The 72089-nt window shown below is 36.5% G+C and overlaps 4 protein-coding genes across 4 annotated transcripts; 1 reads left to right on the plus strand and 3 right to left on the minus strand.

The window, feature by feature from the left end:
• Window positions 1-1174: 1174 nt before the first annotated feature.
• LOC113757789 lies at window positions 1175-1636 on the minus strand. Its single transcript, XM_027300909.1, has one exon. The coding sequence runs from the start codon at window positions 1634-1636 to the stop codon at window positions 1175-1177; it is 462 nt and encodes a 153-aa protein (XP_027156710.1).
• Window positions 1637-27692: 26056 nt separating this feature from the next.
• Window positions 27693-37549, minus strand: LOC113757791 (GDSL esterase/lipase At1g28590-like). Its single transcript, XM_027300910.1, has 6 exons — window positions 37524-37549; window positions 31656-31837; window positions 31326-31553; window positions 28693-28841; window positions 28301-28580; window positions 27693-28108 (listed from the first exon to the last, which is right to left on the minus strand). Exons 1-6 carry the CDS (start codon window positions 37547-37549, stop codon window positions 27849-27851), a joined length of 1125 nt encoding a protein of 374 aa, XP_027156711.1. The 3' UTR covers window positions 27693-27848.
• Window positions 37550-46605: 9056 nt separating this feature from the next.
• On the minus strand, window positions 46606-56443 carry LOC113757794 (GDSL esterase/lipase At1g28590-like). The gene is made up of 5 exons (XM_027300914.1): window positions 56170-56443; window positions 55714-55935; window positions 48376-48527; window positions 47914-48190; window positions 46606-47367 (listed from the first exon to the last, which is right to left on the minus strand). The coding sequence occupies exons 1-5, from the start codon at window positions 56441-56443 to the stop codon at window positions 47114-47116; spliced, it is 1179 nt and encodes a 392-aa protein (XP_027156715.1). The 3' UTR covers window positions 46606-47113.
• Window positions 56444-59637: 3194 nt separating this feature from the next.
• LOC113757792 (GDSL esterase/lipase At1g28600-like) lies at window positions 59638-60334 on the plus strand. The gene is made up of 2 exons (XM_027300911.1): window positions 59638-59881; window positions 60069-60334. The coding sequence occupies exons 1-2, from the start codon at window positions 59638-59640 to the stop codon at window positions 60332-60334; spliced, it is 510 nt and encodes a 169-aa protein (XP_027156712.1).
• The last annotated feature ends 11755 nt before the right edge of the window (window positions 60335-72089 follow it).

Raw genomic sequence — 72089 nt, forward strand, 5'->3', positions numbered from 1 at the left:
GATCGGTCAACATTGGCAAAACAAATGTTCAACTTTCGCAAGCATTGTCGCTGGGTGGTTGGATACAGCTATCTCTAGTACTCGTTCTTTTATTATAATAGGTGCTGCATTTTCGCTGGGTGGATGGATACAACTACCTCTAGTACTCGTTCTTTATCATCCTTGATAGCTGTATAACTATCTAGAAGCTCCAGGAGGCAACAGATTCAGCTGTACCATCTAGGGTGAAGGAAACCCTTGTGGCGGACATTGTGGGTAGTGTTTAACAAACGTCCACGTTTATCAGCTTCAAAAAAAAAAGTACAAATTTGTTGGATTCCAAAAGTGGTTGTTTTGAGTCCTGCATGTTCATTCATATTCACTTTAAAAAATTAATGCATTCTAAATGTTTAATTATTTACTAATTTTTAAAAATTTGTTTACTTACTTTCACTAAAATATGATAGTATATATCAAATAATGTCTTTCATATCAAAAACTTGATAGATATTCTTTTTTTTATGAATATTCTTTTAGATAATTTAAATTTTTATAATAATCATAAATCTAGAACTATATATTCACATTTAATTAAGTAGAAAAGATCAAGCAATTCAGTTTTTTTTATCAATACATATTTAGTTTCCAATAATACTGATAAATATGTCGGTGTAACGGTTAATTCTCTTTTTTGTACTAAGTTAATTCAAAATGAAGGGAAAAATGATGAATAATTTGAATACTAATCAATGATACGGTGGTGAACTGAAGTAATTTATGAAATATATAAGATTTTAATAATAATGATTTGAAAAACGTTTTACTCTAGTTTTATATAATAATTTCATAGAAAGCATTAAGATAAAATTAGTTATTTTTAAAGTTATTTTAGATATCATTAAGATAAGATTAGTTATTTTTCAAAAGTATTTTAAAATTAAAAATAATTTTTAAACATATAATATAATATTCAATGTGTGTAAAATCCAAATGACTCATAATTCATTAATTATCTTCAATTAGGCAGGAGTGAAAAACAACTCTAATTAAAATAATTACTTTCACACATACGCACATGCATATATACTTGTTCCAAGTGCCGGTCCGGCCCCACACGTAAATTGTTGTGCCATGGGTGTGGACTTTTTTTTTTTTTGGTCAAAACGGCAACGTTCTATTAATAACAGAAAACATATTACAAAAAACCTGGGCAACTGCCCCTACAATCTGTCTGCACAAGTTCATGCAGCCATGCTGGGAAGTCAACCTTCCATTTAGCTAAATTTTCCAAGCTAACTGCCATTTTGGCTAGCGTATGACTAACATAGTTGTTTACTCCCCGTGTGAAAGTAAAACAACACTCCTCAAAATTTGTACAAAGACTCCTTATATCCTCAATCACCACCGACCCTATCCTATCATTTCCTTCCCTGTTCAACTCTTCGACTACCTGTAAACAATCTACCTCAAACACCACCTTTTTCCATCCTTGTAGCTTTGCCATCCTCATAGCCATTCTTAGTGCCATTGATTCCTCCTGCTTTGGATTCGAACAGCTTGAAGATGGCACAGCCCACACCCCTAGCACCATCCCTTGCCAATCCCTCGCAATCATTCCCCATCCTGCTCTATATTTCCTTGCTATGCAGGGCAGCATCTGAGTTCAACTTTATCCAGCCCTCCTGTGGCCTTTCCCAACCATGTACCTCCCTTTCCTCCTTCATTCCACTATCCCCAAATTCCACCTCAGCCTCCTAGCCTCCTGGTATTCTTGCCACTCTATCACTGCCTTGTTAACTGCAACCAATGGATTCCTCCCATGATCATTAAACTGTTTTTCATTTCTGGACTTCCAAATTTGCCAAAGTAGATTTATTGTTAGACTAATGCGCTCATTACCCTTCTCCTTGGTTACAGCCTCTTTCAGTGCTTCCCACTAGTGCCAAAACTTGTTCCTATAATCCTGCAGACCATCCCAGCTCAGAGGTGCAGCTTTCCATATTAATTTGGCATTGTTGCAGAAGAACAACATATGTTCAATAGTTTCTGGACCTTCCCCACATCCTTTGCACATATGGTCTCCCTATGAACATCTTTCCTTTAGTGCTGCATTTATAGGTAGGATACCATGCAGGCATTTCCAAATGAAATGCTTCAATTTATGTTTCACCTTCAACCCCCAAAGGAAGTTCCAGTTTTGAGTTCCACCTGTCCTCCTAAAGCTAGTTCCTACCTCTGTCCACTCTGCACCATACTTTCTTTTCTTTCTCTTTGCCAGCTGACATGTGCCGAACCTGTGCAATAATAATAAATAAAACCTAACTACCACCTGAAGCAGTCAATAATCAATTCTAGTATTGGAGCAGGAACTCTAGGTGTGCAATGGATTACTTGATTCACCCTGTTCCCGAAGAGTTTGCTTAATCCGATATACTTGAATTAATTATTTAACTGAATTCACTAACTAGTAGACAGTGGTAAGTAGGGTCGTCTCCTCAGGGACTAGCGAGAAATTTGTTTCCTTTCGAGTCAAGATTAATGAGGGGTTTTGGGATTAAATGCCAACTAAATAAATTAAATGCAGAAAATAATTAATTAAAAGAAATAATTAGAGAAACTCTAGCCAAGGATACACTTCAGAAATGGTTAATGCAACTGATCATCGATACAAATATAATTCCAACATTTATTAATAGATTAGTTATAGTTGTCATGCACGCAATAAACAACCAACCTTTTCTTAATTTCTCGATAGTTAAGGTACAACCGTTAACTATTTCTCTAACCCGGAAACAACCCTAGGTACGACCGTAGGATTTAATTTCTAAATTGCATTAAAATTTAGAAAAGCCCAATCTTAACTAACAAACACGCTACAAGGGTTTGTTTAAGTTAGATCGTATGTTTTCCTCACATAAACCCAATTACACCAGTTGCTACCGGGACCGAAATAATCGAACAATTACGGATTCAACTACTCCCAATTAGCAAAATAGCCTACGTAAATAATTAAATATTGCGCATCTATTTAATCATACACGACAGTTATAACAACAATTAAAAGCAGAAAACATACGAATACCAATAAATAGAGGAAGCAATTAAAATAATTTAGATCTCACAGTAATTGTTGAACCAAATTTTCAGTTGTCCCCTTGACTAGAAAACGGAGATTTAGCTACACATTTTCAAGGGGAATCCGCAGGACTCCCTTGATAACCATTGGTTCCTTCTCCACAAACTAACTAAGAGCAAGCTGAAATCAGCCGCAGTAAGTGACTGCCGTATCTTCTACTTCAAAGAGTTCCTCCCGACTTTGTTGCTGCCCCAACTCTTAATCAAGCGGGATCCGGCCTTCTCTTTTTCTCAAAGAGTCACGACTCTTTCCTTGTTTTTTCGCTCAAGTCCTAATCAAACGGGAATCTGGCTTCCCTTATTCTTTTTATTTCCTAATTGAAGTTTATTACCAAATAAAACTAGTCTCCTAAATAGGAAAAGAAACCATAAAAGAAAATATTCCAAGTTTTCTAATCCAATATTAAAACTACTAATGAAAATTAAAATCTTCAAAATTTTCCTTCAAAAATTGCCTTGAATTAAACTCGGACTTGGAAACCAACCCCAAACGTGCCACTATCCAATGAATTGAAAAATTGCCACTTTTAATCACGTTTTGGTCCTTTTCCTACAATTGGCACCATTAACCAAATATAAGTAGAATCCGACAATTAAAACAATATTTGGCAAAATTCAAGGGAAGAATAATTATAAATTTAGCAACAAATTATGACTTATCAATTTCCCCCACACCTAAACCATGCTTGTTCTCAAGCATGAGAACAACAAATCAAGCAATCGAATTCAAACAATGGCTATTGCTCAAATCTTCTATTGCCAAAATGCAATTAAAACACATGTCAAGCATTAGTGATTAAATTTCAAGAAATATCTCTTCGGTTATCTTTCAGAATCAAAGACTTTTCCAATTTTCGACTAACTAATCTAAGAATATAAAATATTCAACTAACATTCGCCAGCAAACGGTTCAACTATTAAGCAAAATCTCAACATTAAACTCATGGATCAGCAGGTTAACAATTCATTCAAACACTTCTACATTTTTCACTATTAGCACATTTTTTTTTTTCTAGAATATGCCCACACTTGAGTTTTTTTTTTTATTTTCAAGGGGAATGCTTAGTCTTTAGCCATTTAAGCGTTTTGACGCGAACACCGACATTGGCCAAATGAAGGAGCCCGGTTACTCAGCTATCATCGTTTAAAAATCACATACTTCATAGTTATCGTCACTTGTTGACGCGAAAATCGACACTTGTGGTGAAGACCTCCGGTTACTAGACAACGATACTAGCGGAGTATAGCCGAATACTATTCATAATTAAGCACCAAATTAAAATTAAAAATCACACAAACCCGCTTCATTTCTTAAATATGGAGAACTAAGATTAATAGCTGAACCAATTTGCATAAAAAAAATGCTAGACAAATATTTACAATACTTAGAGAAGTTAACCAAAAAGTGCAAAAGTCACAAAATCTCAAATATTCACCAAAAAGATACCCTTAAACTCAACCATGTCATACTTAACACCTTAGGGTATAAAATCTTGGCAATAAAAAAACTTGAAACATCTAACCATCATTTATCAGGAACAATCACAAATATGCACAAAGATAGGCAGAAATTGGATAAAATTCAATAAAATCAAACAAAAAAATTCCAACAAAAATGCCTACACTTGCACTTTTTCAATAAAATACCAATATACTACTCCCCCCACACCTAAATCTTACATTGTCCCCAATGTAAGCAATAAAGAATAAAATTCAAAGCAAAAAGGAACAACGAAACTTCCCTGATCATCAAAAGGGGGTTGTGGCACAGCTGTAGGTGAGAGGCAAAAAACATGTAGAGCTCGATTGCAAAATTGATGACAATGAAGGTTATGATCGGCAGCTAAGGATGTCAGGTGGCTCACGATAGATGAGGAAGAATTACGCGCGATGAGCAGTGATAATCAGGAACTGACGACCCACGTTGAACAGTGCAACGGTGGCAGTGGAATTTGAAATCCTTTGGTTGCGGTCTTGCAGCTGGAAAAGAAAAGAAAGGAATAAAAAGGAAAGGGAGAGAAAAAGAAAAGAAAGGAATTTTTTTTTGAAACCACTGCGTTAGACATGGGCACGCCCAACCGGCCTTGAATCTTCTGACCAATCCACGGAAATTAAGATTCTTAAGCGTGACCACTTGGCTTGGGCACGCCTAACTACTAGAGAGTCTTCCGACCAATTTTCGAAAATTGAGTTCCTTAAGCGTGACCACCAGGCATGGGCACGCCTAACTACTAGAGAGTCTTCTGACCAATTTTTAGAAATTGAGTTCCTTAAGCGTGACCACCAGGCGTGGGCACGCTTAACTAATGGAGAGTCTTCTGCCCGCAGATGTGAATTGCCTTCCTTAGGCGTGACCACCTGGCGTGGGCACGTCTAACTGCCATATTCCTGCCACAAAAATAACAAATCACTAAATGCAACTAACACTTAATAAAAACTCCAAAAACATAAGAAAACTAAAACAAAGGCCTTGGGTTGCCTCCCAAGTAGCGCCTTTCTTTAATATCTTTGGCTAGACATTGCCATGTTTATTCACGGAGGATAAAATCGTGTAACTTGTTTTAGTGCTTTATCTTCTATGTAATCCTGATAGCTCTCGTAAATAGAGTAATTATTGAGCACACGAGCTACGGTCTTCCATGGACTAGTAGATGGCGTCAAACAAGTCAACAAGGATTTTAATTCTTCACTCACTCCTCCATCACGAACACTTATTGGTTCGAGATATTTTGCCATCACAGCTCTTAACTTATTCCTGTTATGAAACTTACAATCTTTAGGTATAATAAAATCAATTTCACTAATAGGAATTGAAGAATAAGAGTCAGGAGAATATTGATTAAGGAATAGAGAAGATGTCACCGCATTTGGAGATTGTTCACTGGATTCATTCACTTGAACCATTTGATGTTGGGGTCTTATGTCTTGCATTTCAACTTTCTTTTCAACTGCATCTTTAGATCTTTCTTCTTGAGATTCTCGCAGCACCATGTCATTCGTCAGGATAATTACACTCTCATCTTCCTCATGGTCGATAATAGTCTGTGAGGGCAATTCTTCACTCATTCGAGAAGTCAATTGCATTATCTTAGATGTCAATTGATCCATTTGATTTGCCAGGTCACGCATGCTTGCTTGTGTCTCCTGATGAAAATCTATTGTCTCTTGTTGAAATTGATGTACCTCCTGTTGAAGTAGATATGTGTTAGTAGCTAGTGATTCAACTATTTTTTCAAGAGACATACCTGACATGGATGATGGTTCTTGAGACTCTAGCTGTTGAAAATCTATTGGCCTTTGTTCATAATTAAAATTGGAATCATCCCACCATCCTTGATCATACCCGTTTGAATAAGGGTTATACCACGTTTGATATTGAGCCGAAAAGTTTCCAAAAGTATTTATTGGAGCACTTAGACCATCTTGAAATGCAGGGCATATGTCGGTTGAATGATCTGAGGCAAAATAAGTTCCATAATTTGCAACAGCCTATTGATTATTAGAAGAAACACGAGTCTCACAACCCCTTCTAGAAATAAAAATCCAATCTATTATCAAAATAAGGAATGTTAGCAGCCATAAACTATATATAAAAAAAATAAGAGAAAAATAAAAAAAAAGATGAACTCAAAAAAATAAATTAATCAGGCACCAGTCCCCGGCAACGGCGCCAAAAATTAACAGGTGCCGAACCTGTGCAATAATAATAAATAAAACCTAACTACCACTTGAAGCAGTCAATAATCAATTCTAATACTGGAGCAGGGACTCTAGGTGTGTAATGGGTTACTTGATTCACCCTGTTTTCGAAGAGTTTGCTTAATCCGATATACTTGAATTAATTATTTAACTGAATTCACTAACTAGTAGACAGTGGTAAGCAGGGACGTCTCCTCAAGGACTAGCGAGAAATTTGTTTCCTTTCGAGTCAAAATTAATGGGGGGTTTTGGGATTAAATGCCAACTAAATAAATTAAATGCAGAAAATAATTAATTAAAAGAAATAATTAGAGAAACTCTAGTCAAGGATACACTTCAGAAATGGTTCATACAACTGATCATCGATACAAATATAATTCCAATATTTATTAATAGATTAGTTATAGTTGTCATGCACGCAATAAACAACCAACCTTTCCTTAATTTCTCGATAGTTAAGGTACGACCGTTAACTATTTCTCTAACCCGGAAACAACCCTAGGTACGACCGTAGGATTTAATTTCTAGATTGCATTAAGATTTAGAAAAGCCCAATCCTAACTAACAAACACGCTACGAGGGTTTGTTTAAATTAGATCATATGTTTTCCTGACAAAAACTCAATTACACCAGTTGCTACCGGGACCAAAGTAATCGAACAATTACGGATTCAACTACCCCCAATAAGCAAAATAGCCTACGTGAATAATTAAATATTGCGCATCTATTCAATCATACACGATAGCTATAACAACAATTAAAAGCAGAAAACATACAAATACCAATAAATGGAGGAAGTTAAAATAATTTAGATCTCACAGTAATTGTTGAACCAAATCTTCAGTTGTCCCCTTGACTAGAAAACAGAGATTTAGCTACACATTTTCAAGGGGAATCCGCAGGACTCCCTTGATAACCATTGGTTCCTTCTCCACAAACTAACTAAGAGCAAGCCGAAATCAGCCGCAGCAAGTGACGGCCGTGTCTTCTACTTCAAAGAGTTCCTCCCGAATTTGTTGCTGCCCCAACTCTTAATCAAGCGAGATCCGGCCTTCTTTTTTTCCCAAAGAATCACGACTCTTTCCTTGTTTTTTGGCTCAAGTCCTAATCAAACGGGAATCTGGCTTCCCTTATTCTTTTTATTTCCTAATTGAAGTCTATTACCAAATAAAACTAGTCTCCTAAATAGGAAAAGAAACCATAAAAGAAAATATTCCAAGTTTTCTAATCCAATATTAAAACTACTAATGAAGATTAAAATCTTCAAAATCTTACTTCAAAAATTGCCTTGAATTCGACTCGGACTTGGAAACCAATCCCAAACGTGCCACTATCCAATGAATTGGAAAATTGTCACTTTTAATCACGTTTTGCTCCTTTTCCTACAATTGGCACCATTAACCAAATATAAGTAGAATCCGACAATTAAAATAATATTTGGCTAAAATCAAGGAAAGAATAATTATAAATTTAGTAACAAATTATGACTTATCACCAGCCTATATCCTGACTTAACCGTATACATTCCAGTGTTCGAAAAAACCCAGAATATTCTATCCTTGCTAGGCTCCTCACTAAGTGGAATACTTAGTATCTTCCTTCCTACTTCCTTATCAAACACCTGTGCAATCACCTCCTTGTCCCACACTCCCCCCTTAATAAGATCACTCACTTTCTGTAACTCAATACCCTTCCCCCTCCTTGTTTGTACTTTTCTATTTCAGTATCTGGAATCCATCTATCCTCCTATATATTTATAGATTTACCATCTCCCACCTGCTTCCTCAATCCCTCCTTTAGTATATCCTTTGCCTGCAGCAGACTCTTCCAGCACCATGAGTCTGCATCATGACTCTTTGTCCTCCAGATTGATGTCCCCTTAAAATACCCGGCCTTTAGAATTTTACTCATCAGTATGTTGGGATTCATCAAAATTCTCCATAGCTGCTTTGCAAGCAAAGCCAAGTTGAATTCATGTAGCTCTCTAAACCCCAAGCCCCCTTCTGCCTTTACCTCAGTCATCTTACTCCAGCTCAACCAGTGCACCTTATTCTCCTTTTCGTTTTGCCCCCACCAATACTTTGCCATTTCAGAGCAAATCTCCTTGCACAGCACTTTTGGAAGGAGACAGGAGGACATGACATAAGTAGGCAGAGCCATGATGATAGCTTTCAATAATACCTCCTTCCCAGCAGGACCCAGTAGTTTTTCCTTCCATCCTTTCAGCCTGGTTATTGTTTTTTGCCTTATAAAATAAAAAACCTGTCTCTGTGATCTACTAATAACCAATGGTAATGCCAAGTATTTGCTTTGTGAAACCTGCTGCATTCCCCTCAACACACTCAGTACCTCCACCTGCTGTCTTCGACCCACATTTCTGCTGAAAAACAGAGAGGACTTCTCCATGTTAATCAACTGGCCTGAAGCCTTCCTGTACACATCTAGTATCCTCCTTTGCTGGCCTGCCTTCCCCCCACTTGCTTTGCAAAAAATCAGGGAGTCATCTGGAAAAAATAAGTGAGATAGACAAGGAGCCCCTCTAGCAATTCTCAAACCTGTCAAATTGCCTTGGCTGTTAGCTTGTTTGATCAGGGATGAGAAACCTTCAGCACAGATCAGAAAAAGGTAAGGAGACAAAGGATCCTCCTGTCGAAGACCCCTAGCAGGTCTAATGAAACCAGTTTTTTCCCCATTAATGTTTACAGAATATGTTACACTTGTAATACATCCCATAATCCATTGAATCCACCTAAGACAGAAACCCATTTTTTCCATAAGTTTTGCTAGGAACCCCAATTCCACTCTATCATAAGCCTTGGACATATCTAACTTGACAGCTATATAACCATCCTTTCCAGTCCTTTTGTTTTTTAAAAAATGAACACTTTCATGAGCAATCAAAACATTGTCCAGAATCTGTTTGCCTGGAACAAAGGCAGACTGAGAATCACTAATGCAATGATTCAGGACACTTTTAAATCTGTTAGTAAGCACTTTGGCAATGATTTTATATGAAACATTACACAAGCTAATAGGTCTGTATTCTGTGACTGAAGTAGGGGAATCAAGTTTGGGAATCAGACCGATCAGGGTCTCATTAATAGATTTCAAAAGGAAACCAGAATGAAAGAAACTTTGGACAGCGTGAACAATATCAAATTTAACAATTTGCCAAAACTTTTGAAAGAAACAAGGAGACATACCGTCTGGTCCACGAGATTTGTTTAGTTGCATTGAAAACACTGCCTGATATGTCTCCTGTTCTGAGACTTCCCTAGTGAGCTTCCTGTTCATCTCAGCTGAGATAGTCTGTGGGATTCCTTGCAACACTTTTGCAAATTCCACAGGATTATTTGAAGTGAAAATTTGGTCAAAGTAGTCTAAAATCTCTTCTTTAGTTTCCTCCTCACTTCCACACCAATCCTCATTCCTTCTCTTCAACACTCTAATCCTATTTGCTTTCCTCCTACCAGCCACAGTAGCATGAAAATAACCAGTGTTTTTGTCCCCTTTCTTTAACCATTTTAATCTTGCCTTCTGGCTCCAAAATAATTCCTCCTTTTTATAGGCAGTAGCCAATTTCCTCTTCAACCCCAATAGTTTAATCCTAAAGCCACTTGGCTTGTTCAACTTAACCTTTCTTATTTCCATTTTAACCTGCTCTATCAACTTCTCACAATTACTGAAGCTTCTTCTACTCCAACTCAGGAGATCCATTCTTACTTTTTTGATTTTACACCGGACCTTATATAGTCTGGATCCCTGTTGGTGCTCCCCCCAATCTTTCCCCACCACCTCCTTTATATCCTTGTTCAGTAGCCATCTTCTATCAAACATAAATCTTTTCTTCCACTTCTTCACCCTGGATTTGTATCCAACACCAACATATAATGATCTGAAGCCTCAGTTTCCACATGCAAACACTTTGCCTTATCCATCTTTCTTATCCATTCCTTGGTTTAATCCTATCAACCTCTTTTTTACCTCTCCTTCATTCCTCCAGTTATTACACCATGTCCAGGGAACTCCTTCAAAACCAATGTCCACCAATTCATTATTGTTGATGAAGGAGTTGAAATCTTGGAACCTCACCTCAGCTCTTAGATTACCTCCCCACTTTTCCCCATTAGAAGTAATATCGTTTAGGTCTCCCATGATTGCCCAATGCTCCCCCCACAAAACACTTCTTCTGTGAATTACATGCCACTGTTCTTTCCTGATCCCTACATCTGAACTAGCATATGCACATATGCACCACCAATCAAATCCAAAATTTGAGTCCTCTATCAATAGTTCTATAGTGAAACTGGTAAACAACACTCTTTTCACCTACAATTCCTGCTTTCAAATCACAGCCAAACCCCCTGTCCTGCCAACTGGATCCACCACAAAAACCTTGTCAAACCTAATCCATTGCATCACAGTATTCAAATAACTTCTTTTTTTTTTGTTTCTGATAAGAATACTAAAGAAGGAGAGTGGAGTCTCACGACCTCCTTCAGTTGGGGAACTGTCAAGGGGCTCTTCACACCTCGACAGTTCCACACCACAGCCTTCATTTGGGTGTTGGAGTCCTATTAAGGGAGGACTCCAATCCCTCAGCTACTTCCATCCAATCACAGGTTCCACTCTCAGTTCTAGCTCTTTTCCAGTTTTCCTTCTCTACTTGGTCCATTTCTCCCTCCCCTCCCAAAACTCCTACCTTCCTTTTCCCCTTCTCATTATCATTAACCTCATTGTTTGCCTTAGTCAGTGGCTTCCTTTTACTCACCTCCAATACCAACCTACTCCAGCTCTTGCTTACTGCATTGTTCCCTTTTGGTCTTCCTTTCTGCTTACTCCCCTTCCCTCTCACCTCCTCACCCTTTGTTACCATCTCTCCTTCCTTCCCTCCTGTTCCCTTCATCACAACACTGTCCTCACCTCCCTTCCCCCTCACTCCATCAATCCACATCAGATCAACTAAGTCCCCCACCCCTACTTCTGAGCATTCCTTCCCCTGCTGTACTCCTTGCCTCCCTTTCCTCCCATCACCCTCTCCCTCCTCAATAATTCTTATCCCCTCCTTGTCTAATCCATCCTTTCCCTGTTTACCTTTCCCTTTCCCTTTCCCAATCTCAGCAGATCCCCTTTTCTTCCCTTCGTCACCCTCCTTCAATACTTCACTGTCACCAATCGACTCCACCTAGATAGTGTGCTTAAGATCCTCCTTCTTATGGAAATCATCAGTGTATGTTAGTAATAATTGTTCCCCCTTACTCCTTACTTCTCTACTATCCCGATTCAAGCTCCCCTCCTCTCCCCTATCCTCACTCCCATTTCCAGACCTAGTCTTCCTGTTAGGACTTCTAGGGTAACTAGCTCTCAGCCAGTTCCCATATTGTGATGCCTTTTCAGTATTCAACCCTCTTTTGCTACAATTCTTTTCTCCATGACCAATTAAACCACATCCAAAGCAAAAATTTGGACACTTCTCATATTTGAATTTAATCCATCTCTTAATACCATTACTGTTTACCATAATACCTCTAGGTAAAGGGATGGACAGATCAATTTCAGCAAGAATCTTCAGATGTTTACCTTTCTTACCTCCATTCTGTGGAATAATCACCTCCTTCACTTGTTGGAATATACTCCCAATCTTCCTACCAGCTTCCTTTGTTGCACAATGCACTAGAATGTTCCAGATCTACACCCATATTAAGGTTTAACGTAGCATTTCGTCATTCTCCTCCAGTCCAGGTTCCCATCGCAGCAACACTAACGGCTGTCCATCAAAGATCCATGGCCTCGTGTTCAACACCATCTCTATATTCTGTTCCTTATTGAACATAAACTGAAACATATTACGCCCAATCTCCACTATTTGTAAGTGCTTCACTTGAGACCACATACTGTGCGCAAAGCTCCGAATTCCACCTATGTGAGCCTGTTTATCTCCCCAAAATTTACCTATTAAACATTGCTTACATTCTAATACGCCTGTTGCCACTTTCTCCTCCTCTAACTGGACTCCCACTCTTTCCTTCTCTGATAGCCTGAATCTGCGTAAAACCTCCTCAATCCCTTCTATTGTCCTCCCCACAGACCTCTAACTGAAATCACAGGAAGCTCCCAGAGCAGGTCTAGCCAGAAGCTATTCAGCGTCCTTTAATGCTGCCAACAAATTCCATAACTAAATAGTCCTGAAACAACAAACAAAACTGACAGGTGTCGGGCCTGTGCAATAATAAAAATCTGCTCAACTAAAGTTAATTTTTGTAAATAGTGGTAAGTAGAATCGAATCCACAGGGACTGGGTGTAACTGTTTCTTTTCAAATTCACAGTAACAAAGTGGGTGTATTTGTGCATAAGGTGACAATCAAAGAAATTCAAATAAAATCTAAGAAGCTACTAAAAATTAAATAATAAATTACTAAAATCAAATGGGTGATAATTAAGGATCTAGTCAAAAAATAATTTCAGCAATGGTTCACCTAATTGATCATCGATGCAAAGTCAATTTCAATTATTTACTAATAAATAGGTTATAACTGCCAAACAAGCGATGACAGTCAACCCCTCCTTACTGTGTCGGTGATTAAGGTACGCCCGTTAACCACTACTCTAATTGAGATATAATGCTAGGTACGTCCGTAAGATTTAATTCTCCAATTGCCTTACATATTAGAGGAGCCCTATTCTAACCAAATAACGCACTACCAGGGTTATTTTAAGTTAGCCCGTGTATTCCCCTGACACAAACCCAATCATGCCAGTTGTCACTATTTCGGGGCAATTAAACAATTACGGATTTAACGCCCCAATTGACAATAGATTACCAAATTAACTAATTATCCGGGTTCAAAACAATCAATTAATTGAATAACCATAATCACTGTAATCAAAGAATATGCGAATACTAATGAATAAAAGAAAAGGATAAAATTAAATCGATCTCACAACTTTAGGCGACCCAAAGCATCTGTTGTTTCTTGACTAGAGAAAGGGATTTAGTTCATTCCTGACAAGAGAGACCCACATAAAATGGACGGAACAGTCGCGGCCATCAATTGGGTGAATTCAATTCGTTGGAATACTCGCGAAAAAGCAAAGCTATGGGAAGTGATTAAATGTCTTCACTTCGCCTGGACATACGAAGGAGGAAAAAGCTACTAAAGGACAAAACGAAAAAGTCAAAGGCTAAGCTTTCATAGTGCTTGTTCTCTGCAGTCTAATATCTATCTAGGCCATACTCTAATGCGTATATCCTATGCGGCGTCTCCCCAGGGATAGAAGGCTCTCGCCTGCTCGCTTCCTCGGCAATTACTGAAATGAGCTCCAGTTTTTTACGTTTCCAACAATACCCCTGAGATAAGCTCTGTGACTTGGACTCCTTTCCTGTTAAATTGGCACTTGTTATCATATTTTCGTTCTATTCCCTGAAATAAATGTAAAATACTAAAAGTGAGTAAAATCTAATAATTAATCCATATCGGGTCAGGTAATAGGAGAAATTAATTATAAAATAAATGATAAAATTGTAACCTATCAATTCCCCCCAAACCTAACCCATGCTTGCCCTCAAGCATGATAACAACAAACAAACACCACTATTTGACAATGGCTATTACTCTATCTACCATATTGCCAAGATACCAAGGAAAAAATATATATCAAGCATCAGTGATCAAAATTCGAGAAACATCACCCACGTTAACTTCTAAATCACAAACTCATTCAATTCCAAGTTAACTAATCTAAGAAAAAGGAATGGCGCACAACATTTATCAGCAAATGGTCCAAATATTAACCAAAATCTCCACATTAAATCCACATTGGAGTCTTTTGACGCGAACACCGACATTTTTCAGATGAAGAAGTCCGGTTACTCAGTTCCTATCGCTATACGACCACGTACTCATAGAAATTACTACTTTTTGACGCGGGAATCGACACTTTTGGTGAAGATCCCCGGTTACTCAGGAGTAACAACTAGCGGAGTACAGTCAATCTTATTCACAGCCAATAGCTCAAAATAAGACCGCAAAAACAAGAAGAATAGCAGCAGCTAGCCTCATCTCGTCAAGTATGGAGAACTAAAGTTAATAATTGGACCAATTCACATGAAAATGCCAACAATCATTCCCTATGCCTAGAAAAGTTAACCAATAGAAAAGTTAACAAAAAATTATAAGAGTGAAACAATCACCGATATTCACCAAAGAGATGTTCTCGGACTCAATCACATCCACTTGATACACTTTCGTTATTAAAACTTGACAATAGCAGAAACAGAGGCAATAATCCAACATCAAACTTGGCAGTCATAGGAGAGCTAGACAGATAAATGACAAAAAGTAAACGAAAACTAGACAAATAACAAACTAAAAATAAAAGAAAAATATCTGAAAACTAAAAACTAGAAAAACTAACACCATAACTACTCCCCCCCCTAACACCTAAATCCTACATTGTCCTCAATGGAGGTAATAAAGTAATTAAAGCGAAAAGAACAATGAAACTTGCCTGTCGAATGGTTAAGGGATAGAAGGGAACAGTGGAGTGAAACCGATGTGATGGAAATACGCGGCCAAGTTTTGAGATATCTCAACTCAATTCAACCAGCACATGCAAAACTCTGTCCACCCAAAATCTCAACAAATTCTCCAATTGGACAAGAACAACTCGGTCACAGATGCACAGTGGTCAATTAGGTAGCCAATCACAGAGGAGTAATAAATTATATGCAAACTACCACAACTAGTACCACTAGAGCACGCACAGGTAATCAACAAATCAACCAGTCAATCCAAACTACTGAGAAATCCCAACCAACACCAAACAATACCAGCATTTAGAGGAAACTAAAATGGCAATCAATTTGTATATAACTTCCAAATAATTCCCAAATAACATATGGGAAATCAAACAAATCAACCCCATCAGTGCAGTACAGGGCAACCAAGTAAGAAAAGGGCAACAACAATTAACGAACGATATTTTAGAAATTGATGTCCCAGAGGATTAATTAACAGCAGGAAAAATACAATACCTCCACCCGTCAAAATTAGACTGATGGTGAGAGCTGGTGGAGCGTGGTTGACGCCACGCATGAGGGAGATGGAGGGCTGGCGGCGCATGGTGGTGGCCGTCCGTGGGCTACGAGCAGCAGTCGCGGCGTGGTGAGAGAGCAAGGGAACGAGGAAGGGTGGCGGCGCGCGCTTGCGAGCTGGCTACGACGGGGAACTCGACTGCGTGCGAGGGAAAAGAGAGGCGGATGCGTGGAGCAGCGTACAGTGGCGGCGGCCTGGAGTGCAACGAGCGGCGCGCGAGAGAGTGGGGCTGCGGTTGTACGCGTCGTCGATGGTGCGGTGGAGAGCGAGAGCGAGAGAGGAAGAGAAAGACGCGCGAGGCTAGAGAGGAGAGGAGAGCGGCGGCAGTTGCTTGTGGGTTTTGGGTGACATAGAGGAGAACAGGGGAGAAGAAAGAAAGAAGAAAGAAAGAAAAAGTGAAAAGAAAGAAAGAGAAGGAAAGAAAGAAAAACAAAGAGAAAAAAAGAAAAACAAAATAGTTTGTTTTTTCAACTTTTTTGTGCATTCGGTTTTTTTTTTTTTAAATAAAAATTTGTACTTTGGAAATCGAAGCTACAGTGAATAAAAAATTTAATTTTTTTAAAAAAATTATTTTTGCAAATTTTATTTTCGAAATTCAAATTTAGAGATTAACAGAGAATCAATGACCGTTCTTGAGTTTTTGAATACTTACCTTTCCCGTGAACGTGACGTGGGCACTTGACGAAGGCACAGAATGAGGAGCTCTCCAACTGACTTGATGCGGGCGCGTCAAGTCAAAGAGACACCTATAAATCATCAAAAATAAACATTGAAGCTAGAAATCAGTCAAATTCAAGGAAAACATATTTAAACTAACAAACAAAACCGAACAAACAACTAAAAGAAATTGGGTTGCCTCCCAATGAGCGCCTTTCTTTAATGTCTCTGGCTAGACATTGTCATGTTTGTTCAGGGAGGATAAAATCTTGTGACTCGTTTCAATGCTTCATCCTCTATATAGTCCTGATAACCCTCGTAAATAGAGTAATCCTTGAGTACACGAGTTACGGTCCTCCATGGACTAGTAAATGGCGCTAAATAAGTTAGCGATAATTCGAATTCTCTATTCACTCCTCCCTCACGTGCATTTATTGGTCCAAGATATCTTGTCATCGCTACTCTTAATTTATTCATGTCATAAAATTCAAAATTTTCTGGTATAATAAAGTTAATCTTACTAACAGGAATTGAAGAATAAGAGTCAGGAGAATATTGATTAAAGACTGGAGGAGATGTCACCGCTTTTGGAGATTGTTCACTGGATTCATTCACTTGAACGAGTTGATACTGTGGTCTCATTTCTTGCACTTCAGCTTCCTTTTCAACTGCATCTTTAGATTCATTTTTTTGAAACTCTTGCAGTTCCATGTCATTTGGCCGGATAATTGCACTCTCATCATCTTCAAGGTTAATGTTGGTCTGTGAGGGCAATTCTTCACACATGTGAGAATCTAATTGCGTTATCCTGGATGTCAATAGATGCATTTGATCCGCCATCCCGGATGTCAATAGTTGCATTTGATCCGCCATCGCTTGTGTCCAACCAAACAGACCCTAAGGTCTGTTTGATTGGGTGTAAGATATTTTCCCTGGAAAATTGACAGGTTGTCGAAGCCTGTGCAATAATAAAACCTGCTCAAACTAAAATTAATTTCTGTAGATAGTGGTAAGCAGGGTCGAATCCACAGGGATTGGGAGTAATTATTTCTTTTTAAATTCACAGTGACAAGAGGGGTGTTTTTATCTCAGAGGTGACAATTTAAGCAATCCAACTAAAAGTAAAATAATAAAAATAAAATAGCCAACTAGAAATTAAATAATAATTTACTAAAATCAAACGAGTGATAATTAAGGATCTAGCCAAGGAATAACTTCAGCAATGGTTCACCTAGTTGATCATTGAAACAAAGGCAATTCCAATTATTTATCAATAAATAGGTTATAACTACCAAGCAAGCGATGGCAGTCAACCCCTCCTTACTGTGTCGATGATCAAGGTACGCCCGTTAATCACTGCTCTAATTGAGAAATAATCCTAGGTACGCCCGTAGAATTTAATTCTCCAATTGCCTTACGTATTAGAGGAGCCCTATTCTAACCAAATAACGTACTACCAGGGTTATTTCAGATTAGCCCGCGTATCCCCCTGACACGAATCTAATCGTGCCAGTTGTCACTATTTCAGACAATTAAATAATTACGGATTTAATGCCCTAATTGACAATAGGTTTCCAAATAATTAATTATCCGGATCCAAGACAGTCAATTAATTAAATAACCATAAGCATAGCAATCAAGAAATATGCGAATACCAATAAATAAAGAAAAAGATTAAATTAAATCGATCTCACAATTTTTAGACGAACCAGAACCTTCGTTGCTCCTTGACTAGAATTGGAAAATTAATTCATAATTGATGAACTAAACCCACCAGAAATTGTAAAGCGCGGCCATCAATTGAGAAATGCCCAAGTTCAATTCGTCGGTCAATAAATAAATCACAGCAGAGTACTAGTGTGTTCCTTTTGTCGTTGTCGGGATGCGAGGAAAGGAAAGAAAAAACTAAAAGCTAAGATGAGGATCCCTCATACGTAAGAATGACTACTCTACTAAGCAAAGTCAAAGCTAGCTACAAGACGAAAAGACTAAGACTAAAGCCAGCTCTCCTCTGCAATTCCTATATTTCCTATCTAAGTGCTTACTCCTCCTGTGCGGCGTCCGCCGCACGAGAGAAAAAGAAGACTCTGAGGTTTGCTTTCTTTTCCCTTTTTGTAGTTGCTGTCTTCGGTCAAAATTACCAAAAAGGTCATGCATCTCCTTGTTCCAAGAATGCCCTTGATTGCCTGCTATTTGAACTCTTTCCCGATGACTGTCAAATTGGCCTTGATTGTGACATTTTTATTCTACTCCCTGAAATAAATGCAAATTACGAAAAGTGAGTAGAATCTAATAATTAATTCACATTGGGTTAAGTAATAGGGGAAATTAATTATAAAATAAATGATAAAATTACAACCTATCAATTCCCCCCACACCTAAACCATGCTTGTCCTCAAGCATGAGAACAAGAAACAAACACCAATATTTGATAGTGGCTATTGCTCTATCCAACAAATTGCCAAGATACCAAGAAAAACAATAATCAAGCATCAATGGTCAAGTTCAAGAAACATCACTCCGGTTAGCTTCTAAACCACAAACTCCTCTAATTTCAGGTTAACTAATCTAAGAAAAAGGAATGACGCACAACATTTATCAACAAATGGTCCAACTATTAACCAAAATCTCAACATTAAATCCATAATTCGGCAAGCTGACTTTTATTACACACTAACACAACCTTGACTTTTTTTTTCACGTTTTTCTACTTTTCTTCTTTTCTTTTTTTTACCTTTTCTCAATAGTAACAAAAGACTTAGTCGCTAGCCATTAGAGCCTTTTGACGCGAACTCCAACATTGGCCAGATGAAGGAGCCCGGTTACTCAGCTTCTATCGCCACGTGACCACGTACTCATAGGAACTACTACCTTTTGACGCGAGAATCAACACTTGTAGGTGCAGATCCCCGGTTACTCAGCAGTAACTAATAGCGGAGTACAGTCAAGTTTATTCATAGCTAAAAATCACAAAAACTCAATATAACACAAGAACCAAAAGAAAACTTGCATCAGCTAGCCTCATTTTCAAACATGGAGAACTAAAGTTAATAACCGGACCAATTCACATGAAAATGCCAATAATCATTCCCTATACCTAGGAAAGTTAACTAAAAATTATAAGAGTAAAACAATCATCGATATTCACCAAAGAGATGTTTTTGGATTCAACCACATTAACTTGATACCCTTTTATTATTAAAACTTGGTAAAAGTAGAAATAGAGACAATAATCCAACATCAAACTTGGCATCCCATAGGAGCTAATCACTAAAAAAAAGAAAAAGAACGAAAGACACTAGCACCATAACTGCTCCCCCCACACCTAAATCCTACATTGTCCTCAATGGAGGGAATAAAGTAATGAAAGCGAAGAGAACAATGAAACTTCCCTGTTGAACAGCTAAGGGATATGAGGGAACAGTGGAGGGAAGCCGAGTTCTGAAACATCCTTGCCACTTGGCGGGTGATGTTCGTCATTCGCTCATCTACGTGATGAATCTGAGCCCGCAAGTGGTGCGACTTACATCAGAGCCCATCGATGGGGAAGGCGCAGAAGAAGAGGGCTCGGGTCTTACCATTTTCTCCAAATGTCATTTCAATCAACAAGAGACAAAAATTGCCCACAGGTAATGTAAACAGCAAATTCAAAGCAATAACAATTTAATAGCCACCGGTGCCTCCCAAATATCAATAGAAAGCGACACAACTTGCCCACTCAAAATCTCTCTAAATATCTCCAATTGTACAAGAACAACTCAGTCACACATGCCTAGCAGTCAATCAAGTATCCAACCAAGTAGAACTGACACATGCAAGGGGAAATATTCCAACCAGTATCATTAGTGCAAAACATAGTCCAAAATCAATGAAATTGCTATAGCAGAGTAGAGCAGTGATAAAGCAATAGTTCCAAGTGTTAATCCAATCACAAGAAGGAGAACGTGCCACCAACAGAGCAATATCATAGCAGATCAATTGCTAGTAGTGTCCCCAAATTCATCAGACAATTTCAAAAATAACTCAACCAGAATCCCAAAAGGAACCTCAACGAACTTAGTAGTTGAAAGCAATGGTCAGAATATTTCCCAGTAATTCAATTGGATGCACCCAACTGGAGGAAGTAATGTAAATAGCATAGAAACTTCCCAAGTTAACAAACAAGTGCAATATTTCAGCTTATCCAAAATTTCAACAAATGGCTCCAGTCGGCCAATTAATTGCACAATTTCACCCAACCCAAAAGAAGCAGCATTTCGAAACGAAAATAGTCCAATCAGTACCACTGGTGGAATTCACCAATTGAGAAAATAAACTCCAACCGTCAACAATTGCAACGATTGAGCAACCCAGGCAACACCAGACTTGGCCATCCATAATCTCAAAAGATGCACCCCAAACTTGCAACAATTGCCCCAATAATATGCTAAATCAAGCACTAGCAGTTCAGAAATGTAACAAGAACACAAAGTCACAAGCTCTAGGCAGACAATTAGGCATCCAACCAAATAGAGTGACCAAAGTCAAGTGAAAATACTCCCACCAGTACCACTGGGGGCAGACTCCAGTAAACGAATAGTCTCAAATAGCCAACCCAACCAGCAAAATTTCCAATGGAAATGCCAATGCCCAGTAGGATTAGCAGAGGCCCAAAACGTGACTAAATATGTAAAGAATGGGGCCCAGGAAAAGCAATTAAATGCACAATCCAGTTAAGAAAGTTTCAACAAAAATCCAAGCAGACAGCACTCAGTGGGCTCCATGGTAGTCCAACGATTCACTTCAATTTACGCAATAAGTAAAGCAGCAAAATAATCAATCAAATCCAAGATAGCCCGATGCACGTAAAATTGCAGAAAGTTAAACCAACACCGATTGCTGGACACAAAACAGAGTCGGAGTTAGACGAATACCTCCACGTTGAGGACCACCGGGAGTAAAGATGCGGCGAGAGAAAAACGGCGTGGTGGTGAGAGGCGGCGCGCGGACTGGTGGTGAATCGAAGAGAGGAGAGCTCGCGCGAGGGCTTCGGATTGCGGCCAAGGAGGAACGGTGGCGCGCGGGCTGGCGACAGCTCCTGCGGCGGTGACGTGGGCAGAGCTAGACAGGGCAGAGAGAGAGGTGAAGAGCAGGGGCTGGTGGAGGGGCTGGCGACAGCTCCTGCGGCGGTGACGTGGGCAGAGCTAGACAGGGCAGAGAGAGAGGTGAAAGAGCGCAGGGGGCTGGTGGAGGTCCTCTTTTTGGCGCACGATGCAGCGTAGCGGACGCGCAGAGCGGCGGCGGCGCGCCTGGGCTGGATCTGCGGAAGGTAGGCGCGGCGGCGGCCGTGTGCAGAGGTGTTGTGGCCGCGGCGTCTTCGAGCGAGGAGCTGCTGCGCGACGGCCGAGGGCGCTTCAGCAGCGGCGGACAGAGGGCTTTGGTCAACAGAGAGGAAGAAGAAACAGGGGAGAAGAAAGAAAGAAAAGAGAAAGAAGAAGAAAGAAAGAAAGAAAGAGAAAAAAAAAAGAAAGAAAAGAAAGAAAGAAAAGAAGGAAAAGAAAAAGGATTTTTTTTTTATTTTTTAGGAAAAGAAATTGCTACGGTTAAGAGAAAAATTGTTTTTAAATTGTTTTTACTTTTTTTTTTTTTGAATTCCTTACCCTTTCCCGCGAACGTGACGCTGGCACGCCATCGAGAGCAAGGAGAGCTCTGCTGACCGAGAGCGCTCCACACGTTATCACGCGGGCGCGTCATGACAGAAGAACACCTACAAATAAGCTAAAACGAAAATTAAAACCCAAAATCAGTCAAATTCAAGGAAAACATATTTAAACTATCCCACGAAATCAAACAAACAATTAAAAGAAACAATTGGGTTGCCTCCCAATGAGCGCCTTTCTTTAATGTCTTTGGCTAGCCATTATCATGTTTTGCTCATGGAGGATAAAATCTTGTGACTCGCTTCAATGCTTCATCTTCAATGTGATCCTGGTAACCCTCATAGATGGAGTAATCTTTGAACACACGAGCTACGGTCTTCCATGGACTAGTTGATGGCGCCAAATAATCAAGCAGTAATCTCAATTTTTCATCCACTCCTCCATCAAGAGCACTCAACGGTTCAAGATATTTGACCATAGCTACTCTTAACTTATTTCTGCCATGAGACTCAAAAACTTCCGGTATAACAAAATCAATCTCATTAACAGAAATCATGGAGTAAGAGTTAAGAAAATGCGGGTTAGGGAATGGAGGTGGTGTCACCATATTTGATGATTCTTCACTGGATTCTTTCACTTGAATGGGTTGCGGTTGGGGTTCCATTTCTTCCTTTTCGGCTTCTTTTTCAACTGCATCTGTAGATTTCTCATTTTGACACTCTTGCATCTCCTCATCACTAGTCAAGCAAATTGCACTCTCATTTTCTTCTAGATCAACAATGGTTTTCGAGGGCAATTCTTCCCTTTGAGAAGCCAATCGATTTATTTTGGATGTCAATAGACATAGTTGATCTGCCAGATAACTCATTGCATCCTTCATCATCTCATTCCTCATTTGTGTCTCCTGTTGGAATTGGTATGTATTAGTAGCTATTGATTCAGCTATTTCTTCAAGAAACATACCTGACATAGATGACGATTCTTGAGACTCATACTGCTGAAAATTCATTGGCCCCGTTGTATAATTATAATTGGAGTTATCCCACCATCCTTGATCATACCGGTTTGGATTAGGGTTATACCACGTTTGAGACCAGGGTGAAAAATCTCCATAATTATTGAATGGGACACTTAGATTATCTTGATATTCGGGGCACATACCGGTTGAATGATCCCTGGCATAACAAATTTTACAGGTTGCAGCAGCCATTCTTTCTCTAATAGAGTTTAGTGCCTCTGAGTATGCAAACTTAGGAACAAAACAAGACTCATCGTCTTCCCTGGAAACAAAATCCAGTATATCACCAAAATACGGAGTGTTAGAAGCCATAAACTATATAAAAAAAAGAGAAAAATAAATAAAAAATGAAAACAAGATGAACTCAAAAGGAAACAAATTAATCTGACACCAGCCCCCGGCAACGGCGCCAAAAATTGACAGGTTGTCGAAACCTGTGCAATAATAAAACCTGCTCAAACTAAAATTCATTTCTGTAGATAGTGGTAAGTAGGGTCGAATCCACAGGGACTGGGAGTAATTGTTTCTTTTTAAATTCACAGTGACAAGAGGGGTGTTTTTATCTCAGAGGTGACAATTTAAGCAATCCAACTAAAAGTAAAATAATAAAAATAAAATAGCCAACTAGAAATTAAATAACAATTTACTAAAATCAAACGAGTGATAATTAAGGATCTAGCCAAGGAATAACTTCAGCAATGGTTCACTTAGTTGATCATTGAAACAAAGGCAATTCCAATTATTTATCAATAAATAGGTTATAACTACCAAGCAAGCGATGGCAGTCAACCCCTCCTTACTGTGTCGGTGATCAAGGTACGCCCGTTAATCACTGCTCTAATTGAGAAATAATCCTAGGTACGCCCGTTTAGAATTTAATTCCCCAATGCCTTACGTATTAGTAGGGAGCCCTATTCTAAACCAAATAACGTACTACCAGGGTTATTTCAGATTAGCCCGCGTATCCCCCTGACACGAATCTAATCGTGCCAGTTGTCACTATTTCAGGACAATTAAATAATTACGGATTTAATGCCCTAATTGACAATAGGTTTCCAAATCAATTAATTATCCGGATCCAAGACAGTCAATTAATTAAATAACCATAAGCATAGCAATCAAGAAATATGCGAATACCAATAAATAAAAGAAAAAGATTAAATTAAATCGATCTCACAATTTTTAGACGAACCAGAACCTTCGTTGCTCCTTGACTAGAATTGGAAAATTAATTCATAATTGATGAACTAAACCCACCAGAAATTGTAAAGAAAGCCGCGGCCATCAATTGAGAAAATGCCCAAGTTCAATTCGGTCAAAGCAATAAATCACAGCAAAGTTGCAGAGTATAATTTACTGTCCTCGCTTGTCGGCTCATGCGACGGAAGAAGGAAAAAAAAAACAACTAAAAGCTACAAAGGGAAGGTCAAGGCTGATGCCTCCTTTTCCCTCACATACGTGAGAATGACTACTCTAGGCTAAGCAAAGTCAAAAAGTGAAGCTAGCTACAAGACGAAAAGACTAAGACTAAAGCCAGCTCTCCTCTGCAATTCCTATATTTCCTATATAAGTGCTTGCTCCTCCTGTGCGGCGTCCGCCGCACGAGAGAAAAGAAGACTCTGAGGTTTGCTTTCTTTTCCCTTTTTCTAGTTGCTGTATTCGGTCAAAATTACCAATAAGGTCTTGCATTTCCTTGTTCCAAGAATGTCCTTGATTGTCTGCTATTTGAACTCTTTCCTGTTAATTGTCAAATTGGCACTTATTATGGTATTTTCGTTCTACTCCCTGAAATATATGCAAAATATCAAAAGTGAGTAGAATCTAACAAATAATCCACATTAGGTCAGATAATAGGGGAAATTAATAATAAAATAAATGATAAAATTGCAACCTATCAAAAATGTTTTCCAAAGAAAATTTTTTGAAGAAAATAAATGTTTTCCTATCGTTTTCCCGTGTTTGGTTGACTAGTTTGGCCTCCTAGAAATTTAAGTCCATTAGATCTCGAATATCCAACCCACAGCAGCATCTTGCATCCTAACATACGTTTTGCTTCGTCATGCCTACCATCCATTTTCTTTTTCCCCTTGTCACCATAGCTGCTATAAACTCCTCCCAGTACCACCATCACCACCACTTCCTCCTTGCCAGTCCCAGCACCATCCCTACCGCATCCCCATGGCAAAAGAAAATTATCATCAATTGCTGGCAAATGGTATTGCAGAAATTAAGATTCATCAGATTAGTTCATCAATAAAGGCGTATCTTTTGTCAAAGATCTATACTCCAATATCAAAATCATGATCAGATAGGTAATCACACTCAGAATTTGCTTGTAAGATGTAAAAGTCGCCCTTGATTGACAAAGCAAGAATTTGGGTGTTTAGAGAGAGAGTGCTATGGAAAAATACCGATGCGGTCACCAAGGAATCATATAGGTAAAGATTGTGTGACATATTTGAGTTCTTAACTATGGCCTTTGAAGGGTAGTGGACACGTCATTATCCTTTCTTTAAATGAAGTGGCGGAACGTGAGTAAAATAACTTCATTAGGGCGAGAAAGGAAGTTGTTTTACACCCGTTGGTGTAAAATGTTTTCTGGCAGAAAAGGTTTTCCCACATACTTATGCAACCAAACATTGGAAATTCCAAAAAATATCTTTTGGAAAATATTTTCAGTCCAATCAGACAAACCCTAACACAATTCTCAATTACTTTTTTATATGTCACATACATCAAATCACTATTGAAAGAAACAAGAGATTTTGGAGAGAATTCTTGTATAAAAATCTGATTTGTAACGGTACAAGAGAGACTTATTTACAGGTAACTATATATGAATCTAAACACTGTACATAATGTACCTAGCTCAACTATTGTACATATGAATCTAGACTTATGGTAAAATGTACAATAAATCTAGACTATAATACAATGAATTTGGACTATAGTAATTATGGTAACAACTATAATATTTTTTTTTTTTTAACAAAATTTTCAAAAAATAGCTATTGAAATGAGACTAGTATGCCACTTCTTTTGGCAAGGACTTGGGATTTCAGCAGTGCTATGTGCCATTTATATAGCTATAGCAACATTTTGTCAAATGATTGTGCTGCCCTTAAGCAGTCAACGTCTGTAACAACCATGCATGGCTGTTCCATGAATATAGTTTAGTGTTTTGATAGTTTACTTTTGCATCCTGAAGTTTAACGTCAGTGAAGAAGGAACATTTGTAATCCGATGTTTGTAAGAGTTGGTACGGTCCAAACTCTGAAGAACTAGCTGTAAACTTTTTCCACCCTCATTGCATAACAAAGCTTGACCAAACTCAGTCCACCCACCCAAAGTTGTGAAACAAAGCTCTTATCTTTCTTCATTCATTTTGTTTTTGTTTTTGTTTTTGGTTTTGGTTTTTCCAAAGAAAGACTTCAAGACAAAAGGGAAGGGAAAAAGAAAACTTGAGGAATTTGAGATCCAAACCAGGAAGGCCATGTCTCGCTCTCACCGACCCAATTGTTGCGCTCAATCCAAAACCTCACAGCAATTTTTTTGCGGCCATTCTCCGTCTACCGGCAGCTTTGTATAAAGCTGGACCAACTTCGACTATGAGTGACGGGACATTAAGAAGAAGCATTGCATTATAATAATCCAACGTCATCTTCAATTGGGTCGAAGACAATCTAAAGGTGAGTCTGTAATGGGGGCCCGAAAGTTCGCTGAAGTTCAGATAAGTTGCAAACGTGTGTGATAGAATTCATTTCTCTCTTTTTTTCTTTTTTTTTTTTTTTTTTTTGTCGATACCATGGGAAATTTGGGTGATAGAATCCAGCAATTGACTTGCTGGAATCTAAACAGTTTGGAGAAAGGAAATTTGTAAGTAATACAGGCATCTTACAACTGAAAAAAAAAAAATACACGCACACACAATTGATGTGTTAATTTAATAAAGTGTACATTTGCTATTACTTTTATGATAAAGTGGGTAGCAATCTTTTGCATATATTTTTGCACAACATATGATCACTTGATCGTACATAGCCCATAGCGGGCAATATCTATTTATGACTTTCACAACGAACTTAAAGATTTTGAAGTCAAATATGATGTGCTTAATTGGCCCCAGATGCTTTAAGAAAATTATGAGTTTGAATAGTCTGAATTTGTATATTTAAAATTTCGATCCAAATCCAAATTTGCCCAAATTATATAAATGTAGATGTATGCAATGTTATTTAAACTCACTACTAGTTTATGCAAATTCACTCAAGGTGCTTAAAAAAAAGGGGGGGAAATTCACTTGGTTGGACACGTCGTCTCTTAACACCCATTTGCAACTAATTGATGTAACTCGACATTGATGAGATTTGGAAACTGAATTGTGGACTTGATTGAAGTTTCTGCAGTTGAAGTAGGTGAACGACGGCTAAAATCCTCCAAGTTTGTGCCGTTGGGTTTGAAAAAGCTAGTTTATAATGAACCTGGCTTCCATTTTAAAATCAATTGACATGAATATCTTGACTCAAAATCTTATTTAAATGGTGGGAGTTGCTTGAAAATCAATGTAGATTATTCCACCAGAAGGAGGAAGGCATTGGGAAACAACAAAATGCTTCTCCACAGACCTAATTTTGATGGGAAAGACCCCCACCAGAGGGAAACTTAGCACAAATTAAATTAATGGGAGGAGCTGAATACGACCCTTCAAATAGACCCTTGACGATTAATCTATTGGCTGCTTCTGTCAGATGCAAACCATCCCAGCAGACATACGCGGAAGGGTCAGGACAACCAGTTGTCGGCGGGTCTCCACAACCCACAGATGAATCAAAATTATATGGGCCACCAGCTCCGCAGCAGGCCGACAGAGTTCCTCCTGTGAATCCTGCAATAAACATTTTATTGAGGGTAAACATAAAAAATTTAACTCCCCCACCAACTCTTGACAAGCGACGGAATGTTTTTCTACGAAAATTCCAAAACCTCCAATCCAAACGGGAAAACTTTAGAGTGGAAAATTGAGTAGTGATAAAGTCGGATAATACAAATTGTACCGAGTAAAGAGATAGAGACGTACCGAATTCTTTTGGCGAGCGATAGAATCGAATTGCAGAATTGTAGTAATCAGCATAGATAATTGTTACATGAGGATGAAGCTCCCTAATGCGATTAAGTTCAATTTGGAGCAACTCATTATGGTGCTTTGCAAAGTCGTTTAACCAATTAATGCAGCCAGTAGCCTCGTCGTAGTCGTAATCCCTATTGGAGTTCTGGAAGTATGTTAGATAGGCGGCCGAGCATCCCAATGGTAGGTTGCCGGGAACTATGAAATTCGCCGCCCCAAGTTGAATCATGTCCTGCCGCCGGAAGCCCAAAAGAATTGATATATTCAGATAGCTGAAGTGACGAAGATATATAGCAACTGATGGCAGAGTTTGATGAGAAGAAATTGCAGTTGGAATATCTTACTGTTATGGCCGAACTGATGGCTCCAACAACTGCGGGAACGAATGTTTTGACCTCCTCGATGCTTCTTCCTTGAAGAAGAGCATGGTTGTAATCGTTGCCTCCAATTTCTCCCATCACAGTTAGCGAGCTCTGAAGATATTGCATGCAATCTGTTGATCATGATCAGCATAAGATTTCAATACTTTGATATGTACATGCAAGCGCTAGAAAATATTATGGGAAAACAATTTTGATGAATTTTTTGAAGTAACCTATCTAGCTTGCATGTTATCTAATACTAGGAAAATAGAAATGTGACATGCGCTGTTATTTTGAAAGTTACTCACTAATTTTTCTTTTTCAAGCCTATTGTTATACTACTCCTTATTCCAATATTTTAGATAATTTCACTTCTACATTTTAGACACTTAATTACATGAAGATTCAAAATTTCAAATGATATAAACAACTAGAATTCTATCTAATATATCTTACAAAACATGATTTTATTCCTTGAAAATTTCAAAGCATTTAAGTTGCCCTTTAATTCAAAGCATCACATGTGTCTGGCTATGTCTTGCCTCGCCAATTTCACACGCCTAACGCTTGTACATAAACTTATTCTCTTGTCCACTTCGAAATAGTGGATAATCAAAACCTATGTTTTGAATAAAAAATGAGCATTGAATGATTTTTGTCAAGGATTATCGATATTAAAAAGTGATACATGATTGTGTAATTTTAGTTCTAAAATTTGCTCAAAAATAAAAGATAAACCAAATTTTGAGAGGAAAATATGTTTAGTACTATTTTTTAGAAAAGGAGGTTAAATATAACAAACTTATCACATGCAAAAAACAAAAATTATCACACGCCAAAACTTCAAAGGTGCACCATGGCCCACTTGATAACCAGATTAAGAAATGTATTCAAGCAAACCTAAGAAGTGCCTAAGCATAAATGGGATATGATACTAAATTCTAGTACTTTTTTTCTTCAAATATGATAATTTCTATTCTAAATCTACTCCTATTTTACATTAAGGAGAAGAGAGACTTAGAGGGTACTGACACTAAAAGGAAGGGATGGACCCAAAGGGGTCAAAGGAAGACTTGGACGAAACTGAACGGTTGGTAAATGGTAAAATTTTTAGAAAATTTTGAACAAAAATACAAATTGTGGGATTTAATTCCTTAACATATTCTCTATAGAGTTTCGACCATTCATACTCTCTGTAATAGAGTAGTTAGCCATCATTTACTCAACCCAACTTAACGACGTCACCTAACATATTCCAAAATATTTGTTGTATTGAATAGATTGGATTGAGTACACGTGACATTGGTACATTGTTCCCTACAAATTGAATATTGTGGGACGAGACTTGCATATTGTGGTCGAAACTCTATTATAAAGAGTATGAACGGATCGAAGACCTTAGGAGGATAATAGAGTAGTTGGGTGATGTTCTCTTAATGGAATGCGTTTTCGTTTTTCTGTGGGCCATCCATTGACCACGACGCTCCAAACCGAGCCACACATGGAAGTTTTTTTTTTCTTTTTCTGGCCAAACACATGGAATCTTCTTGAGCTTGGTCCACAACACTCCAAATAATTATTTCTATCCTGACAATGATGTCACTACCGAAATGATGGTTTGAAAAAAATAAAAAATTTCAGAAACATAAAAAAAAAAATGATGGTTTGGACGCCAAAATGTTGATTTATCGTAGAGGTTGTACAAAAGGGTAGAAAGCTTCTAAAAAAAAATAGATCCGGGGCAGTGTAAAGATAGTACGTGTATACGTTTTTTCACTAAAATAATGAGCAGGTTCCTTAAATTCCTTCTTTTTTCATGGTCCTACTAATTTTTCTGAAGGCAGGAAAGGGCAAAGTATTGCTTATGAGAAACAAAAGGCAAATTCTTAAATCCTGATGAGAGTAATTTTTTTTTTTTTGGCATGTTGAGGGTATTTTTCAGCACGTGTCAGATTAGTATCACAAGCCAAAAAATGAGTGTCTAAAAGTGTAAAACTGATATTCTTAAAAGGTAATATTGATATTTTTAAATGGTAAATCCTTACGTGACAAATAGTGATTGATTTTTTTTTTTTGGTAATAGAACTCAGAAATAAATCGCAACGGATCTTCTGTCCCACACCCTGTGCTATTATCTATCCCATTTTCTATTGTATTGCTATTTCTCCTACATAAACACCATGTTTTAGTTCTCTTTCTGTTTCGTTAAGATCCAATAACTATTAATTGAATAAAAAATAAATACAACAATTTCAAAAAATTAATATATAATAAAAATTAAAAAATACAACAAAAAATTCATAAAAAATCTTATTTTTTATGTTTTTTGATTTTTTGATTTTGTTAAATTTTGTATATTACTTAGTTAATAGTTATTGGATCTTAACGAAATAAAAAGAGAACTAAAACATAGTGTTTATGTAGGAGAAATATCACAGAATATGGGACAGAAGATCCATTGCGTAAATAAACCCTTAACTAGTGGCTTGTATGTATGTGTACACGCGCACGTGTGTGTGTGTAAGATTTACATGTATTTAACTAATTATATGCATGGTCTACGACACGGTTACACATATTTACTGCATCAACAATTTGAAGCAAAAGTTACTGACTAGCTTTTGTGCCACATAAAGATGGCAACAAGTCTTTGAAGCAATCCAGCTGAACTCGCAAAGTGAAGTTGGTGACACTTTCAGAAATTCCCCTCTCGTCAAAAAATGAAGGGTCCAGAGCTTTAGCTCCTGCTACTGCAAAATTGACGCCAGCATAAAAATCCCTGCTGCTCTTTGCATTCCTAATACTAACATATGGCGGAGGAATTGGAAGTCCAAAATTCTGAGCTGCAAGGTTGCAGAAAAACCAGGTAAGAAACCATGAGATTTCAACAGAGCTTAGTGATGCATGATTTATAAGAAAAAAAAAAAAAAAGAAGTACGATCAACCTATCATATCCACGATGAGACGACCATCACAACATCTGCCAGTAGGTTGGCCAAAGTAGGTTTCTCCATTGGGCGGGCGACCCTGGTGTATCGTCTTTGGGGATGAGAAGCCGAGTAGATTTCCATTATCCGAAAGTGAATCGCCAAAAGAAAAATATGGATGTATAGCATTCGGAGGCAGACTGAGAAACAATCATCAATATAAAAATGATGCACAAATATGATTTAGTCATGGTGGCAGCAAAAGAATGAAAGGAAGAAGTGAAATGCTAGAAGATGAGAACTACAATACTTTAATTTTGTTTTTCTGATTTATATAGAAACTAGTGGTTGAAATTCTCAGTTGATTTCCTTGGGTGCTTTTATTTCACACTGACCCGTTCAGTAACATAATTGCAGTGGAGCCAAACATATATTTTCCCGTGACAGCGAAAGTCTGCCTAGAGGCTAGATCACTCACGTCTCTAATTTTAGATTGTGATGAATGAAACGTGTGCAAAAGTCCAACTCGACTACTTAGACCGTCTACAATTATTGCGGTGCGAGGAAAACGTTGCTTGTCTGTAAGTTAATAGAGTACATTGTTCATACTCCCTCCTTTTTAAGAAATTTGCTCTAGTATACTTTTATCTATTATTTTATTATCCCCATACAATATTAATTATTTTTTCACAATTTTACCTTTTTATCTCTCTTTTTCAATACAGGGTTCTTAATTATTACTCCCAGTAATTATTGCATTGCTTTTGGCCTAGTAAAACAGCACCATTTAGTACTCTAGTGAGAGAAAATATGGATGAATTGGATAATTAATAAGGATACAAAAAGAAAATAGTGTACAGAGTTAAGCAATGAAAAACTTTTCTTAATTGATGTGCAAAATCTTAAACGTCAGTTATAAAAAAAGGGAGGTAGTATTAAAGATGACCACATGGCATGGCCATCGTGCCAAGTGCCAACTGTAATTATAGATTTACGAGCTTTTGGTCATGGTGTGGCGTGCATGTAGGATGTGTACGGTACTATGATTGAATTTTGAATTTTGTGTGTAATAATTTTTATGAGTTGGAGTTGTTGAGTTAAATTTATAATTTTTTGTTACATTAATGCATGATTAAAAGTGTTAATTGACTTGTTTAAAGACAAAGTGATAGTTTGTATTGTCCGCATATTAAATTAAGGTTCAAAATTAGAAATTTTCATATTATTATTTGGTAGTGTTTTAGTCAAATTAGAGTTTTAGTAATTCTATTGGAGTTAAATTATGATAGTTTTATTGTTTAGAAATTAATATCTTATTAGAAAATTGCTTATGGTTGTAAGGCTTGTGTATCAAGTCGTTTATAGATAGACATATGATAGAGTGCAGTTTAGTCGGTCTTCTCACGTGCTTTTCCTATTTATTTGGACTAAATACTGCACTAATCGGTGGATTTTACTGAGATTTTGTGTTCTATGCGAATTGCAGCATTTAGGGGCAAAAGGCGCTGGAAAATTAACTTTTGAAGCCTTCCTGTCAGTTAGACGTGGGCACGCCTAAGTATGATGTCCAAAGCCGGATTTGCGGGATTGTTGGTCACGTGCAAACTTCCAAATATTTGGAGATTCCTTCGCGGGTGACAATTCTGGAACAATGCTGACTTAGCCAATTTGCATGTGAAGAGTCATTTGGCAACAAGACTTCAATTGGATTTCAATTGATTGGGTTCCTTCTTTGACTAAACGTGCTGACCCACAAAAGCAGGAAGACTACTGGGTCTCTTTTGGAGACAGCCGCACGAGGACTCTATAAATACAATCCCTTCGCTGGCTTGGGGATCTCTCGCTCTCTCTCTCTCGGAGAGCCTTTTGGTCTTTTGGCCAATCTTTTGTTCCCTTCAGTTTTTCTCTTATCAAACACTAAGGCGCCTATTATTTTTATTCTTGCACAGCTGGTTCTCCATTAATGGAGAACTAGTTTCTCAATTCTAGTCAAGGGGACAACTGAAGATTTGGTTCAACAATTACTGTGAGATCTAATTTATTTTAATTGCTTCCTTAATTTATTGGTATTTATATGTTTCTTGCTTTTAATTGCTATAGCTCGTGTGAGTGATTGAATAGATGCGCAATATTTAATTATTCACATAGGCTATTTTGCTAAATAGGGATAATTGAATCCGTAATTGTTCGTTATCTTTATCTCAGTAGCAACTGGCGTAATCGGGTTTATGTCAGGGAAACATACAATCTAATTTAAACAAACCCTCTTAGCGTGTTTGTTAGTTAGGATTTGGCCTTTCTAATTATTAATGCAATCTAGAAATTAAATCCTACGGTCGTACCTAGGATTGTTTTTGGGTTAGAGAAATAGTTAACGGTCGTACCTTAACTATCGAGAAAGTAAGAAAAGGTTGGTTGTTTATCGCGTGTATGACAACTATAACCAATCTATTAATAAATGTGGAATTATCTGTGAATCGATGATCAGTGCATGAACCATTTCTGAAGTGTACCCTTGGCTAGAGTTTTCCATTAACTATTCCTCTTAATCAATTATTTTCTGCAGTTAATTTATTTAGTTAGCATTTAATCCAAAACCCCCCATACTTTGGACTCTAGAAGAAACGAATTATCCCCAGTCCCTGTGGATTCGACCCTACTCATCGCTATATACAAAATCTGTATTTTTCTCGAGTAGGTATTTATTATTGTACAGGTTCGGCACCTGTCAACATATTATTGTGTTTAGTTGAGAAGAGTGAAAAATTGAGTTCTTATGATGTGATTAATAAATTATTGTTTGTATTATTCCTCTTCTTCTATACATATTTTTATGTATATAAATTGCGTTCCCATATATATTGATTTTATGAAATATATATCTTATATATTTTTGGTGAATTTTTTGGTTTCTATGTGTATATTGATTGTGAATAATTTGTGGGTAAAACGTGGATTTGATTTGTGAGAAAAATAATAATTTTATCGTAGATTAAATGTCTAATCAAACATGTCTACAATTAGTTTGTGCTGATGATAGGAATTTGGAAAGGATATAAAAGAAAGAAAAGCAGAGAAAAAAATAGAGCTTGTGATGATGTGCAGTAAATGCTAATAATCTTCGTCTGCCATTAACACAAAATCCTAAATCTGCTTATCCGAATTATTGGACACATGGACAGAAGAAGGTAAACGATTAAAAGTGACCTAAATCACTGCACAAGGTACAACAGAAAGGTGCAATTGAAAGCGTGAAAAGACCGAAAAACTTACTGAACCAACCAAATTTGCCAAAACAGAAAGAGGTCCAGCACAAAAGTTACCGTCATTCCTTCCAAAATAGCGTGGAACAGTCCCCGCTTTTGTATAGTTAACGATAAGGGTTTACAGGCTTACGGCTTACTTGTGGGGCTGGAAGTGACAACTTAGATTCACGGATCCTAGCCCTAGGCAAAGGCTTGTACTGTATATATAGACCTCCCCTCCCTTCAATTTTCATTTTCCATTTTGTTTCTTGGGCAACATCCATGGATCCATCTCACCCAATCCGCAAACTAAGCCCCCACGTCCCAGGCCCCACAGTCACCCACACGCCCCAACCACCAAAAAGTTTTCATTTTTCTTTTCCTTTTTCTCAAACTAATTAAATTTAGATCATGTTTGATAATTTAGTTCAGCATTTAAATTTAATGAATTCAAATCTTAATATATTCAGATCTTTTATTAATAAAAAATTAAACATCTAAATTAATTAAGTGGGATTGATTTTTTTAAATAAAATTTACTATCAAAATTAAGTGATAAATTATTCACTTATTACTGAATGTGATATGCACTCAAATGTATTAGATCTAATATTTAATAATTTAATAACTTAATAGATTTGAATTTCAAATTTTAAATTTTAGACTTCGGTTTCAAATTTTAATTTTATCAAACGCATCCTTAATCTATGATTTTGGAGGAACATCTGGGTATTGCAGAATAACTTATGAGCTCACAACATTTAAACCCAAATCTTAGATTTTGAGAGAAAGAGGGAAAGATGACCCGAGAAGGAAAGCGAAAAGGAAGGCAGCAATTGGTTCACAACTCTAGGTGCTGGTGATGACAAAAAGGGAGGGGCAAAGAGCAAACATGGTGCAGAGGATACGGCAGAGGTAGGAGGTAAGGAAGTGTTGATAACGATGGTGGCGAGAAGCGGGCTGTGGTGGTGGATGGTAGGAAGTGCATCTACTGGAATTGATCGCGGATTGGAGTTGAAGAGAGCCTCACGGATGGAATGATTTGCAGGGTAAGTGAGTGCTGAGTCTGAGCTTTGGACTAAAGAGAAAAAATTCACTTTTATTGATGTGGCAGATCTTACACCTGTCGCTTTAGGAGTGGCCCTATAGATGGATTCCACCCATATTTTTGCCATAATGCCATTGTATTGTCTACACCAAGTCCGTTTTAGGTACAATAATTGCGCACCAAAATTCATGAATGAAAAGGGAAAAATCTTTAATGGATTATGATTTTTATTGGTTTCTTTCTGGTTGATATAACTTTCAGAAGTGTACCTCTAATTCTAATATGAAAAGGCACTATGAAATAGGGCTGGAGCTGAACCAAGTAACTCGGCTCGAACTCGCGAGCTACTTGGTCAGCAGCTCGAGCTCGAGCTCGGTTGACCCAGTTCGAGCTCGAGCTCGAGCTGCTCGTTAGAGCTATCGAATCGAGCTTGATCTTGGAAATATAATACTCGAGAGCTCGACGAGCTCTATCGAGTTTTTTATAATATATATTTTAATTTTTATTATTGTAAAATGTCAATAATATCCTTTATTTAAAATTATATATAAAATATTAATTTTTATTACTTGAGCTTGATTAGACTTCAAATAAGCTCAATTGAGCTTGATTTGAATTAATTACATTTAATTAAACTTGAGCTCGAGTTCCATAAATTGATGTCGAGCTCGAGCTCGGGCTTAGTTATTTTGCCTCGAGTCGAGCTCGAGTAGAGCTCGACTCGACTCGACAGCACCCCTACTGTGAAAGCAATATGCGGATACTAGCCAGAAAAAGAAAAAGCTGCTTTGATTTTTGTCAATACGAGTTTAACGTAATAAGGACCGTGTGTTAGGTAATTACTTCATTTAGCTTCTTGTGCTGTCAGCGTTTTCTCGTGGGGATTCGTTTTTTTTTTCCCCTGGCATTTTCTTACAGAAGTAAGAAGTTAGTAAATAAACCTAATCCCCACAGTAACTTCAAAAGCCGGCAACTTTTAAAGTCCTGTGAGGGACTTATCTACCCAACATCTTCCCCCCCCCAATACCAATGTGGGATAGAAAGCCTCTCGTGGGGATTCGTTGCCATTCAATTATTTAGTACAGCTGATACTTTAGCTTTCACACGACAACTACCTGGCAAATAAAAAGGGAAAATTTCAGAAACCTCCCTTAAGGTTTCTGATAGTTTTACTGGCCTCCTTTGAGGTTTTTAAAATATTAGCTATCTCCCCTAAAACTAATTAGGCAGTAACAAATCCATCCCATTTCAAAAACACAAACAATATAAAAGGCCTATCAGGAGAGAGAAAAAAACTTCATTCAATAGCTACCCTCATTAATGGGTTAATTTGTAATGACTAATGAATAGTACTTAGGCATGTAACAAGAATAAAACTCAAGAGGTGTATTTGAAACTCTCATCAAAGGCTAGGTTGCTATTACATTTTGGAAACTAGCAACCAACGGCTCTTTCTGAACAGCGTCTGATGTCTCTTTGCAACCACACTCTTGCAGGAAACTCTATATAACAGCAAAATGAAGTAGCAACACATGAAAATGCATCTTGTTGGATGTATGATGAGTTTTACATATGTTGCCAGAATCATATTACCTTAGAAGAATGGCATACTTCGGCATCTTACCGTATGAAGCAACGTGTGTGCCTTCAATTTCATGTCTGAATCAAGACTTAGGTCATGTACATCAATCACAATAACTAAATAGCTCAAAAGAGGCACCTCAATTTGGCGCCCTTGCAAATGGTCATTATTTCAGTTAAACACGCTTAGTGATGATTTTAATTAATTCAGTTAACACAATCACGAAATATCACATAAGTTTTGGGGATAATTAAGTCATTTCACCATATATTTTGATAATTTGTAATAATCATGCCAGTAAGACTGTCAGAAACCTCAGTGAGTTTATTGAAATTATCCCAATAAAAAATTAAACTCTTATCTCATAAACCAATTTGCCACGAATTGGCAGTGAGTGGATAGGAATGGCAACAAGAATGGATGGCGGTGAGTGTTATTAATATAAATAAATATAATATAATCCATAATCTTATAATAACGAATTTAGAATATTTGTCAACTGAACCAACCATCTACACCAATTCTATTCATGTACCTACTTGTCTTGTTCTAAAGCTTCAATACTCGGACGACTGGACAGGACGACGGTAAAGTCACCTATTATCAGGCTTCACTCTTGCTCTTTGCATATCATCTTCCAAATAATTCATTATACCTAACAGAGTTTAGTATATCCAGTGCTTTAGTATATAATTCATTGTTTGGATTGCTTCATATTTCCCCAATTTTATTTGCTTACATCATCTTTACAATTTCCAATACACCTTTTTATCTTTCCAATATCTTTTTATCTCACATACATCACATCACAAAAAGTGCTACAGTAAAAATATCCCAAATAATCTCAAATAACTTACAATCCAACGCTTTCCAATAAACAACATTATCATTCGCTGACATTTCATCAAAACGCCTAGTTAGCCCATCAAGAAGTCAATTCACATATCCTGAAAGCATAAAATTCCAATTTTGACCCAAAAAAAAAAAGAAAAAAAAGAAAGCATAAGATTCCAAGACTCCAAATTCTTCACAAGCATCTCATTGATCAAATTGTGAAACAAAGGTGTTAGAACATAAATTTGGAAACACCAAACTCGTAACTGATATTTGGCACAAGCATGTTATACACTGCATGGGCATTCTCAGGTGTTATTTGTATAGTCTCATTGAATTTCTAATTTTCTTAGCACTTTCTTTCAATGCTTTTCTTGTTTCATTTTTTTATTTTTTTTTCAGCTCCTTTTTTTAAAAAAAAAAAAAATTTGTTCCTTGAATTTAGTCTTGATTTATTGGATAGAAGCTTCTATAAAAGGATCAAATTGTCACCTGGAGTGCACTAGCGAGGGGAGAGGGGCACCGCGTTGCCATCCCTATGAGGGGATAGACATTTTAAAATTATGTTGAAAAAGCTGAACAAAATTAATTGGCGGTGAGTGGAGAGATTATAATATCTTTATTAACTAATTTAATAGGTCTTAAGTTAACTAAATGATGTGAGATTATTTTGTTTAACATCAATTATGACATGGACAAACATTTAAAAACCATTCAACGGGAGAGCATTTGTTTTAAAAGCCATTCAGTGAAGAGAATTTGTCATTCTCCCTTTAAAATCAATAAATCATTGAATGAAGGGAAGTACGCTAGGAAACCATATGCGTCGATTCATTGGTCTTAAAACTTGATTTCCATGCACTTCCGTGTGTGAAATTCGGTAAGGATTCAGCTCTGCTATACATATTTACTTTTTGTTGGTCTATAGCTTCCTGCGTTACTAACCAAAAAAAAAAAAAAAAAAATCTTAAATTGGTCGCACCATCGTATTACGCCTCTAGGGTATCAATGTACTAAAATTAGTTCCTGCTTCTCAAAAACCGTGTGGAATTTCTTCAGAGCTTTACGAGTCTAACAACAGAAAATTGGAGGTAACGAGCCAACCATCACAGAAGAATGGACAAGTTCAGGATGGTGCTGTTTACCTATCAGGGTGGCTGTATAAATGATTAAAGTGATTGACTACCAACTTTTCCATTGGCTGCCAGCCAATCGCCATCAGTAATTATTGTGGTCCCGTAAAACGAAGAAATTGCAAATCGTCTTTCCTAAAGCAATCACTTTCGTAATCCCGAGGATACGGCCGACATTTTGGCATTCACTAGACAACTGCCTAACAACTAAAAAATAAAAAAGCGCTTTTCTCACATTTGAGAAGTAAATTTTTTAATCGTTCATTTTAGAATATTAATTTTACATTTCTTACAAATTTAAGTTAATAAAATTTGATCTCAACTTAAATTTTTAATTACTTTTTAGTGTAAAATAATTACATGACCTACATGTAATCATTTTTTTTATATATAAAAAGATTAAATTCCAATTTTTTAGCGATAAAAATGAACATTGATCGGGTGTCAGATCCCACCTTTTAAGAAATATAAATGTGATTCGGATCAAATCCTAATTTTTTAAGGACAAAAATAATATAAATTAGATTATTTATTTAACTACAAATGGGATTTAACTTTTGTTTTCAAAAAAATGAATATGCGTGGTTCACGTGATGGATACAGAGTTAAAAGTAGTTAAAAACCTATATTGAAACCAAATTTTATTGATTTAATTTTATAAGAAATGTAAAATAACTATTTAAAAAGTAAAAAATAAAAAAATTTCATTTGACAGAACTCATAAACCAATTTGCCATGAGGTGGCGGTGAGTGGAGAGACATTTTAAATAGTGCCATTAAAAATCTCCTGGCAGAGGCTTAGAGCAAAGTAATTAAGCAACTTCTATGTAACTTGAGTGCAACTTGGTTTTGGGCCTTTTGGCTCATTTCATCGGACTCGAGGAGAGTTCGAGAACCATTAACAACAACTTCAAGCTCGACATTAAGGATCTTCAATCAAATACTTGCAGAACCTTTTTTTTTCTTTTATTTTTTTTGGGCAAAGCTACTTGCAAGTCTTACTGAGCAGATATATGTATAATCATGAAACATGAATGAAATAATACGTGCTATTTTATCGCGTAACGTTACCATCTATCCCTTTTCAAACTGGTAATTAAAACCCTACCTACCATTTGCAATCAAGTTTTCCATCCGTGACGGAGCGACTATTTGTCATCCAAACCAACCCACCAATCAAATTACGCACATGGCTACTTGGAGTAAAGTACAACTAAGTCGGATTAAAAAAAACAATACAACTAAGTCATTATCGAAAAGCTAGCAACCGAACCCCATATGCATCAACCACCACAGCCCAAAGGCGGGTGACCACCGCCAAAGTATAAAACGTGATGGGTGGGAATCAAGGGTTCAAATTTTACATTTTATCAATTATCACATTAAAAGTGGATTTGTTACCCGTTTGGTCCGATGGTGGTTCGGTCCCCTCCAAGTTATCCATGGACCTCCTTAAGTCCGCCACTTCCCCCTAGTGTAGAATAAATTAAATAATACAACAATTATCGTTTCTGGAAAAGAAAAAAAAAACCCATATGCATCATGCATATTTAGCTGGTCACATTCGGGCTTGGGGCTTCATGAAAATTCCTAGGAGTTTTATATGTGTATAAAAAAGTTATGCCTTCCGATTCTACTAGAATCCTATTAATTAATGGCGATTTTATCTTCTTTTCCATGCCCTATAATAATCTCTGTGGGGAACGAGTGTTTCTGGTAGGTCATTAGAAGCTAGTCAGCATCCACATTAAGAAAGATACCTACATTTCAACTTTATCACTCAAACACACTTACTATAATCAATTATATAATTCAGTACCGAGTTGGTTTGCCTAGCCACTGAGGGAAGATTTAGTTCTCGCGATCATGTATAGAGAGAGAGATGGTACTGATTTGAGGAAACTTGTACACTTCTTGTAGTAAACACTCGGATATCCATCGATATGCGGCCCGGTTAAGTGATTGGCATCCCAGTTAATAAGTGACAAGTATATATTTTGCCTAATATTTTGTATATATTTTGGATGGATTGTGATGGAATTAGGCTTAAAATGATGATGAAAATGCTTATTTTGATGATTAGGTGATAACTAGTTGATATAGTAAATAAAGTGTGAAAAATTGTGCGAAAGTGGACAGATTTATTTGTTAAATTTGTTGTGACAGGAAGGCAAAATATACAATGCCGGACATTTGATATCGGAGAAAATACACGGTGCTGAGGGTATTTTGATCATTTATCAGTTTATAAAGTTTCAAATTGGATAATTTTTGAAGTAATGCAAAGGGCTACAACTTTCATGTTTTGTACAAAAGTTAGTTCAACCTCCATCATCAAGAAAATAGCAATTAAAGTGGTACCCAATTCATAGAAGTGAAAAAGCGACCTCATGAATACGCGAGCTGAAGTCGCGTATTCCAAGGTCGCGTATTGTAGCTATATTCTGTAACTTGCTCAGTGACTTACTCTATTTTCACACTACTTTCTAGCTCTACTCCAGACAAGAATTTCGGTTGTACACGCTCAAGGGACTTTTTGGAAGAGAAAGGGAGCTTTATGTCTTGTCTAAAAATCACTTTTTAACTCTCTTAAGACTAGAGATGTAAGAATCATTAGAAAAGGGGAGAGTAGAACACTAGAAGGAGTTCTAATTAGATTTTAGCATTAGAGCTTAGTTTTAGTATTGTTTTGTTCTCTCTAGCTAGGACTTTATGAGAACTATTGGAGACTTTATTGTACAACTCATTTTGTTGAAGAAATAGAATATCATTGGGACCTTCTTCACTTTTTGGCTAAATTTTCTTTATTTATCTTTTTACTTGTGATTCAATATGCGTTTATGCAATGAAACTATACTCTTTCTTGTCATTTATCATATGAGTAGTTAAGTTCCTAGATTTAGGGAGTAGATGAAACTCATGACTACTTGATATGAAGTGAATATGATTTATACTTGTTACATCTTATATTAACTTGTTTATTTATGTATGCTTAACACTTGTTGTTGCTTGATCACCAATAGCAAGTTATTAGTTGTTATTATTCAATGAAAGTTGGTAATAATGATGGAACAATATAAATAGAGCTTAAGTAGTATGCTCATGAGAATAGAGATACACTTAAGTGGATTAAACTTGCATTTTATGAAGAAAAGAAGAGTAGATCTAGTTATTCACCATGAGAATAGGGAAAACTAGTCTAGTTTAGGCCATTTTAATCATGAGAATGAGATTTGGTAATATTAGAATTGAATCCCTAATTAAACAAGAGTTGTAACAAGAGGTAAATCTATTTATTTGTATTTTTGATGCCATAAGTGGAATCTATATCCATAGACTCAAGTATTTAGTGAATTTTATCCATTATTATCTTGCAAGTTATCTAGTTAAGACTAGTTAGATAGGAGTAATTACAATTTTTCTTGTTTTAATTGATTATTAGTCTAAATAATAGAGTAAGTAAGGCCTTAATACTTGTAAAGTTGTTCCCTGTGGGATCGACCTGATATTTGCCCTAAACTACTAATTTGACCTGTATACTTGCAGTCAAAATGGGTATATTTCGGAATTGAACTTGTACTCATATCTAAAACCTGTTAGATGCATGACTTATGATCTGAATTTAAATTTAAAATTTAAATTTTGCATATGTATTATGCATCAAACTGCAATAGTATATACATGGTGTGTTCGGATAGCCTTTATTTGCACAAAAATTATTTGCTTGTACCACAAGTACATTTTTCAATATACATTTTTTATTTTACATACATCAAATCACCAAAAATGTTATAATAATTATTCCAACTAATATCTCAAATTCCATTCAAACTCACTTATACTATCACTGTATATAAGATTAACTTCATAAATAAACATATTTAAAAATGACGAAAATTATCGATTGGGAAAATTTACTTGAGCCTTGAACTTGAATTCCAAAGAAGTTGGCGACAGTGGAAACTTGAAGTTTGAAAATTACCAGAGGGGCGGTGGCAGCCCCGTTGGGGAGCGGCGGCAGAAGTTAGGAATATAGGAATATGTATGCACATACTGTTTGGAATACTAGTTAGGAATATAGGAATATGACACACGTCGTGAAAGTTGTAGATCACTCTAAATCATTTTCAATTTCTTGTTTGTGATAACCATATCGTGCATCAATAATCTATTATCTGTAATGGCTCTACCTTTGAGGCATGCATTCTGCCTACTACTAATTAATTGAGGCAGCACCTTCTCCGTTCTCGAGTCTCCTGTGAGGCCTTCAAAAGTTGCCGGTTTTTGTGGGTTCTCACGGGTTCAGGTTAGTAAAAAAGCGTCCAAAAGTCTGCTGACTTTGACAAAAAAAAAACCTTCTCCTTTCTCACTTCTCGCTGCCAAAATTAATTTTAGAATAGAGCTTGTCTGATGACGTTGCAGAAGGATATTGGTCTGTGCTCATGCATAGTGGAAGGATTTTGGACTTCTGGAATCAAAGAGATAATGGTACTTCTCAAAGGAGGATGTAAAAACTCAGTATCAAAACAGTGCTCAATGCCTTTATTGACATGAGACTATACAATAGCCCAATTTGTGGTAAAAATTCTAGTGGAAATCCATCTGGGTCTTTGCTTCTTGGAGAACCAACGCAGAATGTTCACAAAAATGATGTTCTATCAAGTATAATCTTCATAAAAAAGTAGGCCCATGACTTTGGGTAGAGGTTGAGATTTATGCATATTATGGTCATCGGCCATCAGTCATCATATTAATTTCAAATTGAACGTACTCGACATCATGGTGTCAAACATTTTCACAACCGAGAATACCACAGTACAAGGATCCTTTGATAAACGGTTGGAGCGGAAATTGGCATGGGCTTCCAAATTTGTTGAGTGTAAGGTTGCCTCATTATTACTGATCATTTAATTTTTATTTGTTTTGGGGGGGGGGGGGGGAGGGGGGGCTTGAAAATTGCATTTAATTATCAAATGTTTTTGAGGCACAACGATAACTAATTAAAGTCGTCCTAATGGTTGTAAAGGATCATATTCAGACGCAGTTGTCTTGCAAGCGAGGAAGTTATTAGTAGTCTCCCCGTTAAGGCTCGGAAAGAGGCAAAAGAAAACGAGAAATCTCCAGACATTTCAGGGGCTGGTGAAAAAAATGCAAAGCTTATTAAGACGTTGTTTCCTCTATCCTACCTTAATGATCTTGTTTTTCCTTTTCATTTATCTCAAATTATAGTCCACTTTCCCTAACTTTTAACTTCTCTAAAATACTCTTATTTAATATACTTTGTTAAATAAAAAAAAAAAAAATATAACTACAGGCAATTATTTTATCAATAATTGCTTTGATATATGTCTTGAATGGTGCAATATACTAGCATTATTATTTTTATAATTAATGTAAATATATAGTAATTAGTGATCCTCCTAATATTAATGTAAAGGTATTTTAGAAAAATATTATATTAGATTTACTTTTTTAATAAAGTTAACTAATTTTTTAAAATTGTGTGAGAAAAAAAATTAAAACTATTAAAATGGAATAGAGGTTGTAATTGGCAAGTGGATTCAATCATTGTACATGGACAAAATTCTCGTGCACTAAGCACTCAACTCTACCATGTTAAACCTATGCAAGGCTACAAAAAAATACCCAGACCTCAAATCATTTTCAATTCCAGCACAAGTCAATGATTGGTCAAACCAGAATAGCATCTTTAAATTTACCAGCTAATTGATTAAACTCAATAATTTCACTTGGTATTAAAATTCGCACCTTGAAAAATGAATATATGATGGACAAAGCAATTCAACAAAAATTGATTGAAAAAAAAAGTACTATTATGACAGGTTGTCAGCCTGTGCAATAATAAAAACCTGCTCAACTAAAGTTTATTTTTGAAAATAGTGGTAAGCAGGGTCGAATCCACAGGGATTGGGTGTAACTGTTTCTTTTCAAATTCACAGTGACAAGGGGGGTGTTTTTATCTCAGAGGTGACAATTTAAGCAATTCAACTAAAAGTAAAATAATAAAAATAAAATAGCCAACTAGAAATTAAATAACAATTTACTAAAATCAAAGGATCTAGCCAAGGAATAACTTCAGCAATGGTTCACCTAATTGATCATCGAAACAAAGGCAATTCCAATTATTTACTAATAAATAGGTTATAACAGCCAAACAAGCGATAACAGTCAACCCCTCCTTACTGTGTCAGTGATTAAGGTACGCTCGTTAATCATTACTCTAATTGAGAAATAATCTTAGGTACGCCCGTAAGATTTAATTTCCCAATTGCCTTACGTATTAGAGGAGCTCTATTCTAACCAAATAACACACTACCAGCGTTATTTTAGGTTAGCCCGCGTATTCCCCTGACACAAACCCAATCATGCCAGTTATCACTATTTTAAGACAATTAAACAATTACAGATTTAACGTCCCAATTGACAATAGATTATCAAATTAACTAATTATCCGGATACAAGACAATCAATTAATTAAACAATCATAAGCACTGTAACTAGGGAATATGCGAATACCAATAAATAAAAGAAAAAGATAAAATTAAATCGATCTCACAATTTTTAGGCAAACCAAAGCTTCCGTTGTTCTTTGATTAGAGTGAAGAAACTAGTTCATATTTGATGCGAAAAAACCATACAAAATTGGAGAGAGAGAGCCGCGGCCATCCTCTGCGTTTGGGAAAACCCAATTCGGCCGAGCGAATGAAAGATTAACGAAAGTTACAAATAATGATGGAATCTTCCTAATTGCTCCTGTGACATCCGAGAAGAAAAGCTACCAAGAACCCAAGGAAAAGTCAAAGCTAAGGACTAAAAATAGTGCTCATCCTCTGCGATTCTTATTCTATCTAATTACTAACTAAGATCCCTGTGCGGCGGCTCCTACCAGCAAGAAGAACCCCTTCAGCCGTCCTTCCTTCGCAGAATTTACCAAAATGGGCGTAACATCTTCTTTTCCAAAAATGCCCCTGGGTTAAGCTCTATCATCTGGATTCTTTTTCTGTCAAATTGGTACTTGTTATGATATTTTCGTTGTACTCCCTGAAATAAATGCAAAATATCAAAAGTGAGTAGAATCTAGCAATTAATCCACATCAGGTCAGATAATAGGGGAAATTAATAATAAAATAAATGATAAAATTACAACCTATCATATTACAAGAGCTTCTATAGTAACATATATACATAAATCTACTTCACTTGCAACTGAGCAAATGATAAAACACTTGCCAAAAAAAATCATAGAACTAATGATCTGACAATGAACGGTACAGAAGTTGAAAAAAAAAAAGAGGAAGCCCTAAAAAATTAAGTGATGTTGGCTCAAAAATACGCAGCAGAAACATAAATAATTCCACACCACTTGTTGAGTAAAATATGAAGCCTTTTGATTGGGAATGAAAAGGAAATATGGAGCCTTTAGGTATCATTTTGCCTCCCAAATTGAAGGCTTTGTGCTCTTGCAAACCACATATTTATAGATAGGCTTATCCAACCAATCAAAAACTAGAAACGCCAACCACAAACCACATCAACTAAATAAATAACAATTTAATTTGGTTTAAAATTTTGCTACCAAGTGATAGGGACATCTCACAAAATCTAAGCTAATCTTAAAGCAGAAGTCCTGAACTCGTGGATGCAAGAGGGCAGATTGTATTGATAGGAGGATTAGAATATGGTCCTTGAAGCATGCCCTGAGCTACCAATTGGTAGGCAGCTTCGGTCAAGTGCAAACCGTCCCAGTTAACATACAAAGACGGATCGTCACAAGGAGTTGTTGGTAGGTCGCCACAATGAATTGAGGAAATATAATTGTACGGGCCTCCAGCTCCGCAGCAAGCCCTTAGAGCTTCTCCTCTAAATCCTGCAACAACGATTGAGATATCAATATATGTTCCAGTTTTGGGGACCATAAAAGCAAAAGAGCAAAGTATTAGCTTTGTTTATGATAATTATATTAAAAATTAAAAGAAAAAGAAATGGCTTATCAGAATTAGTAGAACCAACATTCTATTACCGTTTTTACCGTGATCAACCCGAATTGCTCAACCTAACGTGGCTCAGATATGTACTGTCCATTTTAAAATTTTTAATAATTATTTGTAAAAGTTTAGAATTTTACGGTACAGATTAGATTGAAAAGAAAACAAGAAAAAGGAAAAAAGGCTGTATCAAGGATAAAATATTTGACTAAAATTGCAGCTTTGACAAACTCCATTGACTACATTTAGTTACCATATATTATCACTGAACTTTGTGGTAATTCATCCAAATTGTAGGGCCAAGGATTCTTTTGCCTTCATTCCCCATCTTTATATATTATGATTCGAGACTAGCATTGGATAGGAAGGAGAAAAAGAATCCAAGGCAAAAGTAAAATGTAAATCAAGTTGAAAAAATGGAGAAATACCATATGTGATTGGGGAACGATATAATCTCATTGCAGCATTGTAGTAATCGGCATAGATTATGGTGGCATGAGGATGAAGTGTTCTGATGCGATTAAGTTCTTTCTGCAGCAATCTGTTATGATATTTGGCTAAATCATTTAACCAGTTTATGCAACCAGTAGCCGTGTCGTAGTCATGCTGGTTGGAACTTTGAAAATCAGTCAGATAGGCAGCCAAGCATCCAATTGGTAAGTTCCCAGGAACCACCAATGTCACAGCTCCAAGCTTAATCATTTCCTGCATTATTACCATGAAATTGCTCATTCACTAAGCTTTTACAACAAAAATAAAAAAAATTAACGGATGAATTTTAAAATAACATCGCTGGAGTAATTTCTTTTTTTTGAAATACATGTAATGTAGTTGTCAAGAAGAAGGAGACTATTAGACCAGTGGTCAACGAATTTCAGGTTGTTTTTTACCTCGATAGCTGAAGCGATTTCGCGCACAACAGCGGGAACATATGATTTGACCTCATCTAGTTTTATTCCATTAAGAAGCGCATGGTTGTAATCATCGCCCCCAATCTCTCCCATAAGAACAAACGAGCTTTGAAGAAATTCGCTGCCGCAATCTGTTCATCATGTACATATTTGATTTAGAATCATACATGTTATTACTACTACCTTATACAGATGTCCTCTCACTAAGTAGAGGTGTTTCTCACTCTAAGTAGAAGTGCTCTTTCTTGGGATAAGAGCTCCTCACCTCTTTGGTGGGAAAGTCAGGAAACTCAAACTTTTTCAAACTACCAAACTCCCGTACTTTTATCAACATGAACTTCCAAGCCATATCCTTGCTCAATCCTGTTTGGAATTAAGGCTAACGAAAGCAGAATCACAACGAGTTAATTAATGCATGAAGGGTAGTAGATCAAGCGTCACAAGCTCTAAACCTACGGTAAGTTAACACCAGGTATAACGAGGTTCTGTGTTTTATCTTTCCTTTGTCTTTATTTAGAGGTAATTGCGACCAAAGCACCTTTCTACATCTTCTTTCTTCACTTTACTTCTCAGTCAGTAGTTCCGTATAGTGCATCTTGTGGTCTTCTTTGTCTTTTTGTTTAATATTTCTGTCTCTACCCTGTAATACCTTATGTCTCCTGAGTGTGGAGTGGAAATACCGCCCAGAAGTGTCTAATCCTATCCATGGAGGGAGACCTGTCGGAGCTTCTACAAAAATTTTCACTGGAGAGGAATGAGCTCTCAGGAGCCACGCTAGAGGTGGAAGACCTTCATAATAGAGTTAGAGCATGTGAAGGTAGTCTTATAGGAAGAGTTATAGGAGAGAAAGTTGCTAACTTTACAGGGATTAAAATTTCGTGGCTATGGCATGGGGATATCTAAGGAATATAACAGTGATGGAGCTGGGACCTAATGTGTTTTAGTTCAACATCCCTAGCTCTGATGACAAGGAAAGAATTGTTTATGGTGGACCTTGGGTGATAGATAACCAAGTGTTAGTTCTGAATAGGTGGGCAGAAGGAATAGAAGAAGACTATAGAGATTTTGTGATCGCACCCCTTTGGGTGCAACTCTGGAATTTGCCAGTACACTGGCTTTCTAAAGAGGTTGGAAAAAAGATTGGGGTAGTTTTTAAAGAAGTTAGAGAGGTGTTAGTCCCTCAGTCTGGAGGAAAAGAGGGCAGACATCTGAAAATTTTAGTTCTGGTAGACTTGTCTAAACCTCTTCTTAGAGGTACCGTGGTTAAAATTGCAGGAGCTCTTAAGTGGATAGCATTTAAATACGAAAGGTGTCCTGACTTCTGCTATAGCTGTGGGATAGTAGGGCACAGTGAGAGGTCCTGCAAAGAGAAGAGAGTCTAAGGGGGATGTACTGCAGAAAACCAGTTTGGTCCCTGGAAATAATAGAAGTTCACCTCAGAAAAAATCAGCTAGACCTGAAGAGTCAAGCTAAAAAAGGTATTGGACCTTCCAGAAAGGAGAACTGGTTGAGCAGGAGAGAAATAGGACCCAACTGAATAAGAGTCTGTTGGAATCTCTTAAGTCCAATGGCAAGGGAGGAAACAACACTCAGGACTTGAGGAAGGGAATGGAGGATGCTAGGACAGGGAAGGATGCAAGAGCCTCAATAAGTGTTATAGAAAACAAGGAAGATAACCAAGGCTGTAAGGAGGGCCACATGAACCTTGAAAAAGGGAAACCTGACCTCCCTCTAGTGATCTAGGTTGAGGAAGAAATTCAAACCCTAACTATAGTAGAAGAGATGGAGGAGGATAGAGAGGTAGAGTTGCAAAACTAGAATCAAGGTCTTGTGGTCAATGAGGAAACTGCAGGGGTGCTAGTGATCCACTATGAATCCCAAAGAACTGAGAAGGTTTTGGAGGCTATAGATAAGCAAGCCAAGAGGACGTTTAGAAGATTAAAGTCCCCAACCAGAACCAGAAGACCATTGAGGGATTTAAATGGTAATGGAAATAGCCAGTTGAACGTTGGAAAAAGAAAGGTTCTGATCAGGGATGAAGAGATGGAGAAAGTTAATCATGAGATAGTTCAGTGGAAAAAAACCAAACCTATGGAAAAGTTATATTCTGCTGAGGTGAGGGGAGAGGAGGTGGGGTCCTTCCTTAAAGGGACCCCCAAAGGAAGATGAGAGTTCTGGTGTGGAACTGTCAATGAGTGGGGAGCCCCTTGACAGTTCCCCATTTGAGGGAGGTGAACAACCTCTCCTCTCCAAGTTTGATTTTCTTAAGTGAGACTAAAACTAGGAAACCAGTTATAGATAGATTAGCTATAGGGTTAAGATTTGACAATAATGTGGCAGTTGAAACTATGAATAAAGCATGTGGCATGGCTTTGTTTTGGACTAAGGAAACGCAAATCTTGGAGGTAGACAGAACTGCCTTCACGATAGAAGCTAAAATAGAAGACACTGACTCTCAGGTTGTCTGGTGGTTTATTGGAGTATATGCTAGTTGTGACCATATGATCAGGAACGAACAATGGAGGGTGCTGAGTAATAGGAAAAGACTGTGGGGATCTAGATACATGATAGCTGGGAACTTCAATGATATTCTGTCTAATGAAGAAAAGTGGGGAGGAGTAGTAAGGGAGGAGAGGAGCTTTATGGACTTCCAAGACTTCATAGATCAGAATAGCTTAATTGATGTTGGTTTTGAATGACAACCTTGAACCTGGAGCAATCACTGGGATAATGAAGGAGAGGTCAGACAAAGACTGGACAGATGTCTATGTAGTGTTGAATGGTTCCAAGAATTTGAGAAGGCAAGATGTCAGCACATTGACACCTTTGCTTCTGATCACTATATGCTTTTGTTAGATACAGCCTCGGGGAAAGAAAGGAAAAAGAAGAGGTTTTATTTTGATAAGATATGGCTTCATAGGGAGGGGGTGCAACAGGTGATAGAGAAAGCTTGGAATAAGGAGGAGCAAGGATTAAGAATGTTTAAAATCACAAAGAAGATAAAAAAACTGTAGAATTGAACTCTTGAAGTGGAGGGATACTTTCCAAGCTAACTCTAGGAGTAGAATCACTGATTTGAAGAAGGAACTAGAGAGAATTAAGGACTCAGGTTTTGAAAACAGGAAAGGTAAACTAACTGACAATAAGATCAGTTGAAGACTGCATATAAGGAGGAAGAAAACTTTTGGAGTCAAAAAGCTAGAATCTGTTGGCTAAGGGAGGGTGATAAGAACACTAAGTATTTCCATACCTACGTCAAGGGAAGGAGAGTGAGCAATAGAATCAGAAATTTACAGAGAGAAAATGATTCTTGGACAGAAAATGAGGATGAGGTGGTGACAGAAATTTTAGATTTCTTTAAGGAGTTGTTTAAAAGTGGAGGGAGGAGTGATATGTCAGAAATTCTAGATGGCATTCAACACTCCATATCTCAGGAGATGAATGACAAGCTGACCAAAGCAGTGGAGGAGGACGAAATTCATGATGCATTATTTTCCATGAATCCTAAAAAAACTCCAGGACAAGATGGGATGTCTCCACTGTTTTTTCAGAGGTTCTGGAGCACCATTAAGAGTGACATTATCCCAGCAATCAAAGCATTTTTTAACTCAGGATTCATGCTTAAATCTGTAAACCATACTGTCATCTTTCTTATTCCTAAAATCTTGCACCCAACCAGTTTGAAAAACTATAGTCCTATCAGTCTTTGCAGTGTGCTATACAAAATCATCTCTAAAATTCTAGCAAATCATTTGAAGTATGTCCTGGACAAATACATAAGCAAAACTCAATCAGCTTTTATTCCTGATAGACAGATTTTAGACAATGTGATTGTAGCTCATGAGTGCATGCACTACCTCAAAAACAAAAGACAAGAGAAAGATGGATACATGACAATTAAGTTAGATATGACAAAAGCTTATGATAGGGTAGAGTGGCAATTTTTGCAGGCTATAATGGAAAAAATGGGTTTCTGTTCTACATGGATCAATTGGATCACTAGTTGCTTGAAAACAGTAAACTACTCTTTCAACTGCAATGGAGAGATCAAAGGTTTTGTGTCACCAGGAAGGGGAATATAACAAGGAGATCCCTTGTCTCCTTATCTATTCTTAATATGCTTAGAAGGATTCTCCAATTTACTGAGGAAAGCTGAAGAAAGAAAAAGGATCAAAGGACTGAAAATTAGCAGGCAAGGACCAATTCTTACTCATCTCTTCTTTGCGGATAATTCCCTTATCTTTTGTTTTTTTAAAATCTATGTAGAAATCAACCTTGACAAATCTGTAGTTTTTTTAGTAGAAACATGAACTGTGAGCAAAGGAAGAGGTATGCCAAACTCTAGGAGGGATGGCTGAAGCAAAGCAAGGAAAATACTTGGGACTTCCAATGGTGATTTCAAGAACCACGGATCAAATATTTGGCTTCGTAAAAGAAAACATAAAAAGAAGACTTCAGAATTGGAAAAACAAATTTCTGAGCTCAGCAGGGAAAGAGGTAATGTTGAAGGCAGTTGCAATAGCCATGCCAATGTACGTTATGTCATGTTTTAAGCTACCAAGAAAACTTTGCAAAGACATTAGTGCTTTGATGGCCAATTTCTGGTGGGGAGAAACCAATGGTAGGAACAAAATGCACTGGATTGCTTGGGAAAGAATGACACTGCAGAGAAATGTAGGAGGACTAGGCTTCAAGGACCTTGAAGCCTTCAATAAAGCACTGTTAGGGAAGCAGGTATAGAGGCTCCTTACCAAGCCAAACCTTCTTGTCAGCAAGGTGATGAAAACACCTTCTTGTCAGCAAGCGAAATATTTCCCTAAGGAGTCCATCCTACAATGTAATCCCCCCAAGAATGCATCCTGGATTTGACAAGGATTAATGGGAGCAAGAAATTTACTTGATGAAGGTCTAATCAGGAGAATTGGAAATGGTAGAAATACAAGAATTTGGGAACATAAATGGATACCAGAGACAATCACAGGTAAGCCAACTACCTGTAGATCTAGTAACAGTGAGCTGGAAATGGTGGATGAGCTTATATGTCATAACAGATGGAACATGAACATTATTTTCAGAACTTTCAATAGAAATGATGCTGAGAGAATTCTAAATATCCCTTTAAGCCTATCAGGGAGGGAAGACAGCTACTATTGGCAACCACAGGCTGGAGGGATGTATACAGTCAATTCATGCATACAGTCAATTCATGCTACAAATTTCTGATGAAGAAAAACAGAAGTGCAAGGAGGTGCAACTCTGAGGGAGCTGGCTCAAGTTATGCAGAAGGAAGTCAACAAGTGGCACAGATGTGGAACACACTCTGGAAGCTCAACATTAAACACAAAATCAAGTTCTTCATCTGGAAATGCATTAAAGGAGCTTTGCCAGTAAGGGAAGCAGTGAGTAGAAGAACAGGAGTGGGTGATCCTATGTGCACAACATGTAGAGAGGCATAGGAAACAATAGAACACCTATTGCTAAACCGTCCTCACACGGTGGACATATGGAAGGTAGCTCCTATTCAGTGGGATGGAGCTAAGGACCAGCAGAGAGACTTCAAACGATGGTGGCTCAGAATTTCAGAAGCAAGGAAAAGACCAGAAGGGAAGGAACATATTGGTCTGACTGCAAATATTTTGTGGCAGGTGTGAAAAGATAGAAATAAAAAGGAATTTGAGAGCTCAAATAGATCCACACCAATAAGAACATTAGAAAGAGCACATAAAGAATGGTTGGAGCAAATGGAAGTGGAGAAATCGAAGGATAGAAAGAGTACAGAAGAAGCAGCCTTCATGCACGAACAACAAAGCCAAGGCAATGAAGCTGAAGGAACTATAGTTATGGATGTGACAACAACAACGAAGAAAGGACAGAACACTCTTGGCATTGGAGTCACAGTAAAAGAAAATGCAAGCACTAGAATTGCAGATAGGGTGCAGAAAGAGAGAAGCCTGGGGAACAAAGTCCTAGGTAATGCAATGGTATTAAAACTGGTTTTGTGCAAAGCTGTGCAACATCAATGGAGCAAAGTCAGGCTCAACTTATGTAACAAGGAGCTGTGGAAACAAATAACACAGCAACGACCCACGGATAGAAAAATGGCTACATTGCTGGAAAATATCTCTAAGCTGCAGAGACTGTTTTGCATGTGCTCCTTTGGATTGGATAGGGAAGAAAATATGATAGATAGCAGAAAACTTAATGCTAATGCCTTAGGCATTATTGTGGATGAGGAAAGAATTTTTCCTCAGTGTCTTTGAACACTTTTTGTAAAGTTCTCTCGAGCCGTTGCTCGCACATGTAGTTTCTTTATGATAATGAAATTCTCCTATCGTTTCGACAAAAAAAAAATTACTACTACCTTGCTTTTTCTTTTTTTTTTCTTAAGTTGAGATTTCAAGACTTACAGATTATGAGTTCTATTCCCCATTTTCCCTCCAACTTCTTAAATTCCATCCTTTCCCAACTAAAGGAAAAATTGAAGAAAAGAAAAAGATTGGACATTTCATGTTTAACAGTTGCTGATTTACAACTATACTTAGGGTCCGTTTGGGGTTGCGGTAATTTATTGAAAAGTATTTCCCTAATAGAGTTTTTAACAAAAGTACTTATCAATTGTTTAAGTGCTTTTAAATATATTATTTAGTAACATAATTCAATAAGTACTTATTGTATTGGATAATGTGTAATTTGAAAGTTTTTAAAAGTGTTTATCTTTTTATTTGGTTCATAATATAGGATAAGATGATTAAATTTAATATTTTATTTTTTAAATCACAAAAGCTACTTTAAAAGCATCAAATTTGAACTTGTGTTTTTAACACCAAAAGTTCTACTCCTTGTTTTATGGGATGATATTTACCAACACTTTAAAAGTATTTTTAGCACCTAAAAGTATTTTTTTACCAAAAGCATCGCAACCCGAAACGGGGCATTACTCCTATACTATGGGAAAAAGAAAATAGGTCCGAAGGGATCATTAGGAATCCAGATTGGACTAAACCATCTCAGGGGTCATTAAGAAGAATTCAAAAAGAACTAAACTGCCTCTACACCAAGGCACCATTGGATTTGAGAAGCTAGAGGTCCTTGGCATTTAATGCTAGCAAGGGTATTTAATCCCTCAACCAACACCCTGAGAGGGACTTAAAGCCTTTCTTGGTGACTATTGAAGCAATGGTCCGGTAGTTTACTTCACACCTGTTCGTTCGTTTGTTTATATTCTAATGGCACAGAAAGCACTACAAAATTTCCACTAATATATTCACACTCCATTTTGCCCGCTATACGGTATGTACGACTCATTAATTTACTTACCTGAAGAGTTGCTGCTGCATAGAGACGGCAATATATCTTTGAACCACCTTAACTGTGTTCCCAGTGACACATTCGTTGCAAGATCATGCAGTCCCATTTCCAGGAAAAATGAATTGTTAAGTGCTGTAGCTCCTGATACAGCGAAATTCACGCCTTGTCGAAAATCCGCACTGTCATCTCTCCAGAGGTATGGTGGTACTAACGGAAGCCCAAAACTCTCAGCTACACGGCCAGAACATTTGATCAATGAATTAACGTGCAATCAAAATGATGAAACGTACATGAATTTAAGGTTGTTTTAGGGTCTGAGATGATGTGAGAATTGAAGACTTGTTCAGAAACACGAAAGCAAAATCTATCTGATAGAAAAAGAAAACGAGAGCAAAATCTGTATAAATAATACATCTTTATAACTTAAATTGTGTGATGCGCTTATCTCTCTCTCTGCGTACGTACCAAAGAAATCAATGATGAGACGGCCATTGGAGCAACGACCGGTAGGGTGGTTAAAGAAGGTTTCCCCATACGGTGGTCGATGACAGTGGGTAGTATTATCGGGTGGGAAGAGCTGGACTAAGTTGCCAGTATCAGTAAGGGAATCCCCAAAGCTGATGATGGATTTGTAGCATGATCCAGCTGATGCTCTTGGTGAAGTAGATAATTTCAATAAAGAAAGTATGAGTATTGCTAATGCAGGTGTTAGTAATTGGATAGAAGATGAAGCGGCCATGTTTTAATAGTAATAATGGTGAAGGAAGGATCTGAAAGTTAAAGAAGTTAAAATATTCTGCAATATGAAGCCAAAGGCTACGAGTCTTTTAGATAGCCCTTTGTGCGGATTTTCTTGCAGCAGCAGCCATTAACGAATCCTACATACTAGTGGAACTTTTGTACACGGAACATCAATAGACAAAGTCATCTTGAATAATTGTAACACAAAAATTTGGCCAAACGACCAAACTAGATGAGTCAAGCGTAGGCGACAGCTGTTAAAGATGGAACATCAATAGACAAAGTCATCTTGAATAATTGTAACACAAAAAAATTTGGCCAAACGACAAAACTAGGTGAGTAAAGGGTGGGTGACTGATACAAATATTGAGGCAAATAATAAGAGAAGCAAAGGACAAATGTTTATTTCTTTGTAAAACTCACACAACTTATAACATGAAATTACTCTATTTATAGAGTTTAAACCAACTCCACTAACTATCCCACTAACTCCACTAACTATCCCAATAACTCCACTCACTCCACTACTAACTCCACTAACTCCACTAGGTACTCCACTAATCCCACTAGTTATTCCACTAACTCCACTAATTAGGTAGCATAAACAAATATGATTAATTAACAACGGTAAATACTTCTAACAGTGACAGGGTTGAATGGGAAACCAAAACTGCGAACACATTCAAATCATGCCCCAAGCTATAATATTAAGGAAAAAAAACTGGCATATTTGAATCCTGACTTGTAAAATCTATACTGACTGTACCCAAATCTAGAGGTGTCAAAATGGTTGCTCGAACGAGTTGGTCATAATTGAGTAAAGTGAATAATTGAGTCAACGACATGATAATGTTGTAAAAATAAATTAAGCCACACTATACATGTGTATTTTATTTTATATCTTGTGCTGGTGTTTGAAGTTAAGTTTTGATGATAACCACATTTGAAGTTCCTATATATTCTTCTTTCTTTTTTTTTTCCCTCTGTCAAACCTTCTATAACACATCTAGATATGTTTCCATCACAAATTACCTCATTTAACAAAATTAACTCAATGTGAATTTGTTTGAAATCCTTTTGTGTGTGTGTGTGTGTGTGTTTACCTAATCTCCCAAATGAGCATCATGATATGCAGGATTCTTGATTTTTCTTCATAATTCTGAGAGAAGCATTTCTTGTGAACGTTTTTTTCAAGGGTTTGGGGGAGAACCTCTAATGGCCTGTTGTAGTGCGGGAGGCATCCCCCTACAATTATGGCTTCAATGCTGTGTGTGGCGACCCACCCTTGATAGCTTGTGCTCAACCATCTTTATATATCAGCATTAAATAGTAGAGAGACCCAATTTTAGTTAACAACTACACATGCAAGTTCATTTAAACTAAATTAATTATTTCCATAGCACAAATTAGACTATTCGTAAAGTAATGAAATTGTATTATCTGCCACTAATATTAAACTATCAAGTATTACAAACTTGATGTCTTAATTGGCATTAAATCATTCAGAATTGAATAGCTGGCCAAATTATTCAACTAAACCCAAATAATAGTAACCAGTGAAATATAGAAAATAATTAAATACTCATGAACATATAAAATTAGGCACAGAAAAAATGAAAAGATCTTATAATTGATCATGAAATCGTGCCTTGATTACTCCTCAACTAAATATAAATTTAGCTTCACTCCACGAAGAAAACGCAACCAAAAATCTCCATGAGATTCATCTTACAAGTCTTGAGATTCATCTTACAAGTCTTGTTTTGTAAAGCTTGTAAGCTAGAAAGAAACCCCACCTAAGTGTCATTTGAAAGTACGTATGAAAGGAAGCTTATCTACTGTTATTCCAAAAGTACGAAAAGAAAAATCAAACTGCTGGTCACATTTCTCTATCCTTTCAGTCAAGTCACAAAGGAGATTATAAAGGATACGTCCTCCACGTCTTTCCATCCCGAGTGATTGATTATATCTTATCTTCCTTTTTTTTTTCTCCAACCGTAAATTGACTTTTCCTCTATTTCCTATCCTAATCAACTTCTAAAAACTTGACATTTCCTTTATGTCCTATCCTAATCAACTTCCAAAAACTTATTTGAAACTAACTTATTCTAAAATAGAATGCTAGCTGAACAAGTTCCCTACTCTAATAAAAACTCTGAACAAAATGTCCAAAAGATAGTTCCAAATTTCAGAGATAATTTTTGGGTCCCATCTCCAATCTTTTTTTTTGAACGATCCCATCTCCAATTTTCAACTTCTCAATCTCTGGCATAGGCACGCTTTGAAACAAATAGTCTTTTGAAATTTTAAATTGTCTTAAAAATCACAATTAGTCAAACAAGCAATAGTTGTAAAAGAACCAAAATGTGGAACGGAAATAAAAAAAAATGAAGAGAATTTGTTGCCCTAGTCAATGTGAAAAAATAAAAAATAGTCAGCGAGGGAGAAACTTGTAGGAAAGGAAAGTGTGTACTCAGTCTAAATAAATAAAGATTTTTTTAAACAAGTATCTAATGGGGACTTCTTAACCCACTTAAATTATATTTTCTCTGTTTAAACACAATTACATGCATTTAACTCTTCATGTTTTTTTTGAAACTGAGCTGATATAGACGTTAACTCCAAACCTATGTTTTATATGTCACACCAAAACGATTTGAAAAGGCCAATGAATAAGCCATCATAATAGCATTCTATTCAACTTGTATAACATTCACTAACCATCTCTCACAGGAATACGTTGCATTTAATGCATGGGCTATTAAACCTTGATGCAAGAAGTAATTAGTAGAGTTTCTAAAAGCAGGTTAACTGTGTTTTTTGGCCAGATTATGTCGGGTGCTATTGGGTCTTCTCATCCTAAAAGCTAGTTCATTGGGTGAGACTTTCCTTTACATTTACAACCAAGCATCCTATCCCTTCTACAACTGATGTGAGATAACCTTCAAAAATCTCTCTCTCAGACATTAAGTCCTAGGTTGGAACAGCATCGTCCTTTCATCCAACAGACATAGGTTAAGTTGGGACAATATCAACCTTTCATCTAATGGATAACATTTCATTGGGAGGAGTTATCATAATTGAATTTTGATACCCGTGTTGGGTGCTCTAAATCAGTAGGGTAGCAATTTGCATTTTACTCTTCTATTCCTCAGTTGAATTTTCATTATGCAGGAGCTCATCGAGCTCGGAATGACGACAATAATGGTCCCGGGAATGATCCCAGCTGGTTGCTTACCTCAACCTTTGAGTTTCAATAGAGATCACCCTTCAATAGCAGGATGCATTGGATGGTTGAATGAGCTTATGATCCACCACAATGATATGCTTCGAAAGGAGTTGAATAGAATTCGAGATCACCATCCTCATGCATCTATAATCTATGCAGATTATTACAATTCCACCGTGCAACTCTATCATTCGGCACAAGAATATGGTATTTAATTCATTCTTCTCTGTTCATTTCATTGATTTTTTTTCGGGTCTTTAAAACACGTTCCTGAATATTGAGTACATGACCCTTTTTGAGATATTTGACTTTACAGATATCACCAAAAATTTGGAGATGTTATTAGCCATATATTCTTCCTGAATGCTTAGTAATGTGAAGGAGCTTGATTCAGGTTTCAATGGGAAAAACTTCGTAGCCTGTTGTGGAGGTGGAGGCCCTTACAATTATAACTTTACAGCTGAATGTGGCGATCCATTGACAACTTCTTGTCCATATCCTTCGGTGTTTGTGAACTGGGATGGGAATCATTTCACCGAAGCTGCAAATAGATGGATGACCAGGGCAATTTTAGAAGGACGATACACCTTTCCTCAAATTAACACCTCCTGCATTAGCTCGGTAGATGGAGATGATGGAACACACCTTAGCTCTGGCTAGATTTGATTTTTTTTTTCTGGTTTATTTTTTAGATGCATCTACTTAATGAAGTAAATTGATGGGTTTATGGCCCATTTTAGATCAATACAGGTTGGGGTTGTCCAATTCAAACCGATTAATGTAATTTTAACACATTTCAGTGTCTAATTGTACAAATTGGGTATCACTTTGAATTTGTTAACTAGTATAATTAAAAGAGATAAAAAATTTTCGATGGTAAATTGACATAAGAAAGTTCAATAGGCAAACCAGAAGATTTGAATTGTTTAACGCGGTCGCTTGAGATCTTTTTTTTTTTCCTTTATAAACTAAATGTGTCCTCTCAAACATATTCCATGAACAATCATCAATTTGACAAGGACTAAGATATTGAGGACAACAATTTTTTTAGTCATCATCCGACATATGAAGCTTGAGAAAAGCTGAGTTTCCCCATATATACACTAAGCACCTAGGTTTAAACCCTCAACATGATGTCCGAGAGGGACTTTAAGATGTCCTTCCTAATCGACTTGGCTAAGCTGCGTTGGCTAAGACTTTGGAAAGGTCACTCTACAAAAATTGATGACTCTAATTTGGGACTTGGTTAGCTTGTCTTGCATATCAGTTTCCCTTATAAATGCTCCTTTCTTCATTTTATTTCTTTCTAGTTCCCTCTTTGTTGTCCAACACTAGCGTTTTAGCCGATCAGAACTGACATTAGCGTCACCACATCCACCCCATCACCACTCACATCAAGAACATGTTTTGTTTTTACTACATTTGAAAGTAAATAGTAATATTTTATGTGTTTTGCACGTGATTGTGTTCTCCCAAAATTTTATATTTCTTTTTTTGCAAGGTTTTTTGTGAAATGTTGATTGTTAATATCACAATTTTTTCTTTAAAAGTGGCTTTTTGAAAATATTATTTACATTGAAACCATTGCTCTAATATTTTAAAAATATTTTTTGAATTATTTTAGATAATTTATAACTCAAAATCTGAAGAATTTAGCCAAAATTTTTGAATAATCTTAATTTCATTATAGAAAAAGCATAATATTGTAATATTTTATGCACAAAAGGTGTTAAAGAGAGAACAATATATCTAGACATCGAGCATTGGAGCAGCCAATAGAATTAAGTCAATATGAATTCTTCGAATATGAATTTTTTATATTTTTTAAGGTGTTTATTTTTGTTGGTGGTGGGATTTAAATATTCCATCATAATTATTCCTAGCTGGCTATTTATCTTCATAATTTCAATTTCCAGAGATGGTGGGCATATCATTTTTTATTCTTTTTTTTATTCCTATTTGTAATTTTATTTTTTCTTTTCTTTTATGTTATTTTGTAGTTTTTAATTTTCTTGTATTTTCTTTGTATTTTTTATTAGTAATCCATTTCAATAGTATTAATATTTTTTTAACCAACTATGTGTAGATAAAGAATTTTGGTTAGGAAGTTTTCATATTTATTGCCATCATAATACAAATATACTTAAAGTTAATAGAAGGTTGTTATATATATATGTATGTGTGCGTGTATCACCATAAATGAAATACAATGAATTACACAATAAAAGAATGAGGGCTTATTAGGAAGTACAAAACTAAAAGATAACATTATACTCACTCCAAAACACTAAGATTCACCATAGATAGATAGCCAGACAGACAAATAGATAGATAGAGAGATAGCATATGTCTGTTTGGATTGTAAGTTATTTGGGATTATTTGGGATATTTTTACTGTAGCACTTTTTGTGATGTGATGTATGTGAGATAAAAAGATATTGAGAAGATAAAAAGGTGTATTGAAAATTGTAAAGATGTATTGAAAATTGTAAAGATGATATAAACAAATAAAATTGGGAAGCAATCCAATCTTTTAGTGGAACGCTGTAGACCGGAACGAAATGATTTGCTATGGGTTCGCCTTGATGTGACGAGGACTCCAACTTTTTTCTTTTCAATTGAGAGCTTGTGCTCTACTTGATATTGTGAAAGTACACAACGAAAAAAGTGGATTGGCAGTTACATTTTTGGGGCTAAATTTCTTCCATCAAAGTGGTGTGCTATCATCTTTACAGCAACAATTTTAAAGTATTGATTGTAAGTCCACTTTTTTTTATTTTTATTTTATAATTCAAAGGTTCTATAACCTTACAAACGAGAAGGGATAAAAGGGAAGGGTCCAGAATTGACTTAGAAATCTCATGATCACCTATTTTTATTCCTACACTCTTCATTTTTTGACGTGCATATCATGTGCTCTTGGGTACCAAATAAAAAGTTTTTTTTTTTTTTTTTAAAAAAAAACATCATATGATATTGTCATAAGAGGAGAAGTCTTTTGCTTTTGGTTGTGAAGTATTCCAAGATTGGGCCGTGTTGGCCCGATTCAATTTCAACCATTTATTTCAAAACTGGGATAATTTTATATGCCTCCCCTGATGTTTATCCTAGTTACAGCTACCTCCCCTAGTGTTTCAATAATTACAGTTACCTCCCTTGATTGGTTGAAAAGACTTTAGTATCCTTTGACTTTTCAAGACTTTCAAAAAGATAAAAGCCACAAAAAATCAAAAGTAACCAGATAATGAAAGAACCACATGTCACCTAACAAGGAAGCTACTAACAAGAACACGGCTCAAATAGTAATTGAGATACAGGGATACTCCACAATCTCTTCTATTTGGATTTGAGTCTCCAAACCTTTTTTTTTCTTTGAGTCTATATACTTGGTTGTGTAAAGTTTCTAGAATCTAATGGTTGTCTCTATTTGTTGGTAGTTTTTTGACAAGGGATATTCGTCTCTAATTAATGGAAATTTTAAAATATAAATAAAAAATATAATCCTTTAACCTATAAACTTCGAAGCTTCTTCAAAATGGTACAGCGGTTTCTACCATTTCATTGGTATTAGACTGACACACAATTGTACATGGTATCTGCCGCACATCAAGTCACTAGGAGCCAAAGGACAACAACTGACAAGGGTGACTTCAACTTGAAAATGAAGCACAAAATAAAAGAACAGAAATAAAAGATTACCGGTAACCTGATAAAGAAGTGTGCTGAGAATGGCGCACAAGATAGGCAGGTTATGAATGTGAAAGTTTAGTTATATATTAAAATGATAATAATATTTCAATAAAAATAAATTTGGTCTCTAAAATTTATAATTTTAAGCACATTTAAAACAATTGATGGAACTTAACATTTACTCAAAATCGATTTAGCAATAAAATCCTATTTCAATTTTTCCTATACTACAACCTCCTACTACAACCTCCTATGTCAAATGTGTATACATATAACCAACAGACATTTAAAATACTTTGAACTCGTGCTAAATTGCTCTCTTAATGGGACACAATTTATTTACTTTTCAATCTATTAAATCCAATTAATTTATTTTTCTATCTATTAAATCCAAAGTTTCAATGGAAAGTTTTAAAATAGTTACTTGGCTATTTTGTTTACCTTAATATTTTACCCTACACCTTCCCCCGTTACCTTAATAATTTTATTGAATGATTCAAACAATTATACAAAATATTAATTTCATCTTAAATTCTACTGATAATCTATTAAAATTGAAAAAAGAAAACGAATCTGATTTACTTATAGTTCATATTCTTTATAGTTTGAATGGATATCTAATTGAGCATTTAAATATCAATACAAGTAACAAAAAAATAATAGAATTCATTATCAATTAATTCTCCATAATGCAAAACCATACATACATATATTATGGTACCTTTGAGACCAGTTATGCAAGAGTAAAAGTCTATGAGAACAAATGGGATGAATACACAAAATAAAAAAAATAAAAGAAAGAAGTTTCTTGAACTTTCGGATATTTTCAACATAATTTTAATCTAATTTGCATTTCTTTTCCTTTGAAACCATTAATATCACTATTTAAAATCTAAAATACCAGGATGATCCAAATTCGAAACATTGCTATAAAAAGTGCAAAGTCAAAACTATTGAGTAGTGGCAAATTGACTTTGATCCTTAATCATCATTTTTTCGTCAATTATCCTAAATATGCTTAAGATTTGAAACTTTGGGAACCAAATTTGTTTTTATCCAAACATTAATGATCAGTCCTACACACATGCAAAGTATTATAAACAAAAATTGTATTTCTTCCAAAATTTTGGATATATGTCATGTATTGATTTAAGAAATAATCTTTTCTATAATGACAGTGTATACATTATCAGCGTTGGATGAACGACAACTATGCAGAATTTGAATTTGAAATTCAATCTTTACACACATGTCATGAATCAAACGGTGATAGTATATACACTGTCAGTATATATAAGATTTACTCTTGATTTAAATTACAACTTTTAAACTTATTTTCTTCATAATGGTTGGTTAGTAATTATTTAGTTTTAATATTATTGTGATATCATTTTCTAATAAAGTGGAGTTGATTTTGTCACTAATCATAAATTTTTATCGCCTTTTGCCTAAAAATATGTTCAAGTTCGGGAGTACCAACTGTAAAAAGTTTTTTTATGTTGTTTGAAAGAAAATTATTCATTCATTAGTAAATTCGGGCATGTCATCTTGTATTATATTATCCATGAAAGTATATGGAATACTTTTAATGTGAAGATTGTTTGTTGTCCTACTTCTAGAATAGATAATGAGGAATTATATTTTTGTGTTTACACCTATTAAAAATATTCTTAACTGTATCACTACATAGTCTAATCAATACTCATGTATACATTAGTGCAAATACCATTAGTATTACTAGTGATAAAGGGCACACTCAATCTATGTGTAATTTAAAACAATCACTTTATATATGGAAGAAATTGGTATAAAATCTTAATAAACAAAAAAACATTGATATTTTAAAAGCTTTTTTAATATTATTTTATGAATTAGGTAATTATAATGTTTATGGTTGGTTATAGATGAAAGTTAGTTGTGCTATTGAATGACAATACATAGACAATATGTTAATCAAATGATAAAAGTATAATTAAGTGATTATGATGATAATGTTGAAAATTTAAAAGTGACAAGTGTGGTCTAATTAAATTTCACCTATTTGCACTCTGGTTATTATGTCATCACTTTATTCTCATTAATTTGGACTAATATCATTACAAATGCATTTTTTAAACATTTATTTATGTTCTACCTGCAAATATAATAAAAGAATCATATTAATTACTTCTCATATAATAAAACAACATATTACTTCTCCTACAAATATTCTATCTCAACTAATTAATTAACCATTCGTTTACTCCTTTACAATTATTAATTCCTATGATTGGTTTAATTAATTGTACATATTATTCCAAAATTTCTTTTAAAATATTTAAATTATCTACTCTTTTGTCAATTCATGTAATTAAATGAATCAAAGTTTATCTAATTTTGCACATACATATATTATTTATTTTTTAAAATTTCTTTTTAGTTATGTATCTAACTTTGCATTTTCTTCATTATGTCTATTGTTCATAAATTAGAAAACAATAATAATAATGTCTTGGGTCTTTTCACATGGGTTAACGTGGGTGAACCCACAGTGGAGGTGAACCCATGTGACTGACAAATTGTCTTGGGTCATTTCAATGTGGAACTCACCATTACAACACTCATTTAAGTTCCGGCAGCCATAGCCCACACCAAAAACAACCTTGAATTTTGCTTTTGCTAACGTGTCTTGCTCCTACCACATCCGTACCACATCAAACCACTTTACCAATGCATTGGTACAAACCACTATACCAATCCTTAGAATTTTCGTATAAACTTATGAAAAGCTTTAAAATTCTTTCCATAGTTGGTTAAAGACTTTTCCCATTCACTGATGAATTTTGGTGCGACAATTGCTGTACCATAACTTGATGTAGACAATACGATACGAGCCATGCATCTTAGTTGTCACTTCCGGCCGCCACCACAAGTAACCTGTAAGCCTGTAAATGAATCTATAATGGGTTAAAAACAAAAAAGCCCCCTGTGCTAAACCTAATACACAACTAAGCCCCCTATGGTTTCAAAATATGCAACGCGACACCTCGTGCTTTGAACTAAGTTGTAACACTGACGGAAATCGGTAAAATTAACGGGAACTGATGAAAGGACCAAAATGCCCTTGTATAATACCCAAAAGGCAATTGAGCGGACTCATTTCTTCCCTTCAAACCCTACGAAGAGAGAGAGAGAGAGAAGTAAATCGAAGGAGACGAAGGAGACGGAATCAAGTAAGAAAATCGAAGGAGACGAAGATTTATTCCAGAAAATCGAAGGCAAATGGGTATGTATGCTATACTTCGTTCATGTTATAATTAATTAAAATCAGTTCATGCATGTTATAATTAGTTTACAATTTAGGGTTACCCATCTCAGATTTTGAGGGCTGATGATGTTATTTACACCCGTATTTGGGTGTTTACCTTAGAAAATTCCTGATTTTGTGAGTTTTGAAACTGGTACTTTGGATTTAAAATGAAGATTTTTGCTGTTTTGGGACTACGACTTTAGTTTTGAAGCCGAGATTTTTTTTAAAAATTTTGGGTGTTGGAACTAGGAGTCATGCAAATAATTTCTGAAATGTCCATTTCTGATGGGAGAATTTTGCTGATTTGGGACTGCAAGTTTGGATTTAAAGTTGAGATTTTTGTTGATATTTGGGTGTTGACTAGGTGACGCAAATAATTTCTGAAATTTCCATTTGTGATGGGAAATTTTTGCTGATTAGGGGTGTTGAGTAGGATCTGTTTCTGTTTGTGTGTGTTTGTGTGTTTGAGTACAACTCAGTCACTTGCTATTACAACAAGATATTTAACAAAGAATTGTAAGTAAAATTTCTATAATTGTTACTGTCTTCTCTGGTTTAGTGGTCCAGAATGCTATTAAAATTGGTTTTCCGTTTGTGCTTTTATGTTTATTTGGTTTTCTGTATATCAATGATGGAGACATAGTAGTTGGGAGACTAAAGCATATTTATTATATTTCTTGAAACATTCAACAGAAGAAGACAAGTCAGAGGAGACAGTAGATATACATATGTATTTTGATGGAAAATTTAGAGAATATCCTGCCCTCCACTACACAGGAACCCGTATGGCTATCTTTAAAAATAGATTTGAGGACCACATCTGCATAGTTAGCCTTTGCAGAATGTTTAAAAAAGTGGATGAGGATGCAACTAGAGTGACTTTCTGGTTTTGTGCTCCAGGAGTAGACTTAGATGGTGGTCTACATCCAATTAGGGACCATGATGATGTTAAATTAATGAATAAAGCACATTGGGGTTTGGCAACAAGGATAATATATGCCTGTAGTGGGGATGATCCTTTTGAAAAGCCACTAGAACATGGTGGGGACAATGTGTTGGAGCCAAATTCGACAATGGATGCATCAACAACAATTAAAAATGCAGATGGGGTACATAACACCAAAATAGACAGCAGAGATGGTGGGGTACAAAAAAAAATGATGGGGTTAGTAATTGCAATCCAAATAAGCCATTTAACACTGATGATGATGATGATGAGCCTGAATGGTTGAAGGAGGGGTTGGAAAAAAAAGAGGATGAGGACATTTTCGCAAGTAAAAAAGATGTGGACAGAAGTAGTAAACCAGAAAGTGGGTCCATACTACATTCCACTCATTTTAAGCCTTATCACGTGTTCTCTTTCCCTGAGAAGGTGGCTATCAAGAGCCGTGCCAAAAGTGAAACTAGTAAGGAAAAAAAGTCTAGTAAAAATAAGAAGCAGTCTGCAGGGCCAGATAGCATTGGAAAAATTCCACCTCATATCTCATTTCAGAATTCATCTCAAGCTGCATCTCAAGCTGCTGACCAACACCCATCTCAGATCCCATCACAAGCTGAAGCAGGGAACAGTAAAAAGGCTGAGGAAAGTTCAACAGAAGAAGGAGCACCACATACACCCGAAGAGGATTGGCAAGAACCAGTAATTTCTGATGAAGAGTTGCTGGACAAGTGCGGATCTAATGATGAAGGCCATGAAGAATGTCATGACTTTAACCCTGAAGTGGAGTTTCTCAAGCCACATTTTGAGTTGAAGGTTGGGCAAAAGTTTTCCAATTTCAGAGTTTTTAGATATGTGTTGATCGAATGGTTGGTAAGAGAGGGATATGAGGTTGATTGGGTAAAAAATTACTCGAAAAAAATTATTACGAAGTGTGCAAAGGGCTGTTCTTGGAGGATTCGTGCAACACCAGTCCAAGGTGAAACTACTTTTCAAATTAAATCATTGAAGGGCCAGCATGTTTGTGCTAGAGATTACAACAACAAGCATGCAACAGCCAAGTATTTGAGCGTGAAGTACCAAGACAAGATAAGAGGTGACCCGCAGTGTGCTGCAATAGGATTTCAGAATGATATTAGAAGAGATCTAATGATTAACGTGTCTGTTGCCAAGATACGCAGAGCAAAGAGATGTGCAAAAGATGAGATGCTTGGCACGGATATGGAGCAATATCACCACCTTTGGAGTTATGCAGCTACAATTAGAGAGACAAATCCTGGTAGCACTGTCAAGATTAAGCTTGATACAGCAGAAGAAGGTTCACAAGGGACATTTCAAAGACTGTATTACTGTCTTTATGCTTGCAAACAGGGGTTCCTCGATGGCTGTCGACCAATAATTGGTCTTGATGGGTGTTTTTTGAAATCTGCATTTGGTGGTCAGTTGTTGTCAGCAATTGGTAGAGATGGCAATGACAATATGGTTCCAATAGCTGTAGCAGTGGTAGAGGTAGAGAGGTATGACTCATGGAAGTGGTTTCTGGAACTACTAATGGCTGATCTGGGACTTGGTGTGGAAGACATACCCTGGACATTCATCTCAGATCGACAAAAAGGACTGGTCCATGCAGTGAATGAGTTATTTCCAAATTCTGAACACAGGTTTTGCTTGAGGCATATGTACCAAAATTTCAAACAGAAGTTCAAAGGAAAAGAGTTGAAGGACTTGTTCTGGGCAGCAGCAAGTGCTGGGAATGAAGTGGACTGGAAATTAGCAATGAATTCCCTTGAAAAAAATTCAAAGGATGCAGCTGAATGGCTGCAAAAAGTGCCAAGTGTTTTATGGAGCAGGTCACATTTTAGACAAAGTAGCAAATGTGATATTCTTGTGAACAATCTTTGTGAGTCATTTAATAACTATATCTTAGAAGCTAGAGAGCTACCTGTCATAGGGATGCTTGAGTGGATTCGAAGAAGGCTCATGCAAAGGATTCAAGTGAAGAGGACTGGTATGCAGAAATTTCAAGGAAAAATATGTCCTAACATTGCAGAGAAGATTGATAGGAATCTGAAATTCAGTAGGCTGTGTATTCCCACATGGGATGGCAAGAACAAATATGAAATTGATTGTGGGCCCAGAAAATCTGTTGTGGTGGATCTGAAGGAAAAGACTTGCACATGTGGCTATTTCCAGCTTACAGGTTATCCTTGTGCTCATGCATGTGCTGCAATAGGAGCACGTAGATTGCCTTTGCTTGATTATGTCCATGCCTGCTACAGTAGAGAAAATTACTTGAAAACATATGAGCACACTATCACACCTGTCCCAAGTAATAAGTACTGGGTGAGATGTGAAGAACAACCCCCAAAACCTCCTGCAGTTCGAAGAATGCCTGGCAGACCCAAAAAGATCCGGCAAAGGGCAGCCGACGAGCCTAAAAAGGGTCAAGTCTCAACCAGAAAGGGTCTTGTGGTAACTTGCAAGAGATGTTTTCAGCCAAGACACAATGCAAGGACCTGCAAGAATGCCATTCATCCCAACTCTAAATTCTACAAGGTAACACAGCTTACAGATTTCATAGGCTAAGACTAATTGCTGTCCCAAATCATTTTAATTGAACATTAAAATGAACTTGTTTTTTATAGGCTCCTGACACCAATGTAGCTGAATCAAGTTCAGAACTTCATTCATCAGCTCCTTCACCAATAGTACCCCCGCAACCAGTCCCAAATCAAGAACAAGCTGCACCTGTTCAAAAAAAAAACTGCAGGCTCGGGAAGCAGTATACGCAGCCAACAATTGCGAGTGTAGCAAAAAATGCGCCTGCTAGACAATCATGTTCTCAGGTTGAATTTCATGTAACGCAAAAGTGATTTAATGAAGCATTTTTCCTTCAAACATTCATATTTTCTACTTCAATTGCAGCCTGTGAGTGGAACAACTTCACTAGCAAAAGGACCCCTTCGTCCTACTGTTGTTGATGTCCTATACAACCTAAGATCCAAGAAAGCAAGAAGATGTTAGAGTTGAATTTTGAAGTGGACTGTATGTTTGTTGATTGCCTTTTTGTGTAGTTTTAAGGAATTAGTGGTTGCTGTTAGAGTTGGTGGCAAACAGCTGGAATGTATGTTTCTGATGTATTTTGTCTACTCTGTTTGGAATTGTTATCAATTATTGCAAACTGGAAACTTTGATGTATTTTGATTGGATGCTGTTGGCTTCAGCAATTTGGAGGATTCTTTGCTGATGTTGGACACTTTAATGTACTTATTGACTGTTTTAATGGAGCATTATGATTATGGGCTGCAATGGTATATCTCAATTGCAGAAGAAGCTATTTCTGGGCAGTTTTTATGGGCTGGAATATTTCATGTACTATTTGTCTGGGCAGTTTTTGTTTGGTGGGATGTATTTTGTCTACTCTATTTGAAATTGTTATCGTTTCTGGAATGTATAGTGGGATATATTTCTGGAATGTTGGGTGGGATATATTTCTGGAATAGTTTATGGACTGGAAATTTTAATGTACTTTGGTGTACTTATTACTCAAAATTGGAATGCAGAAGACGTTATTGTGTGTGCTTATTGCTCAAAACTGTTTTTAATGCACAAATATGCTTACAAGTGTATATAATAGTTAGATGTTTGTTTCATTGTTTTAGGTAGGACATCTTTCGGAAGAACAGAAGAATAAAGTGCACATTTCCATGAACAAAACAAACTACCTGGTTTTTTTCATTTCCATTCATAAGCTTCTTCATTGTCTTATTTTACAGACATTTTCATCAACAGAAGCAAAAGTGAAAAAATAGATACCATTAGACAATAGCTAACTAGTACTTTCAAGTTCTTCACTTCATCATTCAAGTTCTTCACTTCAGAATTCGAGTTCAAGCACGACAAATGTTCTTCAACCATTGGCCTCTCAAAAAAGTTTCCTCTGCCGGTTTCATCTCTATAGATGGGATTACACCATGAGAAAAATCTGCATTCATCCCTTTCACAAACAAAGTACAGCATCCCTTTGGATGGCTTTTCGGACTCAACAATCTTCACCTTTGCCTTTCTTCGACAGTCGCACAGCTTATATTGGTACCGTAGATTCCTAGCTCCACTATCCCCTCGAGAGCTTGAGGAAGACATGAGCAAATTTTTTAGCCAGTCATTTCCCTTCATCAGTAGATAAATCCCAATTTAGTTACCAACATTCTTACTTTAAACCCTAATAACAACAATTTGTTAGCCAAAACCCAAAATCAAATGCTTTTACCTTATGGGCTGCAATTTGTTAGCCAAGATTGTGTAGAAGTTCCTCGCAGGTTGACTTCGTATATAGAGGATGGCTTTACCTTTCAAACCTCCTGTGTGGTAATTTGATTTCTCCCAAAGGCTAGTTCAATTTCTCTCCATCAAGTAGAAATCGATTCTATACACAAGCATCGCTGGGAGGGAGTTTTATTGGGGGCTAAGGGGTACAATAGGAATATTTGCTAAAAATT

This window comes from Coffea eugenioides, unplaced genomic scaffold (genome assembly GCF_003713205.1).
Source record: "Coffea eugenioides isolate CCC68of unplaced genomic scaffold, Ceug_1.0 ScVebR1_3325;HRSCAF=4521, whole genome shotgun sequence".
In the NCBI taxonomy this organism is placed as follows: domain Eukaryota; kingdom Viridiplantae; phylum Streptophyta; class Magnoliopsida; order Gentianales; family Rubiaceae; genus Coffea; species Coffea eugenioides.

Excerpts from the sequence above, each read along its gene's own strand:
- LOC113757791 (XM_027300910.1), bottom strand. The coding sequence starts at position 37,549 with ATGCCGAAGTATGCCATTCTTCTAAG. Across the intron at positions 31,554-31,655 it reads TCTCATCGTGGATATGATAG|CTCAGAATTTTGGACTTCCA; the intron begins GTTGATCGTACT and ends GCAACCTTGCAG. Across the intron at positions 28,581-28,692 it reads CCATCAGTTCGGCCATAACA|GACATGATTCAACTTGGGGC; the intron begins GTAAGATATTCC and ends TTCCGGCGGCAG.
- LOC113757792 (XM_027300911.1), top strand. The coding sequence starts at position 59,638 with ATGACGACAATAATGGTCCCGGGAATGATCCCAGCTGGTTGCTTACCT. Across the intron at positions 59,882-60,068 it reads TCATTCGGCACAAGAATATG|GTTTCAATGGGAAAAACTTC; the intron begins GTATTTAATTCA and ends AGCTTGATTCAG.
- LOC113757789 (XM_027300909.1), bottom strand. The coding sequence starts at position 1,636 with ATGCTGCCCTGCATAGCAAGGAAATATAGAGCAGGATGGGGAATGATT.
- LOC113757794 (XM_027300914.1), bottom strand. The coding sequence starts at position 56,443 with ATGGCCGCTTCATCTTCTATCCAATTACTAACACCTGCATTAGCAATA. Across the intron at positions 55,936-56,169 it reads TCTCATCATTGATTTCTTTG|CTGAGAGTTTTGGGCTTCCG; the intron begins GTACGTACGCAG and ends CTGGCCGTGTAG. Across the intron at positions 48,528-55,713 it reads ATGCAGCAGCAACTCTTCAG|ATTGCGGCAGCGAATTTCTT; the intron begins GTAAGTAAATTA and ends CATGATGAACAG.